This window comes from Euleptes europaea, chromosome 4 (assembly GCF_029931775.1).
Source record: "Euleptes europaea isolate rEulEur1 chromosome 4, rEulEur1.hap1, whole genome shotgun sequence".
Lineage (NCBI taxonomy): Eukaryota > Metazoa > Chordata > Lepidosauria > Squamata > Sphaerodactylidae > Euleptes > Euleptes europaea.
The window spans coordinates 53,474,352-53,546,440 of NC_079315.1; positions in this window are offsets into that span (position 1 = coordinate 53,474,352).

The following is a 72,089-nucleotide window of genomic DNA, read 5'->3' on the forward strand; positions in this document are numbered from 1 at the left end:
ATATTGATAGACCCATTATGAGATCACAGGTCAATCTGCTTATGAGTCTATTTCCATTCCACATTTAAAGCTTGTGCATGTGTTCTGCACCTGATTCTTCCCACTTGCTTTCACCTAAGAATTTCATATGTGATTAGATACATCGCGAATGAATCTGAGAGTTTAGAAAGCCAAGCAACAAACCTGGGTTGCTTGTCCCAAGGCAGACTGTCCTGCATGGTCCTGATGTTGCAGCCAATGTCTATCAATTCCTGTGGTACAAGTAACAATGACTCAGCAATACTGCAGTCAGTAACTTCTGAAATGTTAAAATCCCCCCTCCAGAAATTAACAAGTTTATTTTATTTACAGACTTTATACCCTGCAACCAAGGCAGCTAACAGGTTAAAAACATATATAATAAAAACACATCTGAAAAACCATTAAAACCAAACAAAAACACATAATAAAAACAAAGAAAACCAAGTTAAAATACTCATACAGTATAGTTAAATACAATGCATACAACAACAACTAAAAACTGGGAAGAATGAGGGATCACTGAGGGAATGCCAGATGAAACAAGAAAGTCTTCACCCACTGCCAGCAGAAGGGGACAGTTGAATCTCTATGTAGAGAGAGTTCCAGAGTTTTGGTACCATGACTAAAAAGGCCCTCTGCCAAGTTGTCATCCATCTAATGTAAGAAGGTGGGGGCATTCATAGCAGGGTAGGTTCATAAGCATGTAGGCAGGCATTCTTTCAGCTAGCAGTGCTATTCTGCCATATGGCCTGGAAAGAAGTTGGTCTCTTATAGCTCTCTCAGTTCCACCCACCTCACAGGGTGTTTGTTGTGGGGAGGGGAAGGGAAGGTGATTGTAAGCCAGTTTGATTCTTCCTTAAGTGGTAGAGAAAGTCGGCATATAAAAACCAACTTTTCTTCTTCTACCTGCCAAAAAGGCTCTCATGGATGGGCATCATAACATTTGATTAGGGAGACAAGGGCTACGTTACCAGGGGATCACTGTTATGGGGCAGTCAGGACTGGGTGGCAGTGAGGACTCATCAGAGCAAGAAGGGCCCTGTGTAGCCAGCCCAGAGCCAACAGAAGGTGGCCAGCAAGGGATGGAGGCTCAGACAGAGCTGGGCGAGGAAGCACGCCCTCCCTCCCAATGTTGAGTCAGCAGACAAGTCACGCTCGGCCTCCAGCCCTGAGCCAGCAGACGAAAAGCAAGCAGTGGTGCCCAGCCTTCCAGCTCACCTATACCTTTGGAGTGACATAGAAGGAGACTACAAACGAAGTTGCGAGAGAGAAGGCAGTGCTCACCTCCAGAGCCGAAGACAGCTGTTCGCCAATAGTGGAGACAAGTTGTTGCAGGATGCTGACTGGATCAGTGGGAGCAAAGCACAAAAGGCTCTCAAGGGTATATGTTGGACATGGCTGCAATGAGTACAGCAAACACTTGTCTGATGCCACTCCGCTGCCTGAAACTCTGACCTTGGACTAAAATACTCTGACTCCTGCTCTCTGCTTCCAAGATGCTTGCAACCTGACGCTGATAGCCTGCTAATACTACAATCACATTGGCATAAAGCAGAATAGCTCTCACGAGGGGCAGGATTCCTAACTCTGGATGTAGGAGGGAGGTTTTCACTTAAGCAGGTAGAAGTGTTAAAAGGTGAACTCTTCCTTTGTTCTGGGTTCAAAGATTTGACCCAAATGTGGTCACTGGGGATGTGTTTGCTCCATCTGAAGGTAACTAGCACTATGTTACTCAGATATACGTTTCCCTGCTTATTTCCTTAGATTTAGATTCTCTTACTATGATGGCTATTTTCCATGTGTGTGCTCTAGCTTAATCTTTAGTAATAAGGCTTCTTTCCTCTTTAAGAAAGCAGACTAAGTCTGAAATCCCACCCACATGCTAAGACTGCTCATTCACACTAAAGACATGCACCCATAGGGGGAGCTAAGGTAATTGGAAGCTCTGCCCCCTTGTACTTGCACAGAAGCAGCCTTACCAGCATATCCAAAATGCTGGTTACTGAGAGGCTGGGCTTTATATCTTGGGGGTGGTGGCAAGAACAGGAAACATGATTTTACGCACAGGCAAACACTCAACACTCACTCATATGAGGACACACAGACCCAGTGCAGGAATGTGACACTATTTACTATTTTATAACTTCATATCTACATAACCTTTAAAGAATGGCTACAGAGGTGTGGACAATATTACTAAGTGTATGTGTTCAAAAAGACCTTACATCTTGTGCAAAGTGTATCATAAATGACAATCAGTTAAATTGGGGTACAGAATTAGTGCATTCATTCAGATGTGATAGGAGTAAAGTGGGGGTTCACATAGCCTTTTAAAATTAACTCTTGTGCAGCTTTTTTATGTAGCTATTTCAGAACCATCAAGAAAATAATAGCTACACAAAAAATCTACACATGATTTACTTGAAAATACTCCTGTAAAGGCATACTTATTGGGGAAAGAAATTATACTGGAATTCTGCCAGGTACTGGTCATGAATTTTTCCTAGTACAATCTGAAGAAAATTAAACATATGGGTATAGAACCAGCTGTAATCAAATAGTCGCATGTACAGATTGTTGGCCTCTGATTTGTTTAAAAATACACATCTAGTTGATTCAACAAGGCCTGACTGAGCACTGCAATCTGGATGAAGAAGTATGTCCACATGAGCAATGCACATGGAAAAATACCTTAATTTACTTTGCAGAATTAGGTGTTTTTCCCCCTAATCTGTGCATCAATGAGAATAATTCCTGGCAAGTGGAACCTGAACTGAGGTGATTGAGCATCCCTACTGAAAATCAGTGAGGTCACACATGGGCTGACAGTGCATGATCTGAGTTTGTTGGGGAGGGGGGAGTGAGGAAAAAATTCTTGAATATGAGTGCTGAATTTTGGCTGAAACATCAGTGTCAAATTTTTACATTTCATTAATTCAGAATAACGTTTTTAATTGTGAAACAGAATCGGTGGTGATTCATTTTAGTACCACTAAACAACCATGAGGTTTTCCTGCTAATGTCCACAAAAATTGATGGATTTCCTTTAAAAAAAAAAGGGTTAACTATTAAGAGATTGACAAAGAAAGAAAAGTGAAAGAGGTTCTGTCTACAGATTACATCTTGTGCAAAAAAGGGGGGGGCTCACCAATACAAAGTCAACGCACAGCAGAAAACCAGCCATTAAGAGTGAGCCAGTCATTAAGAGTTTGACACTATAGTAAACCTCTTTTTGAACATTGAACATTTCCTTTGCCTCCCCCCTCCCCCATTTTCAGACCGGTAAAACACTTGTGTCCCCCTTTCCCTTTTACTGCACAGTGTACTAAGCTGTTGCCCTCTGCCACAGTGATGGATGCATTTCAATTTCCATCAGTCAATTCATTCTCTAGATTTTGTGGGTAATCAGTAGGCAAAATCTGTACCGACCTCTTACTATCAAGAAGAAGGCTGTTATATGACCATCATGCTATACAAAAGGCACCTCCCAAACTGGAGCAGTGAAACATCCCAGAGAAGGTGCAGAAGAGGTCAGCTTCCCCCCCCCCACTAATTAGCAAGATTTCTGGCTAGAACCTTGAGATTTGATTATTAGCACATGGCCTCCTCCAAGGAGGTGCAAGTCACTTGCAAGTGACAGCCTTGTTTCTTGCTGCTAAAGGATGTTTTTAAGGGTAACATATGATAAAAAGCAGAAATTGGATTTCACAAGAGTGAGGCACGCCATGAGTAATCATATTGCTTCAGACGTGATGGATGCTACTTTGTGCAACATTATTTCCCTCAGCTCCACAGTTCATATACAGGCACACAACATAATCTATAATTGCACTAAATGGTGTGAAAGGGAAACACATTCTGAGGGTGATATGCTAATGACACATAGCTGGCAGCTGAAGAAGAAAAAAACTTGAATCAGAGGCACCTTTTCAGGGGGGTTTTAATTGCTTGGAGGATGGATGAGTGGTATCATCCTTAAACATGGGATACGGTGAGTTCATATGGATGTGTGGGTTCCTTCTAAAACTTTGTTTCTTTGGCAGTTCTCTAGGCGACCATCAGTCACATTCCAGTATGAGATTCGGCTGCTTTGATATTGAGCTGGACTGATACTGACTTCGCAGTGCCCATAACAGCAGAGGGCAGCGCAGAGCTAAAACAGATGGCAGAACCAAGCAGTCAGCATGAAAAGCCTGCTCAAACCCACAGGGCCAGTTTAGTCACAGAGGAAATTAAACTGCTAATTACATGTGTGTAAACAACTGAAAATGCCCTAATTTGTAGCACAAGCTTCAAATGTACCAGGCTCAGTTTCTTAAATGCAAAGAGGAGATGTTAAATGGATCCACCCATAGGGTTCACTCCCTCTGTGTATGCTTATATGGGACAGATAAGGAGATTGAGACTGGCTAGTTGGCGATCACCCTTACCAGGATGGGCCAGGCTAGCCCAATTTTGTTAGATCTCAGAAACTAAGCAAGGTTGGCCATGGTTAGCAGGATCAGCCATGGTGGTCCCGAGGGAGACCACCAAGGAAATCCAGGGTTGCTATGCAGAGACAGGCAATGGCAAACCACCTCTATTCATCTCTTGCCTTGAAAACCCTAAGGGGTTGCCATATGTTGGTTGTGCCACCACCATTTGGCCACCAAATCAACCCAAGCCTCTGTTCAAGACAGAACATTCTCCTCACTGACTCTCCACAAAGCGTCCCAATCCTAGGGAAAAACATATAAATACCTAATGGAGATAAAAGCAGCTTGGGGCTGCTGATTTGGGGGAGGAAAGAGTAAAATAGCCCCTTTCCTCCCCTACCACTTCACCATAAGTAGCACACCCTACAGCTGCACTGTGTTAAAAAATTGTCAGGCAATATTATCACTGCAGTGGCCTGTTTGTTATCAGGATCTGCCTATCAGAACCATATTCCACAGAGTTGCCAACCTCCAGGTGGGTCCTGGAGTACTCTCAGAATTATAATTGATCTCCAGGCCACAGAGGTCAGTTCCCCTGGAGGAAATGGCAGCACATCTCTGCCAAGCTTCCTCCCTCCCTAAACTCTGGCATCCCCAGGCTCTACTCTCAAATCTCCAGGAATTTCCCAACCTGGAATTGGCAACCCTAACCATTACACCAGTCCTGAAGTCTCTTCACTGACTGCCTGTCCAATGTAACGTACTGGTGCTTTTAAAGCCCATGGGTGAAGGACCACCACTCTCATTACGAACCTGCTCACAACCGCACCTCGTTTTCAAGGATATGAGCTTCTGGCCTGGGCTGTCCCACTGCTATGGAATAGACTTCTGGAAGGGGTGAGGCAGGTACCTACCCATGGGGCCTTGTGGCAAAGCTGTAAATCAGAACAATTGAAAATAACCTGTGGGGTAGCTCCAACAGGATCTGGCTTATCTGTTTTTATTATCAATTTAATCTCCTTCAGATTAAATTAAATAACTTTAATAGATTATTATTTTTTCTTTTGTTGTCAATTTCCTTGGGTTTGATGGTGTTGGGAGAAAGGCTGGATATATGTCTGTTAGAAGTGCATAAGGTGGGGTTTGATAAACACAACAGCCTGACTTGTGTATGTCATCATTGCAAGGCAGCTTGAGTCACTGCACTTGTATAACAGAGTGAGGATATTCCCATGTGAAGTCCCCCCCCGCCACACTTCTTCTTTGTCAAATTTGGGCACATTTATCCATGTTGCAATATTATCAATTTGCATCTTTCCCTGGCCTGGCCGGAAGAGTTGCCAACTCTGGCTTGGGAGATTCCTGGAGATTTGGGGGCAGTGCCTTGGAAAGGCATAGTTTTGGGGAAGGAAGAGAGCTCATTGGGGACATGATGCTATACAGTCTGCCTTCTGAAGCTGTCAGTGCCTACAGGGGAACTGATTTCTGGAGCTCAACTGTAATTTTGGGAGAACATTATGTCCACCTGGAGGCTTGCAATCCTATTGCCCATGGCAGCCAGTGCTGTTCATTCAAATACAAGAAGGGCACAACATGTTGGCATCACATCATCAGTAAATGGGCCTAAACTCTGTTTTGAGGAAGGGGAGAACTTGGTACAGAGCTCCAGTGTCATTATAGATAACAGCTAATACTGCCTAGGAGCCCCGTGGCGCAGAGTGTTAAGCTGCAGTACTGCAGTCAAAAGCTCTGCTCACGACCTGAGTTTGATCCAGATGGAAGTCGGATTCAGGTAACCGGCTCAAGGTTGACTCAGCCTTCCGTCCTTCCGAGGTCGGTGAAATGAGTACCCAGCTTGCTGGGGGTAAAGGGAAGACGACTGGGGAAGGCACTGGCAAACCCTCAGCAAACAAAGTCTGCCTTGGAAACGTCAGGATGTGACGTCACCCCATGGGTCAGGAATGACCTGGTGCTTGCACAGGGGACCTTTACCTTTACCTTAATACTGCCTTTAGCCTTTAGCATGCAGTACTATAGAGCACAGTTACCATTGCCAACATTTCCTGCTATTGTATCATTACTATAAGTGAAACTCTGTGCAGTGACCCTTTCAGCCAACATGGTGGCTATGCATATAAGGAAAATTTACCCACGGTTACCAGCATCCTAGTATGCATGGACTACAACATCTGAAAATGGCTTGTCTTGCTGTGTCATTATAAGTTCCTGCCTGGGACGGTGATTGAGAGAGGTCCAGGCCTAGTATGCCCCAGTGCCGCAGACTGCCACTCAGATGCCTTTGTGGAACTATTTCAGTCAGAATTTGTCTTTTCCCTGTTTTGTGGACAGAACTGCAACAATAAATATGTTTTTGGAATCTGTATTGGCTGGTCACCCTGGCCCGTTTGCTCAGTGCACACAGTCACACAGAGCAAGTACTTCACATGACAATGACTGTTGAATGAACGGCTTTTTGCATTATATAAGGCCAATTAAAAACTGTCCAGCTGGACAAACTCCATGTTGAGAAAGGAGCTTTGACTTGATTCTGAATGTTCTGTACATCCATCCCAAATATATTCCAGTTTATTCTTCTAAGCTTTTAAAGGGTATTCTTGCAAAGATAATGATGATCCATTTTACTTATCCAGTGAGAGCTTTGAACTGAAGGATTTTTTTCCTTGAGTGTATAGTTAGAGCATTAAGGGCAGTATGGTTAGAACAGCCAATCAGAGTAATGAGTCTCCACTGCTTGGGAAAGCGAGATTAATCTAAATCAAATACTTTCCACTATGGCAATTTTAAGTAATTCCCTCATGAAAGTACAAGAGATATGTGAAACCCCTACAGTCAGCATAAACCTCCTGGTAGGGCTAGACAGGTAATACCTTTTAAGCTTGTTAATGTCTTATCCTGCTGGTTTCTACAAATGATTCAAAGAATAGCTGAGTACTTCTCAACCTGTCATTACAGAGAAATGCAACTTTCAGCCTGGAGATGGAAGGTGCAGTGTTGTGTGATGTGCTATATATATATATATTCGGGCTTGATAACATGGTGATTGTTTCTGATGTCTGTACTGATTTAATTACTGTCTACATTAGCACTCCCCTATTTGCCTCGGGATATTTATACACCACAGGAGCCTATAATACAAAAAGTGATTGCAAAGGAGCTGTGCATTTTTGTCAAAGCCTTTGTAAGAGGAATCAATTCTGCTTAAGATAAGGGAAACCTCTTGATAAAGCAGTACGTTGACACATGAGGTAAACATATATTCAAGCAACTATCAGCAGGCCAGAGTGAGTATTCCTCCTTGCAAGATTGGATTCCACCAACCAGGGAATCATAAGTGAGGAGAGAAGGATGCATGGTGAACAGGCAAGATCTGAGGAAGATCTGCTGAGGAAATAGTTGCTCAAGCCAGCATGCTATGGGGGAAATATTACTGAAATTTTTCCATTCTTGTTACCTTTAGATTACCTTAATTGCATAGCAGATGTAGCAATGTGCTTCATCCTGTGCTGCTCCTAATGTCTAAAGCTCCAGATCATATGAGGGGAAATGAACAGCTTTTCTCCAGGCCATTTTGCTGGAAAATGTATGCTCATGTGAAGCTGTCTTATGTCAAGCCATCCTGACATAAGATTTAAGTCTTATGTGGAGGAGCTGTAGCTCAGTGGGAAAGCTTCTGTTTTGTATGCAGAAGGTCCCAGGTTAAGAACTTAAGAAAAGCCTTGCTGGATCAGACCAAGGCCCATCATGTCCAGCAGTCTGTTCACACAGTGGCCAACCAGGTGCCTCTAGGAAGCCCACAAACAAGACAACTGAAGCAGCATTATCCTGCCTGTGTTCCACAACACTTAATATAATAGGTATGCTCCTCTGATCCTGGAGATAATAGGTATGCATCATGAATAGTATCCATTTTTACTAGTAGCCATGAATAGCCCTATCCTCCATGAACATGTCCACTCCCCTCTTGATGCCTTCCAAGTTGGCAGCCATCACCACATCCTGGGGTAGGGAGTTCCACAATTTAACCATGTGTTGTGTGAAAAAATACTTCCCTTTATCTGTTTTGAATATCTCACCCTCCATATTCAGCAGATGACTCTGCATTCTAGTATTATGAGAGAGGGAGAAAAGCTGCTCCCTGTCCTCTCTCTCCATACCATGCATAATTTTATAGACCTCTATAATATCTGCTCTTAACAGCCTTCTTTCCAAGCTAACAGCCTTAAACGTTTTAACCACTCCTCACAGGGCAGTTGCTCTAGCCCCCTGATCATTTTGGCTACTCTTTTCTGTACTTTCTCAAGTTCTGCAATATCCTTTTTAAGGTGTGGTGACCAGAAGTGTACACATTATTCCAAGTGTGGTCTCACCATAGATTTGTACAAGGGCAGTATGATAGCAGCAGTTTTATTCTCTATTCCTTGTCTAATTATGGCCAGCATGGAATTTGCCTTTTTCACAGAAGCTGCACACTGGGTTGACATCTTCAAAGATCCCTTTCTTGGTCTGTTGCTGCCAGCACAGATCCCATCAGTGTATATGTGAAGTCTGGATTTTTAGGGGGATTTTTTGCCGCAATATGCATCACTTTACACTTGCTCACATTGAATATCATTTGCCATTTTAATGCTCATTCCTCCAGTTTGAAGACAATCTTTTGGAGCTCTTCACAGTCCAATTATGTTTTAACCACCCTAAATAATTTGGTGTGATCTGCAAACATGGCCACCTTGCTCTTCACCCCCAACTCCAGGTCATTGATGAACAGGTTGAAAAGCAGGGGTCCCAACACAGATCCCTGAGGGACCCTACTGCTCACATCCCTCCATTGTGAGAACTGACCATTGATTCCTATTCTCTGCTTCCTATTTTTCAGCTAGTTCTCAATCCATAAGAAGACGTATCGCTGTCAGCACAGATCCTATTAGTGTATATGTGAAATTGGGATTTTTTTGCCCCAATTGTTGTACCACTTTACACTTGCTCACCCCAAACTCCAGGTCTTTGATGAACAGGTTGAAAAGCACCAGTCCCAACATAGATCCCTGATGGACCCCACTTCTCATTGGTTCTTGTAGGTTATCCGGGCTGTGTGACCGTGGTCTTGGTATTTTCTTTCCTGGTGTTTCGCCAGTAGCTGTAGCAGGCATCTTCAGAGGAGTAACACTGAAGGACAGTGTCTCTCAGTGTCAAAGGTGTAGGAAGAGTAATATATAGTCAGAAAGGGCTGAATCATTGTCCTGCAAAAAGTATCAAAGGTAATGTGCTAATCATTGTCCTGTAAGTATCAAGGTAATGTGCTTATGAGGGTGTGGTATGTTAATATGGAACTATTGTATCCTGAAGTGATCTGTTAATGTGTGAAATCCAAAGTTAATCCGCATGGCTATTGTGGACTGTAGTCTTTGTTAGTCTGGAGGTTTTCAGGACAGGAAGCCAAGCCTTATTCATTCTTAAACTCTCTTCTTTTCTGTTAAAGTTGTGCTGATGTTTATGAATTTCAATGGCTTCTCTGTGCAATCTGACAAAATTCCCACTTCTCATATCCCTCCATTGTGATAACTGACTGTTGATTTCTACTCTCTGCTTCCTATTTTTCAATCCCTGGCAACTCTAGTTAAAAGTAGGTGATGTGAAAGACCTCTGCCTGAGACCCTGGAGAGCTGCCGCTGTTCTGGTGGACAATACCAACCTTGATTGACCAACAGACTGATTCAGTATAAGGCAGATTGTGTGTGTGTGTCTGTGTGTACATGACTGTGTCTATCTAGGCTAGTGTTGTATACTTTGAATGGCAGAAGCTCTCCAGAGCTCAGGAAAAGAAATTCATTCATGGTTCTGATGGTGCTAGAAATGCTGTTGTGCCAGCTCCTCTATTTCAAATATGGCACAATTCTCTATAGAGGCATTTAGAAGAAGAAGAAGAAGAAGAGTTGGTTTTTATATGCCGACTTTCTCTACCACTTAAGGGAGAATCAAACCGGCTCACCTTCCTTTCCCCTCCCCACAACAGACACCTTGTGAAGTAGGTGGGGCTGAGAAATTGTGACTAGCCCAAGGTCACCCAGCTGGCTTCATGTTTTAGGAGTAGGAAAACAAATCCAGTCCACCAGATTAGCCTCCACCACTCATGTAGAGGAGTGGGGAATCAAACCCAGTTTTCCAGATCAGACTCCACTGCTCCAAACCACTGCTCTTAACCACTACACCACACTGGCTCTCATGTTACTGATCTGCCTACCACCCATCTTTGGTTCTTCAGGAAATTAGCTGGTAACCTTCAGGAATTTTTCAGATCTCTTCAAATTGGCTCATATATTGATCACTTGTTGCCTACTTCATACTATTTACTTCTGCTATCTTTAACTGGAAGTGTCAGGGACTGAATCTGGGACTAAGTCATGGGGCGAAAACGCATGGTCGCTTTATCCTCCTTTAATCCCTGTTTCAGCCAGGATTCATCCAGGATCGAACCCATGCGTTTCGCCTAATGTGAGTTCGATCCTGGCTAAAACAGGGATTAAAGGAGGATAAAGCGACCATGCGTTTTCGCCCATGGTTGCTCTTCAAGAAGATTACGTCTCTTTCCTCAATCCCCAGGCACACAGGTTGATGTACAGAACATACTCCCTAAATTTTCCATGATAGCCAAGAAGGAATTCCTAATTTCCTCAATTCTGGAACAGTTTCCCAAAACAGCTGTTTTAATTGTCCTTGTTTGCAATGGCCATTTGGTGTTTGAGTTGAATACCTCACAAGTTAATTGCCAAGGTAATCAGCTATTGGGAATAATTGTATTTCATGAATTCATCCTTCATTTTTCTTGAAATAATAATTGTCAATCTAAGCTCCTGTTCACTTGGAGTGCCATTGCCAACAAACAATTGAACTTGGCTTCTGTCAGATGCAGTGAAGCTTGTTACATCTGTCTAGGCTCCCAGTACTGCTAGGTCATGCAGATGTGTCAACCATAATTCTGTATGTGTAACAGCACTTTGAAAAGGATATAATATAGTATATAAAGTATAGTGTTAGTGGAGAAATGAAATATTTGCCATTTTTGCAAGGAACTGTCAGAATAACATTTTCTAGTTCTACATCTGTGGTTGAAAGATAATTGGATTAGAGCTATTTGAAAAAGTTGTTTTTCTTAGGGCTGCTTTTGTGAAAGATACTTGTGTTCCAAACCAAACTGAGCTGCAGATACTCAGATGATGATAATAATAACAATGATACAGTATTTCTCTGTGTTAAAAGAAAAGGTATTATTAAGAACCTAGCAATTTATCATACTAAACTCTCAACTTCTGGATATAGTCGCCATATTTTACAGTAAAAAGGAGTACAGCAGCAAAATAAATTAGAGGTCCCTGCTTCCAGAGGGTATGATCAGACTGCATATAATTAGCAATGCGAAAAGGTTTCTTTTGTGTCCATTCCAAGTTATACTGCATCTACTTAGGGCTGATTCTCATTACCAGTTATAGATGTTGAATTGTGGGTAAACTTGAGTGATTGTGATTTCACCTTTCTTTTTCATGACATATAGAAAATCATGGTTATATGACTCATGGGCCCTTCCGCAGAATTAAGAAAATACCAATGGAAGCTTTTAAACATTTCTTTAATCTGATACAAGTAACTGCATATAAAGTACTACACAATCTGTGCTGATTTGGAGGAAACACATTTGCATTCATTTAAAATAAATCGAGGGAGTGAGCGTCTATTTACATGCAAGCGGGCCCCAGTATTTTCCTGGTTACCCCTTCTGTATATCTCTCTCTCTTTTTTAAATTTTTAAATTTTATTAAACAAAAGAAAAGAAGCAATACACAACAATACATATATGACATACCGGTAAGTGTGTGTGTAAAGTGCCATCAAGTTGCAGCCGACTTATGGCGATCCCTTTTGGGGTTTTCATGGCAAAAGACTAACAGAGGTGGTAAAATATATAAAATAATAACTAAATTTCAAAATTGGAAAATGCTCTAAGAAAAATCTGCACCATAATTACAGAACTAGGTGATACAATTATCAATGCCAATGTAGTTGACGCTCCAGTATAATTCCTTAGAATTGGTGAGCAAACTCTGGGTGTGTGTGTGTTGATTTTAAGATTAAACTTGCATTCCTAAAGCCACACATATACTGTAACTTGGACAAATAGTCTTAATTTGTAATTAATGCAGGATAATAAAAGTTTATATTTCTTACCCACAGCATATGCATTGCTTTTGGCTATATGGAATTCCCTGGTCTTTTTAGGATTTTGAACACCGCATGGTGAACATAAGCATTTTAATACAGGTACCTATTAAGCAAGTTGCTAATTGTCCCATTGACCTAGCTATTGAGGCAAACTGAGCAGCTGCCCAGGGTACTACAGTTTGAAGGGTGCCTGCCTCAGCTATTCAAATGTCTTACATATCTGACTAGTACCAGTATTTCTGTGAGGCGTCATAATATCTGGGGTAGCTGATTCTAGGTATAACTGATTAAGAGGAGGAATCCACCTGGGGGATGCCTATTGTTTCTCAGGATCTGGTCTCTATTAGCTCCAAGGACATAAATAACAAAAAGTAAGAATGAGAGCATCATTAAAAATAAGAGTAGAAAAATCATATTCTGGTCAATGACTGATAATTTCTTCTTTGAGCAGTCTTGAACATCATATTTAAAACATTAAGAGCTTACAGGCATTTGGACTAATGTAGAATACAAACATACAATAAATACATTAAAACAAGAGCAGCCAGAATTCAGATCAGGATCAAACTGAAATTATGTAACAGTCTCAGAGGCCTGACAGAATACCAATCTCTAAGTACTTCCATGAAGTAAGTCTCTGGAAGTAGTTGTAAGTCTTGCAGCTGAGGGCTAGCTGTATAGTGAGGTGAAGTAAGGGCTTCAAATATTGGCTCTATTGGCAGGTGACAGACTCCACTTCTATTACTGTCCTTGCTTTAGTTCCCTCTCTTTCCCTTTATAACTCCCTCCCACCCATAAACCAGAACCGGGATGGCAGTTGTAACTAGGGCTGTTAAAAACAAAAAAAAATCGGTTTAATTTGGTTTTGGGTTTAAATGGCCTTTTTTTATTCAGGAAAACCCAAATGCCGAATTCCTCTATAGGTGGGAATTTGGCTGTAAATTCAGGATTTCCAAATAATTTGGCCATTTAAACACATTAAATGCATTTTGTGGCTTTTCGCAGCTCCTGCAGGGGCATTTTTGCAGCTAGAGGTCCCACATTTTCAGGGTAGCTAGAAGGGACTCTCCTTGCAAGAACCCCCAAGTTTGGTAAAGATTGGGTCAGGGGGTCCAGTGTAATAAGGTCTGGAAGGGGTCGCCCCGTCCTCCTCCATTCAAATGCATTGGCAAAGTGGCTGTGTTCAGACTCTTTAAGATGATCTTACCAATGTATCTGAATGGAGAAGCTGGACTTTAAACGGTGGGTAAGTTCGCCCCACACCTCCATAGAGACAAAGTGTATCACATTGTATCTCTGTGAAGGCACCAGGCGAACTTTCCCACCCACCGTTTAAAGCCCAGCTTCTCCATTCAGATACATTGGTAAGATCATATTAAAGAGTCTGCCAATGCATTTAAATGGAGGAGGATGGGGTGACCCCTTCCAGACCCCATAACACCAGACACCCTGACCCAATCTTTACCAAATTTGGGGGGTCTTGCAAGGAGAGTCTCTTCTAGCTACCCTGAAAATTTGGGACCTCTACCTATAAAAATGTCCCCGCAGGAGCTGTGGAAAGCCAGATATTCGGGAATGGCAAATTCGGCTTTGCCAACCTCCCGGATTTTGTGGACTTGGTAAACCCAAACCAGAAATTTACCAAATTTGGATTTATTCGGTATTTTTATGGTTTGGTTTTTACTGAATCAACAGCCCTAGTTGTAACTAGTGAGAGCAGATGGCACAGATTTTTGTCTCAGGTAGAATTCCAGTTAAACCACCTCTAGAGAATCCACTAAGGATGGAATTATGCTCTGTCACTCCAGCACATGCCTTTCTCATCATGCATGGCTGCTGTCTTCACATATATTCCTGCAGTAGATTATCAGTGGGAAAGCGAGCAGAAACTTTAAAGTGGGCTCTGGAACAGATTTGGGAAGTTAACGATATGGTCTTACAGATCTTGTAACAATTTTGAGGCCAATTCTACCTCCTCGGTCTCCTCATCTGTATCCCCCGGCTGCGATAACTTTCCCCCATCTATAGTATTACATTCTGTGCCCGGTATCTTGCTAGGATTGTCTTCCTTTGATGCTGTAATAGAGGGGAGAGTAGAAACTGGAGTAACTGAACAGGGGGATGATGTTTCATCTGAAAAGGCTGTCCTTTTAGACTGCAGGGTGGAAAGGTGGCAAAGCTGGTTAGAGCCAATTGGGCGTATTTCAATTTTTTAAATTTTTTTATACTTTTAATGATTCTGGTTTTGCATATTTTAAGCTGTTACTATACTGTTTTAGATTGTAATGGACTATGGCCTTATACAGTAAACCTGACTTGACTGCAGGGTGTTCATGTTGGAGCTATCTGGTAACTCCACCCAGTTCATCGAATCCTGCTGTGGGGCATCCTTCTGCTTGTCTTCAGATGTACTCTCCTTACCTGACAGGAATTTGGGCTAAAGGATTTCGTGTTCTGTTCCCCTATTTAAAGGGATTTTTACCCTCTTAGATGGCATATATTTGTTTGTTTCTTCCTTGTTAGGTACAAAGCCTTTCAGTGGTTCCACCACACTAGACAAATCCAATATCAAATTCCTCATCCCTTGGAGTATGTTTGTACATTCCTTTAGTCCAGCCTGTTGCTTTATGCGATCCTTTTACAAAATTGTCTTAGCACCTTGTGGCTTGGCCCCTTCTGTATATCTCAAAGGGACAAGACAGTATCACATGTGTTTTTCACAATGGATATGACCAGTACGCAGGACTTTTTTTTTTTTTTTTTAAATGACTAAATATATAACGTTATGTGAAAAGCCACCATAAATCTTTCAGTATTAAATGTTGGGGGATGCCCTATGCTGCCAGAGCTGGGAGGCCAGAGGAGTAGGAAAATGGGACTCTGCTTGCTGCCACTATGAGGATACTGTTACAACCAAAGCAACTGACAGAAACTTTCATCAGGGGAAAAGCAGGTCTGGGTGAGCCATTGGCAACCCTGTTATGGGAATGTGTCTACCATGGACTGCAATGGGAGACCTGGAAGTTGGTGAACGTTGCTGGGGCATGCTAGATCTGTAATCATATAGATCAGAGAGAGTCCGAGCCCTGGGAGACTATTGAGGGTTTGCTGGGTGACATACAGGCAAAGCATGCACATACATTTCCTTTCAGAATGGAATTCTGAAATTCCATCCTGCAAAAGAAAGGTAACATCCTGTAACCAGTTTGTTCAGGATGCATCTTTGCTACCACCAGCAAACTAAGCACTTGCATCACTACTAGTACTACTGTGTTTTCAGTGTTTACAGATTTCAGTCAATTTCATTTTCACACTTTCTGTGAGGTAACTGGGCAGTTCACATTCACATTTATTCATCCAGCTAAAGACTCTGTACAGATAAAGGACAAGTGTGCATAAGTCTCCTCCTGTGTGACTTGATTCTTTGCTGGTGGCTCTGTAAAAGTATCTTTTTGGAGTTTTTAAAAGAATTGTTTGGTATAAAATGTAATATAAAGTCCTACTTATGAAACAGAAATTCTGTAATGAAAGTAGAACTTGTAGGATCCCGCTATGTCTTTTCAGAGTGGCAACCCTCAAGGCAAGACATATGTGTGTTTAATTGTTCATTGTATTTCCAGATATTTTCAGAGTCATTTGGAAACATCTTTGCTGGTATTCAGTAAGTGCTAATATTTCATTGTTAGATTGAAATACCTTGAAAAATAGCGATCTCTGCTGAATTATTTTCTGCTGGTTTTAATTTAGTTGTTTTTAGAATTATGTTATCTTGTACTGATTTTATTGGTGCATTTTTTTCCTTGGTATTATATGTTTTTGAACATTTGGCTAGGTGTTTGAATGGCTTGTCAATTTGAATAGCCCAGAATAAAGAAGGAAATGGTTAAATATAAGTAAAATTAATTAACAAAGATCTGGGCATATACAAACTGCAATCTTGGCAATGCCTTAGATATTAAATGTTTCAGAGCAAGACAATAGATTTTGTTATCCATTGTTAGAGAGCAAAGAATCTGCCTCTCAGCTGGCAAAGATAAAGTGGATATACATGAAACTATTTAACCAATCAAGCAAACCTCCATTAGTAAACTTCCATTAGAAAAAAATCTTATTAAGGAAGAAATTTATCCAGCAAGAAATTGCTGAATTTGAATTTGTCGACATGTTTGAGTGTATCAACAAGTGATTTAACTAAGTTGATACCTTTTTTGACCACTATGAGTATTCAGTTGCTTATTGTCATTAGGTTAATTTATCATTAATTACTGCTTTTGTGAAAGGTCATTTGGTTTTTGTATAGAAATGTCACAAACCATACCTTTTCTGTTCTTGCATTTCTTTTCTTTTCTCTCTCTGCTGCGATTATGTTTTGCTGATTCCGTTGTATGCCTCTGTCAAAGTGGGTTCTAGCCCACAAAAAATAATTCTGTTAGTCTTTAAGGCATACAAGATTCTTTTTTTCAGGTGTTGCTATTGAATTTTCACAAGGTTATTCCACTGGAATTCCTGATTAAGGAGGAAATTTTTTTTTTTTTTGGAAAGTCCTTTGATGTAGAATGATGCCACAGAAGGATTGAGCTATGTCCAATGTCTGTTTGAAGTTTAGAAGGTACAGGCTGAGTATCTCTTATCCAAAATGCTTGGGACCAGAAGTGTTTCAGATTTTGAATATTTAAATGTACATAATGAGCTACCTTGGGAATGGGACCCAAGTCTAACATGAAATTTGTTTATGTTTTATATACATCTTATACACCTAGCCTGAATGTAATTTTATGCAATATTTTAAATAATTTTGTGCATGAAACAAAGTTTGTGTTCATTGAACCACATGAGGTCAGGTGTAGAATTTTCCATTTGTGGTGCCATGTTGGCGTTCCAAAAGTGTTGGATTTTGGAGCATTTTGGATGCTCAGCCTTTAATCTGTAGAGTACAAAGTTGCTATGGCTAAGACAGAGGAGGAAATGGCATTTTTGGAGGTCCATTAGCAAACAGAGACAATTTCTCAACACATAACAGAGTTTTAAATAAACTGTAGACAATACATGGAAATTGTTGCATATAGGCATGAGAATAGTAGACCGCATGAAGTAGAAGCTCAACCTTTGACCTTAGGCTAGTTTTTACAATAATAAAGTCTACAAAATTAATACAAATAATAAACTGCACCTGAACAGTTATAGAAAAGGTAATTTATTAAAACATATATTTAAAATAGAAATAAGAAGGGAGCAAGTGTGGTGGTTAGCATTTCAGACTAGCATCAGGAGGACATGAGTTCAAACTTTCACTCAGCCATAAGGCTGATTATGTGACTTGAGTGAGTTTGTATCTCTCAGCCTTATCTACCTCACATGGTTGATGTGACTAGGGATGTTGTGAACATCTGAGCAAACAGATTCAACAAGCAAACAAACTGGGTTTGATAGCTATGATCCCTTATGCACCAGATATGTTTGTCTTGCTGTAGTGTGCCTTGAGTTTCGTTTCTCTCTGCTGTCCAAGCTGCTTTTGAATATGCATAGGGGATGAGATCCATTATATTCCACGGTCATGGATGGTTAGATCATGTAATTATGTAACACAGAGCGTTACTACAGCTCCCATAAGGATGTGGTAAAATGTGCATGTGCAAAATAGTCTTGATAATAACATGGATGTAAATGAACATCAACAGTAAAACTTTTTTTAAAGTGTTTATTTATCAACACTGGCTGACCCAATAATTTGTTCACTGTTTACTTATATGATTGGCTGCCAAGTGGTGAGCAATGATAACAGGTGAATGGGAAAAGTGGAAAATTAGGACTCCTTTTGGGATGTGTGCCAACATGCATGTGTGAAATACAGCTGATTGTATTGTATTGTACTTTACTGTTGTGAAAAATAACCTGCCAAGCAGGTTTGCAAAGCTTGTGAACAGCTGAAATGCTGGCTGTCTGCTCACAGCTGGCAAATGCAATGTGAACAGAGCCTGCAGGTGTACAAGCATTCTTAACTCTGACTACCCATGGGAGGGAGAGAGGATGAACAAGTCCATCTGCCCCCTATCTTCTTGGAACATCTGCCTCCAAAGGTCTGGCTGTTCTGGCTAGTGACCAGAGGTTTTCAGGAACAGGGAGCTAGAGCTGCTTCTTCTCAGTATTGAGTGAAATTAGTGCCTGGCAGCTCCATGGTTCCTTTTGATGTATGCTGGTGTCATTCTAATTTTAGTATATGTGCTGCCAAAGCAAGCAAGAAGACAATATCAGGGGCCTCAAGGCCTTTTTTGGTGGCCCTCCCAAGACAACTGGTGGGCCACAGTTTGAAACAAGATGCTAGACTACATGCACCACTTATCTGATCCCTCAGGTCTCTTCTTAATTGTTGGTTTTGGTGTTTGATAACCAATTGTTTATGGTTCATATCTGTGATTATCTATGGTATTGAGCCCCATCATATTCAGGGAGTGTAGGGGCCAGGGAGGTATGGTGGTGAAGTGAATGTTCATTGGTGAAGACATTTGGGGAGTCATGAAAAAACTCATAAGTTATCTAATCTCCTACACAGCCTAAAAAGTGGGTGAAGATATTCTTATTCTCCTCACTTCGATTTTTATATTGCTAGGTTTGTTAAAAATAAGCTCTCATTGCTACATGATTTTCAGTGCAATCCTTAACAGCTACACTCTTATAAGTACATTAAAGTAAATGGGCCTGGAATGGTGTAACTCTGCTTAGGACAGCAGTGCGGGAAGAAGCAGCTGACCTGATATGTGAGATTGAAATCTAGCTTAATTATGTAAATCTGACATGGGAAACAGCCCCAGCCAGATTTACTGGTTTACAGTCAATCTTGAGCTAGGCATCTGTGGGTAGGTAATAATCCTCAGGAAGTCTTTCTGGGGACCAAAAGTTGTGAGCCAGTTTTTATATCGCTGCCTTGAGCCACAAAGTCAGCAGAAAATGTAGCATATAAATAATTCAAATAAATAAATAAAATAAATATAATGAAGGTGGAGAAAAAAAGGTGAGATAAAAATGCGATAAATATTTAATTGACGTAAAAATATTCGATTGATGTGTGGATTTTTTTTTAAGGATTAATTACATTTGAATGATATTTTCAACAACATATGGGGATGGTTTTGAAGTATGTGATGTTGGAGTAAGTGAAAATTAAATCCAACCAGGCCAGTTACTGTTTAGTTATTTCCTCACACAGAACTGTACAACAATTGGCAAATAACCTATCAAACAAATTATGGTTTGGTCTTGATTTCAAGAGAAAGAAGGACGAGGTAACTCAATATTGCTACTTTTCATCTCCACTCATCCATGAGACAAGAGGGTTGCAAATTCTGACGGATAACTTACATGCCCATCATATTTTGCCATCCAATATCTGTTCTCGTCTCCTTGACTTGAGGTGCAAATTATCCTGGACTCCTGTGTATAAAATCCTCTTCTTCTTGGGGGATAACTAACATTGAGAGTTTTAATTCACATTTTATAATAGTTTAATATCTTTGTAAATCTTGTAATATGTAAAGTTCTTTATAATGTGTCAGTAACCCTGTGAGGTAGGTCACTATGTATAATTGTAGTTTTAGAGAGGAGATAGGAAATGAAGAAGAGGAGGGCACTCCTTAGACTGCTCAGTAAATCTGTGACTAATATTGGAGTTCAGCTCTAGACATTTAGGTCAAGCTCCATTTTCAGACCATATTGTTGTCATCTCATAGATACAGGTCAGTTATGCATGGTCGGTTTAGCCTCCTTCATTCCCTGTTTCAGCCAGGATCAAGTTTTTGAAAATGCACGTTACCTCATTCCTTTTCAGCTCAACCCTGTTTCAACCTTAAACGAACTCGGCTTTTCCCATTCCTCTTCTTACCCGAGTCAAACCGTCTTCCCTGGGTCAAACCAGATTGAAAGAGCATGCATATGCCTGCCTCGCGTTGAGCTTCCCTCCCCCCTTTCCAAACCCCTATTCTGTTCTGTTTGCTGATAGCCATATAAGGCAAGCATAGAAGACTGACTTCTCTCACAGCCAATCACAAAGAAGTGCATAAAGAGGCAGGGAGGGATTCAAGTGCTTCCTGGGAGCTCTTTCTGACAGAAAGAAAGGCTTTTTTCAAACGAGGCTTGGATTTTGCCTGCCCCCCCTTTCAAATGGCTTCGTTTTTTTGTTTATTGTTCTTTAAATGCTTTTTTTATGCGACAGTTGGGTCTGGGAGGAAGGAAATGTTCTCTCTCTAGGTGAGCCAATTACAGAGCAGCAATTAAAGGGGCGGGGCTTGATTTGAACTTGGGAGACTGCTTTTCTATTCATGCCTCCATTAGCACAGGGTTTTATCCCTGATCATTACAGCCAATGCATACAGTTTGACCCAACCCGGGTTACTTTGATCCTGGCTGAAACAGGGAATGAAGGAGGCTAAACCGACCATGCATAAATGATCACAAACTGTCAGATTCTTCATCTCGACTGCTTGATTCCCAGTTGCGACAACTGGCTCTTTCCTTGACACTACATGGCCACCTTCCTGCGGTCTGTCATTACAAATTCAGGGTAGTGTGATTTAGGGCTGCCTTTGTGCTTGCCTCTTCTCTTTTTTTCATGGCACATTCCATGCAGCGATCTCATCCTGGCTTCCATCCCCAACTGTTTCTGAAGGGGCTCTTAAGGATGGGGTAGTTTCTTCCGAGTGGTACAATTTTCCTCCCCAGTTTGCCCCCCCCCACCCAGTGCACATGGATAAGGTCCATTTTCATGACAGTATTAGACACAGCACAACCGCTGGCAGGTTGCTGCCAGGAGTATCTGGGCTCACTCATTTGGTTCTGGGTAGCCACACCAGAGGCTGGGAGTGATTGTCACCCAATGACATCAGCGATATTGGGGCTGTAAGTCCTCTGCATGTGAGGCTTCCATCCGCCAGTAGAGCAACATAACAGATGACTTATAATGCCTCATTCTATTTGGCCCCGTTTTTCGTCTGTTCTGTCCAGGTTCCATGAGATTGGCATGGATTGTTGAGCACAGGATGCATGGGTTATTGGGCTGACCATGAGGGCTTCAGATTGGGCAATTCTTTGTGCCTAAACTTCTGGCTGAGTATCGGATGTGGCAGGCTTTAGATTCCATCTTTCCTACAGTGTTGGACAATGGCTCTGTGCCTCCCCCCAGATAGACTGGTGTTCCATATAGATGGGGGCATCCTACCTGGCAGGATGAGAAATGACCTCTCACTTGTCATTGTGGCCAACCTTCAGGGCTACTTTCGAGGCTGTCACCACCCAGTGAATTTGGTCCTGCCTGTTGGTCAAGATTGTGGGACACTGATATTCCCACAGAGGTCCTCCTTGCCAGGAGGAGAGTTTGCAAGGCAGCAGGAATTCTATGGATTGGTTTGTGGTTTGGTGATCTGCACTGGACATTTCTGGTGTGACACTGATGTCCCAGACAAAGTTGACTTCACCAAGAAAAGTGACAGAACTGTCAGTCATTTTGTTGAATTGGTGGGGGATGTGATTAACCACCACCTTGACATTTTCTTTCGGCAGTCGGAACTATACCATCCCGACGGTGTGCACCTGTCTGACTGGGGTCAGGACATCTAGCTCATGGTATTAGGGATTCTATCTTTTGTTGGTTACAGCAGTAGGAGATTTGGAGGTTTTTGGCATTGGGACGGATCCAGTTTTGGGAAAGATGAGCATGGGTGCCTGCCTTCCCCCATTAGGGGACCCCAATAAGGGGTCTTGGGATGGAGGACATCATTGATGCCCAGCTCGGGTGCTGTCGCTAGCTCCACTCCCAGGTGGCATAGGATCCAGTCAGAGATTTATGTCCAGTGGAACCACCTATACGCCACTCCAGTTGCTACCCCAACGATCAGGTTGGGGTCGGTCTATCAATCTATCGATCTTTGGATGACAGGGTGGTCATTCGATGCTTGGATCCATTTCTCCCTATCCCTTGCCAATGCTCCATCTGTTGTAATCAATAAAACTGTGGCTTTGTTATCCCAATAAATTGTTATCTGGGTATTCATTATCCTTCCTTTTCATACTGGGGCCACTTTGCCCATGGGGCCGCAAAGCAAGTGGCATTGACTTACTGAGGCTCCCCCATTGTGGCCAGCTGGGCAGCGGCTCCACTCCAAAAAGGAGCTTCCAAGGGTGAGTGTTCTGCTCTCACCCTTGCTGCATGGCCGGGCATGCCTGCCCACCCCCTCGTGCCTAGCAGCTTATTGCTGCTCCAGGGGGCAGGCGGAAGAACAGGCAGATGTCAAGGGTTGATGACGCAGGCACTCCCTGCATCAGTCCACCTCCTTTGCCCATTTAAGAAGGCATCTCCCAGCCACCTGGCCTGTTCTTTTCCTGGCAACAGTGATCCCGCCCACCCACCCTCTGTTTTATTGTTTGTTCTTGTTCTTTTGTCACAACTTAGGTGGTTTTGGCATTGGTACGGATCCAGTTTTGGGGAAGATGTGCACGTGTGCCTACCTTCCCCTGTTTAGGGTAAAGACGCTCAATTACTGTTATCAGTGACTAAATCTATAGGATTTATACCTCACTGAAAGCTATGTTTCCTTGTTAAAAATTGCCACCCCAATCAATGAGGCAATCTATTTGAATTAGTTAAATTCTTTTTATTGATATGCTTCAGAATTATTAGTATTAAATCAGTATATATGCAATAAATGTAACAGAATGTCAGATAAGCAGAACAAGCTAGTTTACAAAGTTTCACAGATCTAAGTTTCACAGAACAAAATATGACATTCATACATACCAAACATAGAACATGCCACCCGGGAAGTCAGTTTGAGACTTCCAATGTCTTACCATTTTTACCCCCTTATATACTCTTTCTCCATGAGAAATCAAATCTGTTCTCATCTGTTACAGCTTTCACATCAAATCTTTCCCAAGGATCAAAGACATCATTCTCATATATTAAAAATACAAATCAAATTTCCCCTCAATAAGCATTCATTCTATCTTCCCATCCATTGTACCAAAAGTTACAGCTGCAAAGTTACATAGTCAATTGATAATATGCATTTGCAAGTAAGTTCAGAAAATCTAAAATCTCATCTTCAAACAATTTCTCACTAACTTCAAACATCAACTCAGATAATGACATGAATAGCTAATTATACAATACGTTGAGAAATACTTTGATTCACACTTAAAAGGATTTGAGAAAGATGCTTGTATACATCTGCTATTACAGCAGTTTAAAAGGACCAAAGCTTTTTGCTATTATCTTTATTTACGTTAAAAAAGTTCCCTCTGGCTGAATGCCCGGATTCAGATGGAGATCACTGTATCTGCTTCACTTTCAGTTCTCCCCAAAACCAAAACCATTTATAATTGTTCTTGCCAGGCTCCAGTCAGGATCTCAACCCCAATACTGTTAATTGCCGTAATTTGCAATGCATTTACTATATGTTTAACTCAATATTTGCCTAATACTATTACAGGGGACCCCAATAAGGGGCTGACGTTAGCTCCACTCCCAGGTGGCATAGGATCCACTCAGAGATTTACATCCAGTGGAATCACCTATATGCCACTTTGGTTGCTACCCCAATGGTCAGGTTAGGGTTGGTCTATTGATCTATTTCTCTATCAGATGACAGGGTGGTCATTCGATGCTTGGATCCATTTCTCCCTATGCCTCGCCAATGCTCCATCTATTGTAATCAATAAAGTTGTGGCCTTTGTTATCCCAATAAATCCTTCCTTTCCATGTTGGGGGCGCTTTGCCCATGGGGCCACAGCTGAGCTGCAGCATTCTCCAGCAACTGAAGTCTCCAAATTGATTTTGACCAGAAACCTATGTACAGTGTAATGCAGTAGTCTAGTCTTGATGCTACCATGGCATGGATCCAAGTGGCCAGGTCAGCTGAGTGGCCAACTTCTGGGCTTAACTAAGTTGGAAGAAATCATTTTTTCAGCTGCATTAAGTTGCATTTCACTGAGCAACTAAAACAGCTGCCTAAAACTAAAATTGCAGCTACCTATTGGTCAGAAGTCTGTGATTCTGTGGTGCAAAACTACTTAGTCTAGAAATTTTGTTGTGTTGGAATGTAATTGGATCCTGCAGTTTAATCTGACCTGGATGGCCCAGGCTAGCCTGATCTCATCAGATCTCAGAAGCTAAGCAGGGTCAGCCCTGGTTAGTATTTGGATGGGAGACCACCAAGGAATACCAGGGTTGCTGGCAAAGGCACTGGCAAACCACCTCTGTTAGTCTCTTGCCATGAAAACCCCAAAAGGGGTCGCCATAAGTGCCTTCCTCTGCACAGCAACCCTGGTATTCCTTGGTGGTCTCCCATCCAAATACTAACCAGGGTTGACCCTGCTTAGCTTCTGAGATCTGACAAGATCAGGGCCATCCAAATGACAAGGCCAGGGCCAAAATATTGTGTGTGTGTAAAGTGCCTTCAAGTCGCAATTCCAGAAGATCAGCAGGCCCTTGATTATCCCTCCCTCCAAAAAAATGCCTCGCTGGGTATAGAACAAAACTTCCCCAATAGGGGATCAGCAGGAATCTGGAAGTTGACTTCTGAAGGCTGCAAGTAGCTTCTCCTGCGAATGCACTCAAACAGGTTGTGAACAACCTGTGATTAACTAGCTGCCTGATCACTACTAGCAAACAGGAAATGAGCTAAATTGCCAGCTGTTCAAACAACCCTCATTCCAACTGTCATGGAGCAGCCTGCTGTCACCTCCTCAGATGAGAAGTAAGTCGCAGCCTAGGACTGATAACAGAGCAGATCTTACAGGCAGAAGTTACAACAGAGGAGCAGTCACAAGCAGAAGCTGTGGCATTATGCCCTCAGCTTTCCAGCTCAGAAACTCAAGCCATGCCTGAAACCCAGCAACCAACAGCTTCACCTTTAGGGCTGCCAGAGCTTTTATAGAAAAGAATGAGGCATTTAAGGGCCCATTCCTGAAAAATGGGCCCAAAGCCCTTAGGAGGCCGACTATGGCCTCCGACGGCACAGGGGCCCACACCACCAGCGCCTGAAAGGCGCATGCCAGAGTTAGTGGCCCCAGCACCGGCGTGCAGGGCTGGGCACCGCTCCCAAACCGCCGCAGTCAACCGCCGGCCTCTGGCTGCCGGCACAGGCCGCGGCGGCGAGCCGGGAGGTGTTCCGGTGCCCCGGGAGGTGTTCCCAGGGCGTAATGGCGCTGGCTGTGGGGTGGGGCTGACATTAGTTGGCTTCCGGAGAACGTTTCACTCAGGAACGCCCCTTTTGTATCTCCCATGCAACCCTATGAGGGTTGCACAGGTTTTTGGTGCCGGGCAACACCGCCAGTTTGCCTCCTAAGTCTGGCGTGGGCATTCCTTTCAGGAAAGTGCTGTAAGACATGAAATCCAGTGCAAGATTGCTGGCTCATCATAGATCAATCCCTGACAACAGTGTTGAGGCAAATGAATTACACCTGGCTGGGAATGCCAAAACAACCTAATTAACTGCCCCTGGCTTATCTATCCCAGCAAAATAATTCCCTAATATAAACAGCCAGCAAATAGAACCTTGTGTGGGAGCAATGCATCACTACCACCTGGGTAGCCATGGGTACCACCTGGGTACCACCTTCCTAGCCATGCTATATGTAGGAGTCTCTGAAAACCTGATTCTTCTAGACTGGACCAGACCATGCCTTTTGAATTTGCCCTCATCTGCTTTGACACTTTCGAATTGGAATTATCTTTGCTTGACCTTGGACTGCATCCACTGACCATGACGCCTGTCTCCTGCCATATCCAGCTACCTGACTGTGGACAGCAGCACAGAAATTGAAACAGTTCATAGGAGTACAGGATCCATAGTCATAAAGAAGAAAGCCCTCAAATGGTGATAAGATTGTGCAATGGTTAGCGGGAAGTGAAGACTATGCATGAAAATGCCATTCCTATTTGAGAAGGTCAACAGTTGTGGCTCAATTCTTGTCAGGTGCATATCTGCTGAGACACTCTCTTCCCTCACTGCTCCTCTTGTCACCCATTGTATTGGGAAATGAAACCAGTTAGCAAGGGATCCAAATAGCTATCAGACTGGATTTCTAACCAGTTTGGAATGTCAGAAATAATTCTACTGAGATTCATTTTATATAATGTATAGGTATTATTTTGAATATTTATAATAAATTTCTGATTGGACATTCCAGGGCCCCAAACTTAAATAATGGCTAAAGCTGCATTTAAAAACAATGTATTTTCTTTTGAATAAGCTACATGATGCACCTGGGGTTTTAATGATCAATCTGAAAGGAGAGATTTTTAAAAGTATTGAACTAGCCACAGAGGAAGTAGAGGAGAGACATTTTAGATCTTGTTTGTGGCCAATGTTTCATCTATCAATTGCTGTTCTGGCATTTTTGTTCATTTTGTTACTGCTTCTTCCTTCTTGAATTAGTCACATGAACAATCCCAACCAACTGGGAATCAAATTGTGAATAGGATGACATTTTGATGCTGTGCAGACACTCAGATTTTGCTATGTGAGAACAAAGAAGCCACTTAAGAAACAGCAAGAGGAAAATATAAACGAAGTGAACATTTTCACATACATTGATGGAGATACCCAAGATGGGGACACTGACAGTGCTGAAAAATACTTCTAAATGTGTGACCGGGCCCCAGTTTCCATACCCTCCCCCCCAGAGTCCACAAAAGCTCACCCAAAACCCGATTGGCTCCCGCATGCATGCTCTGCCACCGGGAGCTGCCGACCTCTTCCCCCCCTTGCTGCTCAACAGCTGACAGGCAGCGAGAGGGGCTTACAATGTGCCGCGGCATTCCTGCACGCTGCGGCTGTAGGGAGCAGCCTTGGGGGAAGCGTCCCTCCCCTCTCGTCGACCAACAGCCAACAGTGGCGAGAGGAGGTCCAAAGGGCGCCACAGCGCCCCTGTAAGCTGCGGCCCCAGGAACACCCTTGGGGAGGGGCACCCTGCGCCCCACCTATGCAGCAGGGCCACGGAGCTCCTGAGGGCCACAAAAAATGTCCTCGGGGGCCACATATGGCCCCCGGGCCTGAGGTTCCCCATCCCTGGCTTAGACAAAATAAAACAAATTTGCACACCAAGTGCATGACCCGCTCAGAGTGTGAGGATTGCCTGTTGATGATCTGGACAACTGCTTGGTTGTCACACCAGAAAAGGACTCGTGAGTCCACAAAGGCACCACCTCAAGTGCAAGCTGCAACCAGGATTGGAATCAGTTCCAGAAAAGTTAGGTCCCTCCAAAATCCCTGATTGTGCCCAAGCTACCAGCCACTTCTGGGCACACCACCTCCCAACAAAATACACCCTGAAACCAATGCTGCTTGCCACGTCAGAATGCACTCATAACAAGAAACTGACATCCCATGGTGAAACCCCATTATATGCCCCCCAAAAAGCCTGCCGGGCTTGCAGGTCTGCCCTAATGCCCTTCGTGATTTGTATCTGGTGGTGCGGGGCCTTAGCACAGTACATTGATCTGGCCTGATGGGCTCAGAAAGCCCAACCAGGTCAGACCACACAACATGCAAAGCTGAGACGGCCCAAAAGAACCTGTATCTCCTTAAGTGTGCACTTCTTTTGGCCAAGACCATTGTGATCAAGGCATGGAGAGCAGCTAACTTATCCTCGGGTAGGCTGGAGGTGCCTGACACAGTCGAGTAAAATTCCCAAATAAATTAAACGTGTGGCTGGGCCTTCAGTTTTTTCAGTGGGCAGAGGCACTCTCAGCTTGTCTGCCAATGCTTGGATGGCCAACAGGTAGGTGCACAGGTAGGACGCACATGCAGAGGTGTTGGCAGGGCCTGCAAAAAGAAAATCATTCAAGTAATGGGTGACATGTTGGGATCCAGAGCAGGTCGTGAAGGCCCACTCAAGAAAAGTGCTAAAAGCCTCAAAGGCAGCGCACAAAACAGAGCATTCCATTGGCTTGGCCTTGTCATCACACCAAAACCCCTCATGTTTAAAACCTCACAGACAGTAAACTTTCAGGTTCACTGGCAGTAGCTGGAAGGCAGAGTTGTTGTCACATTTTGCAATAAGCGCGCCCACCCCACGTGCTCGAATTATGTCTACAGCACAATCAAAGGATGCACAGCACACAGTGCAGAACTCTGCCAGAATGGCATTGTTAACAGGGGGCCCCTGCAGGTAAGACAGATGATGTATCAATGTGTATTCACCTGGTGCCTTTTTGGAACCACACCTATGGGGGATACCCTAAGGTTAGGGAGCAGGGGAGAAGGGAATGGACTGGTTACCCTCCCAGCTTCACTCTCCTTCTCTACTTTTGCTGCTACTACTCCAAGCAAGTCATGAGCGGATTGCAAATTGGCAGGCTCAAAGGGGAGGCATGGGCCAATGAAAGGAATCCTAAAACTTGATGAAAACCCATCCCAAAGGAATTTAGCAGCTGCACGGTCAGGGTACATCTTTAGCAAGCATGCCAACTGATTAAGCCAAATAGGGGTAGGGCACAGTGTGACACCACTGGAGACAGGTGGGTTGTTACATTCCCACTCCTGGGGCAGCACCTGGGGCAGTGCTTGGTCTGCCTTCCCTCCTGTTTCCATTGGGAAGGGGGCAGCTGCCTCAAAAGAGCTGCTGGCCACCCCGAGTACAAGGGCAGGATGACCTGGGATGGGGGCCAAAACAATTGCTGCAGTTGTGCTCGTACTTGCAGCAAGCACGCTGGCATCTGTCCTGGTTATATTTCCAGCACACTCCATGGTTAGACTCATTTCTTAAGGCTCCCCTACTAGGCTTGTTAGCATCAAACCTGCCCCGTAACCTTGTACCCACATATAAAAGCCAGAGTTTATCATTGAGTAGGTCCCAACGTGTGGGCTCTCTATGACAGGCCCATTTACAGAATGCCTCATAGTAATCAATAGCAGCGGCATCCCCAGCTATCTCTCTGACCCACAACACATTACCCCTATGGTTGCTTAAATGCCAAACCCTTTCCAGGTAAGCAACCTGAATAACCCTCATGAACATGCCATAACCTGCCTTCCAGTTGTAAAAACTGTGCTCAGCTGCAGCGCCCTTGGGCCTTTCTTTACTCAGGGTTGGCCCGCTCTTACAATAATTGGAGTCAGATTTTAAAAGAGGAAAAATGTCGACATAATAACCATCCAGGATGTGCTCCTGAAACCTTCTGGCCAAATGTATGCAAGGAGGGTCCTCGGCATCAGTGTAAGCCAGAGGCTTAGCCCCCCAAGGCAGCCACTTGACCCAACAGCCAAACTGCCACAGGGCCATTTGCCACTTTGTCCTTCCTCCTAGCCGCCCACACCAGGAGTCCCAGAACCTGGCCTGCTGCCACCCAGTACTGCCCCAAAGTATGTGTAGATTCCTTGTCAGAGGAAGACTCACCCATTGACGACTTGCTGCTGGAATGATGCCATCTACAATGAGATCGCTTCCTTTTCTTGGAAACAGGTTAGGAAAGCCCTGGTGTCATGGCTCAGTTGCTTGTGACCCCTACCCTTTGTGGGAGGGGCTGCCTGCAATGAGGCAGCCGGAGGATCGGGGGCTTTTGGACCAGACTCAAGGTTTTCAATTCTCTCTGTTAGGCAATCCAAAATCCTCGATATGCCATCTATGGCATCACCTGTGCAGGATCTGCTCCTGGGAACCCTTAAGGTTTCATGGCAAGCCAGAGCAGAGGGAGCAGCCTGACACCAAGGAGCAGGCACATCCTTAATGGACTGACTGGGCCTGGGGTGCCTTCTCTCTATTTCTCATTGTAGCGGGTGGGGCAGTCCTTTCGTTGGTAGCACTAACCTGCTTAGGAGATATTGTGCCAATAACAATGTCCCAAAAACAATCAGGTCAAGCAGAGCTAATGTTGCCTATCTAACTATGTTATTTCACTGATATATGTATTCAACATGACTATTTTATTTTTTATTCAATTGAGGTATGTATTTACCAACGGATTTACAAATTAAGCTATTGCCCAATCAAAAACCGCAAAGCTACCCCCTAACTGGGTCGAAGAGGGCAAAACAAGGGGGGGGGGGTCCAGTAATCACTAAACTCCCTTAAGAAAAATTAAAATTCTAAAATGCCAGGCACAGCACAGCCAAGAACCACACAGTTGCTTGAATAAAAAAACCCTTTTAAAGTAAAGGGGGGCTAGGCAGAATGAAAAAACAAGGGGCGGTGTTAACCATGTATTCCCCCAATGATCAACCCAATTGCAAACCAGCCTTCTAATACTGCACCCCCCAGGGACAATCCCTACACTGAAGCAAACCCCCAAGGACTCACCCAATCCTGGTAGTTGAATGCAGAAGAAGAGGAGAAAGGCTTAAAGGATAGCCACGGGTCTACTGGCGAGTAGCACCACCTGAAAGTCCCTCACCAAATGTGCCCTGTCACAAGCTGAACAACTCTGCTGCTGTGGGAGCTCTGCAGGTTATCATTATTGCCACCTGTGCCACCCGAATGGAGATGTGGAACTGCCAGCTGCCAAAGCTCCAAGCCCAAAAATAGCTGTTGCTGCTCCGCTGTTGTTCCCTCTTCCTCCGATGTACTGGCAAACACATAGGCCGAAAAATAGGCCAAAAAGGGGGTGAGGCATTGTAGTGTGCCTGCGTCATCAAAAATCACCACCGAGTTGCAGTGACCACCTGGCCCCTGAGCCTACTATATGTTTAAAGGGAAGGGATGGGCAGTGCACAGTTGCCTGGCCATGCAGCCAGCAATACGGAGCAGCCCAGGAGACTTGTGGCCGGGCAATCTCAATTTTGGCGCCCAATAGCCGCACAGGGGCACAATGACGGTGCTGGGTGAGTGCCCTTGCCGTTTCTTTCTTTGTAACATCTCCCCACTCCTGCATTTCTGTGCTTGTATAAATATTCCTGCTATGGATTAAATGAGCTTTGAAACACAAATGCTTACGCTGGAACACATTTTGCTTATTTTTAAGGTGCCATCTGATTCCTTTTATAATTTGCTTCCATTATTTAATTGCATAAGTTTTGCTGTTGTTCAAAGTACTGTTGAAGAGTAGGCAGCTGTTAGATATAAAGGTAGTCTGGAGGCAGCTCCATTTGGCTTCTTACTACACCAGGACGATACTGTGATCACTGTGACACATAAACCCTTCTGCATTGTGACATTTCAGAACAGCAGGACTTCTTCTCCAGAAAGATGTTTCAATGCTGTAGAAAATTACCATGAGAGGTAGGGTTGCCAAGTACTCCCTGCCAGATCCAGGTTGGGAAACCCTTGGAGATTTGGAGATGGATCCTGGGGTGGACAGGAACCTCAGTGTGGTACAATGCCATAGAGTTCACACTCCAAAGAACCCATTTTCTCCAGGGGAATTGATCACTGTAGTCTGGAGATGAGGTGTAATTCTGGGGGATCCCCAGGTCACAACTGGAAGCTGGCATCCCTAATGAGAGGTACCGTCACAGTGCTCACAATACAGTCATAGCCTGGTGAGGTCATGTGGAACTGTTTCCATGCTATCTCCTCCATTCTGCCCTCAAGAGCTAGGTCTGGATCATATCATTGTAATTAATTTGTTCACAAAATATAAAATGGATACTGTTCTCGATTGATTATGTCTTGATGGTCAATTCTCTCTTCCGCAATGTTATACTTATCTTCATATAGATTCAAGGTGATGGCTTGTTGCACTAATTCTTCTTCGATCTTGTTTTGTCGATGTTGCAGTGACTTTATCTCCTTGGTATTGTCATCAATCTTCTTCTCAATTCTCGATAATGATTCCTGTAAAGTATCTTGGAGTTTTTGGTGACTTCCTTAGGGCTTTGCTGAAACGATTCTTGAAGCTTTTTCTGCCTCTCTTCTTCTTTTTTTTTTTTTTGCACTTTCTTCACTTAACTTTATTATCAAGTTTTTTAGATCGTCCATTTGAGTATCTTCTTCCTCTCCCTTTGACTTTTTGTTTTTTGGCATTCCTGCTCGATGTAGAAAATTTTGAAGGCCAGAAGAAAAGTTTTGAATTGTTGTCTTAGGTTTTACTTCTTCTTCTTTGGCTAGTTTGCCCGCAACGGTTGTCTTATGTTCTTCTTTCAGTGACATTAAACTTTTTTTCATATTAAATTAAAAAAACATTATCCTTTTAAAACTAATAATCAACTTGTTATCAAATATTTTAAATTCAAATTAATAGTTTATAGTACGTGAGATCTTATTCAATTTATCCAAAGTACTGTTGATCAATTAATACATGGTTCAATCAGCTTAAAATATACAATTTAAAACATTGATTTCAACTTGGTATTACAATTCAATGGGTTTAATGGCTTCAGAATAAATTCAATTATGGATTAATATTGTTAAGTTCATTAATTTAATTAATATTTGTTAATATATTGTTTCTGAAATTAAATGGTTAAAATTGGTTATTGTTAGGTTAAGACTAATTGCTTTGTTAAAGGGATAATGTTAACTTCTGTAAGCAGGCTCAATGAAAGTTAATAGCTTAGGGAAACCTTTATTTGCAGGGTGCAATTTTATTGGAGTCCACTAGGTGTTGCTGCAGTCTTCAAATCTGGTATCTTCTCTTCTATCCCCAACATCTGTCTTCTTCCGTGAAGAAGCTGGAACTGAGAGTAGACATGATGGCGTTTGTCTGGCAACCGGCCAATATTTACTCTACTGTGGGCAGGGGTTTTGCCTTTGGTCCCGGATAAGTGAATCAGAGTCAATTAGATAGTTTTGTCAGATGGAGAGTGTACGCATGCACTAAATCAAGATGGACACTGTACTCCGAACTCTCCTTTGAACTTAAGAATGTATAGCTCAAAAAGAATGTAAAAAAGGGAGTCCTAGCATATACAACGAGATAAGAGGAGAGAAAAACTAAGAGAAGCAGATAAAGTTTGAAATTTCAACACCTGTAAGACTGCTTTATTTATAGCTCTCCTGGGGGAACGCCTTGTGGTCAAAACAAGCCTACTCATTAACTCCCCTAATCAGCTTCTAAAGATGGCTAAGAATATTAAGGAATTATAAGAACAAAACACAGTGATAGCATCTTCAAAACACAGTGATAGCATTTCAAAATAAAATGAGCAAAGAAATTAAGTCTATAAAAGATGAGGTCACTAAAGTGGGAAAAGAGTTGGTAGGGATTAAGCAAATAGCTACTTCCACAAAAGAACTGGCAACAGAAAACGTGCAGAAGATTGATCATTTAAACCGGCAAATTACTGAACTCTCTGACTGCAACAGAAGGGCTAATTTAATTTTGGCAGGGATTTCTGAAGAGGTTTCTGCCAAGAATTTAGAAGGGACTCTTAAGGAATGGCTTGCAGATAATGGAGTCAAGCTTCAACCAGACGATATAGAACGAGCACACCGCTTGCAAGGAAGAGGGAGGGTGGAGCCCCCCATGATGTTATAATCAAATTCACAAGAGAAAAGCTTCAACAACAAGGAAATAAAGAACTGAAAAAGAGGAAGGACCTGAGCTTCAGAGGAAGAAGAGTTTGGGGGAGACAAAACTTTTGCCAATAAACTCTCAAGAAAAAGAATGTAATGCGTCCATATGCCCAAAAATTTTATGCAAATAATGTAAAATTTACATGGGGTTACCCATCATCAATAATTATTTTCCAAGATGGAAAGAGGCTGATGGCACGAAATACCTCAGAAGCGATAGAACTACTGAAACAGTTGGGAATAGATACAAAAGATATGGGAGAGCAAGAAATGGAAGAAGAAGCAGAATCTGAAGAGGACCCTGAGGAAGGAGGGTCAGGAAGAGCCGAAAAACGGCCTAGGACAGACCCACAAAGTGAAACTACCTAAAAGGGAAGTATACAAATGTTAATTGAGCTAATATATAATATGTAAGTGTCACGCCGCCCCTGGGCTCCTGCGACCCCCGGAGTCTCTGCCTGGGTGAAAGGTGGGGGTGGAGGAGCCTCCTCGGCCTCAGACTAGTCCAAGGGAGAGTCAGAGCTTTCTCCTCCCTCGGACACTGCCAGGTTGCTAGCCGACCCAAGTTCAGCCTCCTCACAACCCTTTCCGGCTTCCTCCCCGGCCTCGGCTCCCCTCTTGCCTCATATCCTTCCCCGGCCAGAGAAGCCCCGCCCCTTTCATCCTCCCGTCCCTTCCCCCGTGCTCCCTTCATATCCTGGCCCAGCCCTCTCCCTCCCGAGACCCGGTGCAGCTGCGCCACCCGCTCTTCCTCGCCCCCCCGCGCTCTCCCGATTAGTCGCTGGGTGGGGCGGAGCCCGAAGGGCTGCGTCATTCTGGCCGCGCCTGGCCCTGGGACTCCCTGCTCAGCTGCGCTGTCTCGGGGTCACTGGGTGCCGTCTCGTCGGCTGCCTAGGGGGAGAAAAGAACTGGGGTTGATTTCTCCAGGCTCCCCGGGGGGGGGGTCTGCCTGCTCGACCGAGCCCCCTTCGCTTTCCTCGGGGGTAAGCCTGGGCCCGGAGAACCAGGTACGGGGGAGGCGTTGGCTCGGGAGCCGACCGGTGGGCCCGTCCTGGAGTCCGGGGGACCGAATACGGGGGAGGCGTCGGCCCGGGAGCTGGCCGGTGGGCCCATCCCGGGACAGTAAGAGAGTTCAGGAGAGGGAGGGGATGCGTTTTTATCCCCAGTTGACTTCTCTTCCACAGGGTGGGAAGGGTAAGGGAAGGGGTGGGTTAGCAAACTATATAAAATACCCTCAGCCACGATGCCTTAAGACTCACAGTAATAAGGAGTATGGATAGGTTAATAAGATTACTTACACTGAATGTCAATGGTTTAACTTCGGATCTTAAGAGATATAGGATATCTAAACTCGCAAGAGACCAAAAGACCGATGTAATATGCCTCCAAGAAACACATAAGAAAAAAAAATGATAAGAAGCCACTTTTAAAGGATACTGCCTGGGTGACATTAGCAGAAGCTAGAAGTGATTCTAAGGTAAAAGGAATAGCAGTCTTGATTCACAAGAAATATAAAGTGGAGGAAGTAGAAAAAATAGTAGATAGAGACGGTAGATACTTATTAGTTAAATTTAAACTGGAAGGTAAGCAGTATACAATAGTAAATATTTACGCCCCGAACAAAGGACAAAAGAAGTTTTTATGTAGAATCTTAAAAAAAAAAAAAAATTTCAGAAGGGGAAATCATTTTAGCAGGAGATCTTAATATCAATATTACAAAAGATAAAACAATAAATTTGGGAAAATGGGGTCTGAAAGAGGCGCATGAATTTATGGGCTTACATCCCAAACCCACTCACATATCTAGTAGACATAAAACAGCATCAAGCATAGATTACATAATCCTAGGAAAGAGCAGCAATATGAACATAAAAGGAATTATAACTCACCCAATTTTGATATCTGACCATGCCCCAATAAGTACTGAAATAGCGAGTACTGGAGGTACAATAATCTAATAATGGCTAAGGAAGAAGATAGACAATATATGAAAGAGCAGATAAAGCTGTATTTTGAGGAAAACAGAGGGTCGGTCACTACTGATATCTTATGGGATGCTGCAAAGGCGGTGATAAGGGGATATTGCATAAAAAAGAAAGAATTATAAAAAGAGAGTGGTACTCAAAAAGACAACTCAAAATCCAGGAATTGGAAAGTTTACAGAGTAAACAAACAAACAAACAGATATAACCCTAATGTACTGAGACAAATTACGGAACTTAAAAAACAGATAGAGGCTTTAGATTTGGCAACAATATGGAAAAGGGATATTATGGTGAGGAATGAATTCCAAAGAAATAGCATAAATTCAGCAAAAAGACTGGCTAATTACCTGAAAAATAGAAAGGAAAAACAAAGGGTCAAAAGTATAAAAGTTAATAACCAAACATCACAAAACCCTAAAGTAATTACGGAGGCATTTGAGTCCTTTTACAAAAAATTATATAAGAGGGACACAGTAGGTTTTGAAGAAGACATTAACTTAATATTGAAGGAGACCGAGAAAGTTAAATTGGAAGAGGATATCACATTGCAAGAGATAAGAGACATAATTAAAGAACTAAAAAAAGGTAAATCACCAGGTCTAGATGGCTTTACAGGTGAATTCTACAAGGAAATGGCAGAAATCCTAGCTCCAGAACTTCAGGTGGTGTTTAATGAAGTCTTGAAGGGCAAGAAAGCTCCAGACTCGTGGAGACAAACAGAAATAATAGTGATTTTAAAACCACAGAAAGACCCTGAAGAGGTAGGATCATATAGACCTATAAGCCTTCTCAACCAAGACTATAAGATATTCGCAGAATTATTAGCAAATAGACTAAAGAGAGTTATCCCAAATATAATAAAAGAGGACCAGTATGGATTTGTAAAAGACAGGAATATAGCACACCCTATTAGAAATATAATTAACGTCCTGCAACATGGCCAATAAAATAAAATAAAATTGGGCCTCCTGAAACTGGATGTATTCAAAGCCTTTGACATTCTTTCCCAAGAATACCTGTGGCACGTTATGCGCAAATACGGAATAGGAAGTAATTATTTAAATGTAATTCAGGAGATATATAGGGATGGAACAGCAGTAGTGAAGGTTAACAATGATCACTCGCAAGTTTTTCAGATTCAGAGAGGAATTCGTCAAGGCTGTCCGCTTTCGCCGCTTTTATTTATCATAGCGATAGAACAACTGGCAGAAAGGATAAGAAATAGCGCAAGGATAGAAGGCTATAAGATCAAGGAAGAAGAAATGAAAATTAACTTATTTGCTGATGACATTATGGTTATTAGGACAAACCCTAAAGAAGGAATAAAAGAAATAAAGATTATATTAGATGACTTTGAAAGGTGTTCAGGGTTAAGAGTCAATATGGCTAAATCAGAAATTATATATGTCAATGTGAACAGGGACGAAAAAAAGTGATAAATAAAATTACAAATATAGGATTGGGAGCTAAAAAGTTTAAATACTTAGGTATAGTATTACAAAAGAATATTAATAGAATATCAGAGGTAAATTATAATAACGTATGGAGAAAGATAGAGGAGGATATGAAAAGATGGAGAAATAAAACTTTAGGAATCTCCTCTAGAAGCAGAAGTACTAAAATGTTCTGGGTACCTAAGTTAACGTATTTATTTCAAACAATACCACTAGGAATTAGTAAAAAAAAATAGCACACTGGAATAGAATGATAAGAGGGTGGATATTCGATAGGAAAAAATTTAGAATTCAAAAAAGGTTGGTATACATCCTTAGATCAGAATTGGGTTGGGGTGTCCCGGATTTGAATAGCTATTACGCCGCCTTTCAATTAAAGTCATTATTAGAGATAGGAGAAGAAAGTGACCAGAAATGGGTTAGATTTGAAAATAAGATTAACAGTGACATAGGAAGATTTGGCATTTTTTCAAAGGTCATAAGTAAAGATTTAAAATTAACCATAGGGCCCAGACGCACAGTACTAGAGGTATGGAATAAATGGCAACCTTTATGGCTAGGAAGGACTTCAAGATGGGCACCGCTAGAGACTATCCACACTGAAATGAGGGAATGTAAATGGTGGGAAACCCTAAGGTCAAAAGGATACTATAGACTGGGTGATATGTACAGAGGAGGAACCCTAAAACCTCTACAGGAGATAGTAGAAGAGATAGGCAAGCAACATTGGTTAAAAACAACAGGCCTTTACAGAAATATGGTCAGAGGAACCAATGGAAGAAATTTATAAAGAAATGCAAAAATCAAAACAAGGATTGGCAGGAAAAATTTACAGGAAAATAATATCAAATAAAGATAAGACAATATCATATTTACAAAAAACTTGGTGTAAGGAAGGTCAGATATCAGAAAACACAGCAGATAAAATTATGAAAGGATTAGAGGAAATTAAAGTGATTAAATTTAATGAATTGGAACACAAATTTTTCACAAAATGGTACAAAACACCAGCGCAATTAGCGAATATGTTTCCAGGACTAAGCCCCATGTGCTGGCACTGTAGACAATCTAAGGGATGGTTCTCCCACATGTGGTAGGAATGCCCAGAGGTTAGGAACTTTTGGACACAAATACTAAAAATTATAAGGAGAATATGTAAAGTATCCTTAAACGTAGATTTTAAGTTAATGTTAATGAGTACAACAGAGAACTCAGGGGTAAACAAGAGGGACCAGGCCACATTCAAGGCTATGTTATTAGCAAGCAAAGCAGTAATAGCTCTGGGTTGGAAGGATAAAAGTAAATGGACTATAGAAATCTGGCACAACTATCTGTTTGAATTTATACAGTCGGATATCGTCAAGATGATGCATCAGAAGACTTCATGGGAAGATAAGAACAGGGAAATCATGAGTAGATGGAAGACCTATTTAGAGTGGATATCAATGGAAGGAAGAAAAGACATTCGGTGGAAGATTCAGACTTTGTGCCCGTGGCTGGGGTTAAGAGACTAAAAATTATAAGGAGAAGGAGTGGGGTTAGGGAGGGGGATGGCTGGGATGGAAGGGAATGAGAAAAGAATACGTTATACAAACTATGTATGTAGAAAAAGAAATATATATTTGAAACTTGTATAAAAAGAAATAATAATAATAAAAAAGATAGTTTTGTCAGATTTATTATATGGGTCTGGGCTGATGCTTTGTTCGCGCGCCAGCTTCTCGGCTCGTCATCTAGCCGCAGCTGCGAAAGTGAAAGTAGCTTTGCTTGCCCAAACTCTACCCACAATCTCAGTTTTCACCTCTCTCTGTCGGTTTTCTGCCACTTCCCTTTATGCCCACTTATATCTTTTTGTTATTTACTTGCCACTTCGTTCCGCTCTGCTTTTCCTTTGTGTTCCCAGGACACGCCATTCCATGCTGGGTTCGCCCGATTGCTTTGATCTCCTCTCAGTAGAAGTTTATACGAAAAAAGCAGAGCAGGTTTTGACCTGTCTGAGATGCTTCCCCATTATTTTGAAGTCTTTTAAGGGGAGATTTAGAAGTTCGGGAAAGTGGGGGGGGGAACAGTGGGCATGAGTCGGCTCAGGCAAAGCCCGACACCAAACCGACTTCACTTGGAGCCACTTCTTAGTGGCGCCCAAGACTTCTGGACCTAGTTCGAAGGGGGGTTCAGGGTGCGATCCCTTTACCCCCGGGGAGTCTCTGAGGCCAGATCCCCCTCCTAGCCAATGTGTGCTGAGAGCGGTTCAGATCAACATTTCCGCTCCAGGTATTTGTTATGTGGGGCCTATGAAGGGTAAAGCTGCATCCTCGCAGACGATTGCTAGGTGGGTGGTGGCTGCATTTATTTCTGCCTACAAATCTGCAGGGAAACAGTTCCCTCTTGAAGTGAGGACCCACTCAGTTCGTGCCAGAGGTGCGTCAGCTGCGTTCCACAGGAAGGTCCCGTTAACAGAGATCTGTCAGGCAGTGACTTGGGCCAGTGAGGAGACCTTCATCTGTCATTATGCGCTGGACCTGCAATCCAAGAAAGAGTTGGAGGTTGGTCATGCAGTGCTGCAGTCTTTGTTCCAGTAGAGTCACCACCCACCTCCTATAAGGTAATTGCTTGCTATAATCCCAAATGTGGGGCTGCACGAAACCGAAGATGAAGAATCAGTTGCACTTACCTGTAACTGTTGTTCATTGCGAACACACATTCCCTCCCTCCTGTCCCACTTGGCTCCTTACCTGTAGTAGGGTCTGGTCTGGCAGAAGTGGTGAGGAACTGAGGGAAAGGGGGGGTGCCTCCCCAGAGCATGGGATGTTTGGGCAGGAAAAGACATCTTCCGGCTCTGGGGGAGAGCGCCTCCTGGCGGCTAAAAGCTAGAAGGTCTATCTGGTGGCACAGGCACAGGCCCAAATGTGGGGCTGCACAAAACCGAAGATGAATATAAGTATCAGGGCCAAGACCAAAGACCTTGAAACCCTTCCTGCAAAGATGAAGCCACTGCTACAAACAACTTCTGCATTCATTTGTTAAGGCTAGCTTTATCCAGAACAGCAACTGAGAAGTTTGCGCTCAGGAAATGAAGCAAATTCTTCTCAAGTCTGAAGAAATAGCATTTACATATGATTTTGATTTCTCATCCTCCATAATTTTGGAACTGAGAAATAGTTTCCTTCAACTGGCCTAGGAAAGGCAACAGCTAAACATTTGGTGGAGAGGGGGTGATGAAAATCCTACTTTGTAGCCCAACTATAGAAATATGTGCACTACCTTTCCCTGTGAATAGTTTTATCAAGCACAACTGATTGCATTATAGAGGGTTTTATTTTTAATATCATTAACAATAAAGAGAAGGGAGATAAGAATACAGTAGCTCTTGAAGTTAACAAAGACTGTTTGAAATCAATAATTCTTTCCCTGGTGGTGAAATTTTTATGCAACTTAAGCAGACAAATTGGCCATAATGTCATTTAATAGCATTAATGTATTCAAGGACTTACTCTTCCACTTGATGAGAACCTCTGTAAGAACTATCCTTCAAGGACCACAAATTTAAATCATCTGTATCGTCTTAATATAAGGATATAAGGAACTGTCTGAGTATGAATAATGTCTCTCTTATTCAATATCGTCTAGTCTGTATGGTGTGCAGAGGTTGAGCTCCTCCATTCAGCTTTTGCCTCTTCTCTATTTAAGAACCTTTCAGATACAGAATAGGATGTTGGTTCTTTTAAACAAAGACTATAAAAAATAGTGTGCCATCTCTATTATCTTCCAGGCCTCTGAATCAACACGTGAAGATCTAACAGCCTCATTGCGTTCCAAGTTGCACTTATTTGAGAAAAAATGATTCTGAGTGAGTGAGTGAGTGAGTGAGTGAGTGAGTGAGTGAGTGAGTGAGTAGGAGTTTGTACAAATAGGTTGTTTCTGCCATACTGGTTGTGATAACATCACTTGTGCTGGTATCATTCATGACAAATTATCTGCAACAAATCTGCCATTTCGAAGAGGCCATCTTAACGATTTGGCAATCTTTTATTTTTTTCTTCCTTTATCTTTAAGTGAAATGAATGCAATTTTTCACCCATTTCTAACTTATGAAACAGACTGAGCAAATGTGTTTTATGACCATATTGGATGTTTGCTTGAATCACAAATAGTTCAATCAATAGGCACCATAATAAAAATCCTAGAAGTAATAAAACACAGTTTTATTGCCTCCAGTAATTTCTATTTCAAATAAGTTGCCTCGTCCCTATTGTAAGAGTATACTGATTTCAGAACATATAAGCAATACTTCATTGAACAGCATACAATGTTGCCTTATATTGAACCAAATAGTTCATATGAGGCAGTATTGCCCACTCTGACTGGTGGAGTCAGACTGGTCATCCAAAGTATGTGCTCCATCACTGAACTCTACTGCCTTCTTTTTCACCAATGGTACTCTATGAATTTAGAGGGAAGCTTCAACAGAGTTCTATTGTTTATTGGACATTTTGAGGTGGCAGCTCTACCAACCAACCATCCATCCAAACAAGTATTTTCTCTTCCTATAAGACCACCACAATTTAATTCTGATGACACAGAAACAGGTGGAGATATGCCATGATCTGAAAGAGAGTAGAACACAGTGATTAAAAAATTCCGCTAGCCATTTGCAAGGTCTTGAGTAATTGTGCCCCAAGATTGCAGCTTATTTGATTGGTTTCAGAGAATTCTATAATTCCAGGCTTCCTGTATAGTATGCACTCCTTTCTTATAAGAAACGTGCATAGACCAGAAGAGAAGGAGTGCTAAGAATCACAACAAGGTGCAGAGAAACCCAATTTTCTCTTTCAGTCACTTAGTTTGCTCACCCTTCTCCATCAATAGCAAAGCTTATCTAAAAACTGTGTGCTCACAGTAAAGTCTGAGGGGGGATAGAAAAGGGCTGTTACGTCTGCTTCAGCTAGTGGGAAAAGAGAAGTTGTACCAGAAGTCACTACATTTCATAGCAGCCACAAAGATCAGCTATACTGGTTCACCCAACAGCAGATGTGTCTTGACATGCAGGCAGCAGAGGAGAAGCTTAAGAACATAAGAAAAGCCATGCTGGATCAGACCAAGGTCCATCAAGTCCATCAAGTCTGTTCACATAGTGGCCAACCAGGTGCTTCTAGGAAGCCCACAAGCAAGACAACTGCAGCAGCATTATCCTGCCTGTGTTCCAAAGCACCTAATATAATAGGCATACTCCTCTGATCCTGGAGAGAATAAGTATGCATCATGACTAGTAGCCATCTTTACTAGTAGCCATGAATAGCCCTCTCCTCCAAGAACATGTCCATTCCCCTCTTAAAGCGTTCCAAGTTGGCAACCATCACCACATCCTGGGGCAGGGAGTTCCACTATTTAACTATGTGTTGTGTGAAGAAATACTTCCTTTTATCTGTTTTGAATCTCTCACCCTCCAGCTTCAGCAGATGATCCCATGTTCTGGTATTATGAGAGAGGGAGAAAAGCTTCTCCCTGTCCTCTCTCTCCATACCATGCATATTTTTATAGACATCTATCGTGTCTCCCCTTAACTGCTTTCTTTACGAGCTATACAGCCTTAAGATTTTAACCGCTCCTCATAGGGCAGTTGTTCTAGTCCCCTGATCATTTTGGTTGCTCTTTTCTGTACCTTCTCAAATTCTGGGTACCCAAGGTTGGGTAGAAAGAATATATATATATATATATATATATATATATATATATATATATATATATATATATATAATATAATTTATTAGAAGCGCTATGTAAAGGTTAAAATATTTTAAAACATTAAAATAGCACAATGGCATTTCCTAGGGTTGATAACTGTAACCACATACCAAACACATTTCAGCCTATTGGGCCTTCATCAGTGGTTAATTAAAACACATGTTAAACCTGCACACATTTACAGAAATAGATAAATACATATACAAACAGTTCAAACCCAACCAGGCATGTGTATAGGTTGTAAAATCTATTAACAATTACTCAAACATCTGGTCAGATTGGTTCTAGTTGTAATACTGGTTAGTATATGTCTCTCATATACTATGTGTGCAGGTATCAACCTAGTAGAGCACTTGTCAGCCTTGAATCTTACTAAAGGATATTGGAAGGTCCCTATGCACCCACCCGATAAAGAAAAAAACCGCCATCACTACGCCTTTGGGACTATATCAGTTCACAGTGATGCCTTTCAGATGGCATAGAGCAGATGCTACCTTTCAGTGATTGGTTGACCAGGTCTTCTTCTGGTGCTAGGGCTTTGCCCTGGCATACATAGACAACATCATCATATTCAGCGAATACTTGGAGACCCACCAATGTCATCTCTCCCAGGTTCTCCAAGCACTTCACAGAGCTGGGTTTAAGGTTAACCCTACTAAGAGGCAGGTGTCCACACCTTAAAATACTTTGGCTATATAGTAGGACAGGGATAGGGTTAGGGTTAGGGGATGGAAACACAAGGGAGGAGGTGTGTCCCAAGATGCGGGCAGCATGGCCTGCCTTGGAACTAACCGTGGCACCCACTGACCCCATGCCATGTGCAACTCATTCTCCAAGCCACTCGAAGGTGGGGGAGGGAAGCAGGCCGGCAAAGCCGCCTCTATGAGAAGGCCCACAGCAGCCGATAAACCACTTGCCCAGCAATGAGAGGAAAAGAGGCAGCCCAACGAGGGAAGTGTTTCAGGGGCACTGGGCTCGACACCAGCCTGTAGCATGGGGAAGAAATGCCTGGGAAGCAGACGAACGCAGAGGCATCTTGCAGCCAGACTATAGGCAAGCTGAGAGAGGGGACTAGTAAGAGTGCCACACCATGGATCTTACTTGAGCCTAGAGAACATGAACTTTTATGGGACATACAGAACTTTTATACTGCTGAGTACTTCACTAATGCCTGAACTGAATGGCCCAGGCTAGCCTAATCTCATCAGATCTCAGAAACTAAGCAGAGTCAGCCCTTATACTGCACTTTGCAGGGCCGTCTTAACAGCATTATAGGCCCTCGAGCAAAGCAGTGCACTGGGGCCCCTACCTACACAACCATTCATGGGAATAAAAATGTAAATGGTAAGACTTCTGGTAGAGAGCTGATCCCAATGCCATGTCCCCCGAGATCTCTCGAGGGAACCAAGAGGCGTTCTGAACCAGGGGCCCCCTTTAAAGCCCCGACTCTGATCCTAAATGGTGGATCGGAATGCAGGCAACCCCCTGCTGCTGAAGAAGAGTGGTTTGACTCCCACCCCCCTCCCACAAGAGCTGCTTGATATGGAGGAGGGTCGGTTGAAGTCCCGCCGACTGAGGAGGAATTCCACCACCACGAACGTCTCATGGAAATAGGCTGCGATCTCCTCTATCTTTTACCGAACATTGAACAAACTAATAACAGAGAACCCCGATTTCCAACATCCGAGTAAGTTACATGAACTCCTTTTGTCAACTAATTTGATTCTGAATGACTGGAATCTTTCAAAACCGGTTAAAGACTCTGCACTTCTCCACCCAGGATTCTAAGTGACCCTCTGACTAAAAAGACTATTTAAATAAACTAAAAAGTGAATTAGCAGGCAAACAAAACAATCGGAAAGAATTGAGTGGCATAAATAGCTACCAATCGGCGGCTGCGGCATAGAAGGGGGGGAGGAGAAATCCCTCACTTTCGATTCTCCATTCCTTTACCTTAGGAGAGTCCTCCAGCCACATGTTCATTCAGGAAGTGGCTTCTCTAGAAAGATAGGAAACTATAGTGGGCTGTTGGGTCGGATGTGCCCCACTCAGTGTAGCAGCAAAATAAATCCTACCTTCTTTAATCATAGAGTGGGAGCGATGGAAAGCTCACTACCTCACAATTCCCTGTATACTTCCTGGAACAAGTTTCAAAGCCAAGCCAGAGCCTTCTAACAACTTAGTAGCTTTTTTGCACTAAGCTGCCTGCTTATATTTAACTTACTTGTCTGGAAAATACAAAAGCCACAGACAATCATGGAAAGTAATCATCAAAAGATACAGGAAATGTTGGCCACGCAAACTGAATTATTAAAGAAGAAGTTTGAACAGGTTTCCATGCAACAAGAACAATCAACAATACAAATGACTTTAATTATTACTCAAAAATTTAAAGGCATAATAAATGAGATCAAGGAAATAAAAGATCAAATTACAGTAATGAAAAATGGCATGAATAAAATGGAACTTTCAGTTCAAAACAACACTGAAAAATTGAAAGGAGTTAAAATGGACATGAAATCTCAAGCACAACAAATTGAAGCAATACGACTCCAAAAAGAGCGAGTTAAGGACCAACTAGCTGTTTTGGACCTGCAACAGAGAGAATCTAACCTGCGTATAAGTAATTTGCCTGAAAGACTAGGGGGCACCAGAGAGACCATCATAAGATCGCTTGCTGACATATTTCATTTAAATGAACAAGAATTAAATTATGCAATAAACAAGATATACAGAATCCCCTTGTCAACTCGAGTACAGAAAACAAAAGCTAGAGAGATCTTGGTCTCCTTCTTTGACATCAAGATGAAAAATATCATTTTGAAACTTCATTTGGAGAATCATCTAAGTGTAGATGATACACGGTTAATAATTCTCAAAGACATTCCTCGTCACCTGATTGAAAAGAGAACCATCTATAAAAATTTTGCTGAGACACTGAGAAACAAGGGAATGAAATACAGCTGGTTGCTACCATAAGGACTTACCTTCACCTATAAGCAAGCTAAACATGCTGTCAATTCATTGGAAGATATCAAAAACTTTTTGACAAGAAACAATGAGCTGTCAGACCATACTACAGGAATTCAAGAAGAAGAATCAACAGCCCAAGGAACAATGGGTAAAGATTGTCACAGACAGGAGACCACTTCAAGAAAGCATACATAATATACACTAAATTACAATTAAAACCTCTAATACAATATTAAGTATAAGAATTAACAGTTTAACCAATTATCTATATGGCGCGATTTAAGAAAGTACTGGTATCCACACAGTCAGAAGGGAAGGCAGGGTGGTCAAGGAAGGAACAGAGGATGGAGCAGGGAGGCCAGTTTTGATGAGACCGTTGCTGCCCTCAATAGTGGAAATGCCTGATGGCGTTTCTGATCATATGTGTGTTTGTGTATGAGAGAGAGAGAGAGTTATGTTTTTTGTTAGTGACTTATCAAAAATCATCATAAATGATAGATTGTTTCCCTCTTAGTCAATGAGAAATTATTTCATTGAGGATTTCGAACTCCTTGAACAGGCAAAAGTAACTTTCTTTTCTTTTTAAACAATATCTTTTTACATGGCCTCAAATGCTATTTTCCCCACTGGTCAATGCCAACCTCACACTGTCGCTGTTTAACAAGACTCACAGACAATTGGTTTTACGTTCCACTAAAAATCTCATCTTATATTGGCTGGAATCAAAAGAAAGGTATGAGAATCTAAGGACCTATTGTTTGGGATACTTTCTACATACCATTGCATTGCTGATAAAAACAGTGCAAAATGTGTACATGGGGATTTGTAATATGTATGTGGTGAAAGGCAGATATATATGAACTGAAAGTTGCAGGAAAGTGCTCGTGTGCATTTTGGAGTAAGCAACTCAGCATGTCTGGACATTGGGAGGCGATACATCACTGGAAGTGTGTATAAGTGTTATCTCCTTGAATGGGATGCCTCTGTTCTTAACCTGGGAGCTGCTTTCTGACCCCTCCTTTCTCACTGGCCCTTTTTTTTCGACCTTCACATGGCTCTTCATGGAGTCACAGGTCTCTACAGGTCTCTCCTGTAGAAACAATACCCTCATACTCCCACATGTGTGACGCCGGATTATCTGGCCACTTGTGATATGGATAGTATTCTTTACATTAGGCTTTCCCATCTAATCCGATTGCAATCTGAATGTGAACTGAATCTACTTAAATAAAAATAAGTTTTACTTTTGCAGTACACGACTTGGGAGTTTGTTTACTGCATGCAAATACCATGCTTCTATAATTGAGCAAACTCTGCTATATTAACCAAAATATCCCAATAGTACAACGTTCTGTCCAAAATTTAGAAAGGAAAAACTCAAAAACATTGCTAATGCATAGGCTTAACTTTTGAAAAAGACCAGGTAATGTGGAATGTCAAAATCCTGAGAGGCTGTATGTATGTATCACATTTTGATCCTGCCCTTCCCCTCCAAGAAGCTCAGAGCAGCAGACGGAGTTCACTATTCCCCATTTTAGCCTCACACCTAGAAAGAGCGGCTGCCCAGTATGCTTCATGGCAGAGTGGGGGTTTGAACTGCATTTCCCCAAACACACTCTGATCATGACACCTCACTGACCTGGGGCAGTTTTGCTGTATGACATCATTAAAAGAATTGTCATTGATGGTGTTGGATGACTGCTATTTCAGCTTTTCCTAATAACTCATACTAGTTGAACATTTGCCAGAAATGTTTTCCTTCATCTTTCCATTTTTGAATATATATATATATAGCATACATGTTAAGCTAAATTCACTATTGTAAAGCCTGACATTTCTGCAATTCAATATTTTTTTTCATAAGCTCACATGGAGAGCCATAAAAAACTACACAGGGAATGTAAGGTAAATTACAACTGTGTTTCCTCAAGGAGTATGGGGAAGACCATTCCTAGCAGCCTTTACGAAGCTTCTATCATTTATTGGCATCATTCTGAGGATAATCCTTTGAGGCTGTGATAGGTTAAGTTATCTCCTTTCACATTTTCTTTTTAGTTTCAGATAAGGGCATTCAAAATATTTCTTACTTTAAGGGGAGGCTCACTAATTCATAATACATCCTTAGGTATTAATTTCCACCATCCTAAAACTGAAAAGCAAAGCTCCTTACCGGTGGGAGCAAAATAATAGCTATAACATTTCAAAGTATACGTTTTACATCCTTTGTTGGTAAATTTATGAAGAGTGGAATAAAAGAAGGAACAAAACCTTCACAAGTCACTAATGAATGGATTGCAATGGAGTATTTACTGAAATACGTGTATGCATTGAAGTTCTCACCTATAATGGAGAATGCAGAGCAATTAGCGATCTGTGGATTTTCACTCTGGGTTCACCCCTTTCAGCCATCACTGCCGTGTTCTTCATGGTTAATTTAAAATGCTGTTCAAAAAGAATCTGAACGATATTTTCATTAGCGTCAAGACACAGGATATAAAAAGTCTATCTCTGACACTCTGCATGGGTGCTTGCTAACTATCATTAAACACATTGCAATGCAAAGTTCTCAACAAACAGCTTAAATGAACAAAGCCAGCAACATGGTGAAACCTCAAAAACAGCTTCAGAAAGTTTGCAAGTAAGAGTTGGCCTTTCTATATATAAAAGGTCTAGCTTCCACCTTAATTGGGGGTGGGGAATATTTGGTGGAAGCCAGGAATTATTTCTACCTGCAGGATGTAAACTATCTTCCTATTACTATATTGTCTTGAAGATGCATTTATATGCCTCTTGTTAGAAATGGGCACTGTGTGTCCTAAAAAGTTACTTTTATTTCTTTAAGCCAGAGGTGTCAAACATGTGGCCCCCGGGCCGGATCTGGCCACTAGAGGGCTCTTCTCCATCCCACAAGCCAAGGCAGCCAGCCCCCCTCCCCCCTCCTTTATGGATTTCCTAGCCTCCTTTGTCCTTTCCGGCTCTAACAGCTCCGCACGCCCACCCACGCTCTCCATTGTCTTTCCCGGGCACAGCGAGGGCCGAGCTGCCCGGTGTGGCCACCCTCCCCACCACTCCTTGCCTATCCCAGGTGCAGCGAGGGCTGAGCGGCCCTGCATGCCCACCCGTGCCACCCCGCCTCACCTTTCCCAGGTGCTGTGAGCTCTGAGTGGCCCCATGCTACCACCCACCCTGCCCTGTCTTTCCTGAGTGCAGCAAGGCCAGAGAGGGCCGGCATACCCACCCACCCAGCCACCCCTGTCCCCTGCAAGCCCAGCCACCTACCTTCCCCATCCCTCTTTTTTCTCTCCCTCTCTCTCCCTCTCTTTTATTCTCTTTCTTTCTCTTTATCCCTGATTCTTTCTCTCTTCCAGATCTGGGCTGGTGAGCCCGCTGCAGGCTTGCCAGCCAAGGCAGCCACCCCACCCCAGTTTAAGACACAGGCATTTTATGATATTTATTTATTTGGTACACCAAGTGACAGTTATGTTAAATGTGGCCCTCCTCACAAATGAGTTTGACACCCCTGTTTTAAGCCATTTCAGACATGACTTAGCATGTGCCTGACAGGCTTTATATCTTTGGAACTAAAACAACTTTTGTGAGCCAGTCTTCTTATCAAGAAATATGTTAGATGATGCCCAAAGATGATACACAGGAGTAGGGTCTTCCAGTTTGTTTTGGCATGCTGTGCTTTCTGTGTAAATATGTTCACCTAGAGAATATCCTCTCCTCTGACAGAGTATGATGTGAAGAAGAAACCTAGAGCTTGGGTTGCATTTTCCCATTGCTTTAGAACCATCTGCAGATGCTACATTGAGCCTTAATTTGCAAGCCAAGAAGCTAAATTTACAAACTTCTTTCCTCCATAGCATGAAACAATTCGGTCCAGTGTTATAAAGTTTTATGGAGGGGAAAAAACACTTTACATTCATTTCAAGGTTGCCAGATTTAAATACAATGTTTCTTCTTGCAATTACCACAGGGAATGGCAGCAGTAGGAACAGACTGAGGAGCTCCCAGTTCTCAATTACTCCATGCTAACTATGATGCCTCAATATTTTTTATGCTCCAGTTGAAACACAAATCTAAACTATAGTGTGAATTTGACTGGGAAGTGAGTCCACAGAGGAGAATTTACTCTGTATGTTCAACAACAGCTAACATGGCCTGTAGCAATACTATTCTAGCATCCCAGCCAAGATTTAAGTTCCCCCCCCCAAACCCTAAAGAAGGCCAGGCAATAAGGATATGTCTTAAAATCTTTCTAGATTGAATCAATTTTGAATTTTTCTTCTTTCTTTAAAAAAATAATTATTCCTGATTCTGCTTTCTTTATTGTCTTTCAGAATACATATACATTTATGTGGCTCTCAGCCAAAGATGTTTAAAAATTATTTATTGTTAGATTGGTGTGTTGCTTTTCAGCCATGCTCCCATAAAGTGGCTTGATGGCATCTGGGGAACTCGCACATTTACCCCACCCCTTCCATGGAGTTAGTACAATGTTCACACCTTCAAACGGGGTTTATTTTTACATACTAGGTCGGGTTATGTATATTGATATACCCAAACAGAAAATAAACTCAAAATTAGCCATTTTGGCAATATTCAGGTTTCAGGTAGACCGAATACCAAAACCTGGGGAATTGCCCGAAGCCGAATAGGCGATTCCTGAAAAAGCTGAATAAATATTTGGCTTTTCAGGTTTGGCTATTTGCCTTCTGTGGAACCTCCATTTTGTGGCCCTTGTTGTGTTTAAAGGAGCGCTATCTCCTTTCTTCATAATCCTGCCCCCTGGCTGGTTTCCAGGGCAGCAGGAGGAAGGAAGCAGGCACCTTGAAGTGACCAATAGAAAGGCTCACTGGAGCTTCCCATGTGGCCAATGGCAGCAATGCATTTTGCATTTCTGCAAAGCCAGCTGGTGTAATCTACCTGGATTGCAACAGAGAACAACCTAGAGAGGGGGAGGGAGGAGGGCCAGGATTTCTCAGTGGCTGCTGTTGTAGCATACATAAGAAAGACCATATTGTCAGCATATGTTGCTTTATCAATGCAAAACGAACCCGGCTTTTCCCATTCCTCTTCTTGCCTGAATTAAACTGTGGATCCTGGCTCATTCCAGAATCACTGAGGGAGTGTACAACTTTTTTGGGTTGAGCTTTGCCCCACCCTTTTCCAAACCCCTCTTCAAGGCAGCATTCAGATAGCCAAACAGGGAAAGCACAAAAGATTGGCTTCTCTCAGGTATAATCTGTTGCGGCAAAGACAAATTCAGGAATTATTCAAATCAGATTCAAAAAGGGGCATTAATCCTCAAAAATCATGGTTAGAAAAAGAAATAATTGAAGAATAAAAATTTCTATTGAAATTCTATAAATTTCTTATGTTAGTGACAGAGCAGGAAGTAGTAAAAGATACCATGGTGAAATGGGCCCAAGCTATAGGGCAGCAGATAAATATGTCTCAATGGGAAAAAAGCTGGAATCAAACACAAAAATTCACTCCCTGTATTAGTCTAAAAGAAAATTACTACAAAATGTTTTATAGGTGGCATTATTCGCCAAGAACACAGGTTTAATAATAGAATGCCATCACACTGCTGGAAATGCAGAAAGAAAGAAGCAAACTATATACACATGTGGTGGGAGTGTAAAAAAGCTAAAACGTTTTGGTCAATGATCAGTCAAGAATTAAGTAAGATGCTAAAAATTAATGTTAAAAAGAGTATTCCTTTATGTCTTTTGAATATTTTTGATAAAGCAACATATGCTGACAATATGGTCTTTCTTATGTATGCTACAACAGCAGCAAGAATAACTTTTGCTCAGAAATGGAAGAACAGCAAGGTTCCCAAGAAGGAAGATTGGATCTTTAAACTTTTGGATTACAAAGAGTCCGCTAGATTGACTGCTCTTTATGAGGATAAAAACCTGGATAAATATGACTCAACATGGATGCCATTTCAAAATTATATCAACTTAAAATATGGTTTGAAAATATGATTGGACTACACAAATTTATGAGTCTTAAGACAAATTTTATTTAGGTATTGGTTTATTATGACAGTTTTTTCTATTCACAATTGTTTTAGTATAGAGTAATTCATAAAATGTGTGATATAATCGAGACAGAGGAATATAAAACAGAATAAGCTTGGGAAGTCAAAGTAAATTGAGAAGATACGACTATTCTTTGTATAGTTTGAAAGCCTCAGTGAATAAATTTTGACATTGATTTTGGATCTCAATTGTAACTTAATTTTTTTCTTTTGTGTTTCTCTATTGTTGTTTCTTAATAAACTTAAATAAAAAGAAGAAGATTGGCTTCTCTCACAGCCAATCACGAAGCAGTGTGTAAAGAGGCAGGGATTCAAGTGCTTCCTGCTACCTCGGAGCTCTTTCTGAGCACAAGAAAGGCTTTTTAAAACGAGACTTGGATTTCTCCCTCCCTTTTTTCAGATTGCTCAGTTTTTTGTTTTTTGTCCTAAAAATGATTTTTTATGTGGCAGCTGGGTTTGGCAGGAAGGAAATCTTCTCTCACAAGGTAAGCCAATTACAGAGTAGCATTTAAAGGGGTGGGACTTGATTTGAACTTGGAAGACTGCTGTTCTGTATTCATGTCTCCATTAGCACACAGTTTCATCCCTGAGCATTCCAGCCAATGCAAATAGTTTTCCCCAATCCGGGTTACTTTGATCCAGGCTGAAACAGAGAATAAAGGAGGTTAAAGCAACCATGCATAGATGTCCATAAAACGTTTTTAGGGCAGGGACTGATGGGTGAGCGGTTCCGACACATCTCATCAAATTGAGGTATGTCTAATTGGCATTATTACTAGGGCTGTCAATTCGGTTCGTCCTGAACCAAAAAACAGTCGAATTTTCCCCGATTCAGCGATTTTTAGTTCGGATGGAACCGAACTAAAAAAGGCTAAAAAATGGGGGTGTTCAGTGAATAAATTTGGCAAATTCGGGGTTCGGCACAGCAGCATAACCATCAGTTAGTAAGCAGCATTCTCCCGCGGCCAATCAGTGGCCAAGCAGGGTCTTCTTCTGGCCAATCAGTCGCAATTGAGTGCATGAGCCCAGCTGCTGTGCGGCCCAGGGAGAGAAAGAGAGAGTATCTGTTTGTGAGAGAGAAATCCCCGTGGGGGGGGGGCGTGTGCACATTCACTCCTTTCCATGGCTGCAGGGGGTGCATTTTTGGGGGTAGAGCCCCCAAATTTTCAGCGTAGCTTCAAAGGACCCTTCTTGCAAGAAACCCCAAGTTTTGTAAAGATGGGATCGGGGGGGCTGAAATATGGGGCCTGAAATGGGTCCCCCCTTAATGTGCATTTTTATTCCATTTACACACAATGGCTCGAATGTGTGCTGTAAATGGAATAAAAATGAACATTAAGGGGGGGACCCTTTCGGGGCCCATATTTCGCCCCCCTGATCCCATCTTTACAAAACTTGGGGGTTCTTGCAAGTAGGGTCCCTCCCAGCTATCCTGAAAGTTTGAGACCTCTACCCCCAAAAATGCCCCCCCCCGGAGCCGCGGAAAAGAGCCAATGTGCTTTAAGTGGCTTTATACCAGTGCGTGATTTTTTTGGGGGTGACCCCTTCTGGGCCCCATATCTCAGGACCCCCTGACCCAATCTTTACAAAACTTAGGAGTTCTTGCAAGAAGCGTCTCCTCAAGCTACCTTGAAAGTTTGGGACCTCTACCCCCAAAAATGCCCCCCCGGAGCTGCAGAAAGGCGCGAATGTGTTTTTAATGGCTTTATTCGGCCGAATTTTTCCCCAAACTCAGAACTTGGTGCCGAATTCCACAAATCTGAATCAGGGGAGTTCGGACTTCGGCATTTCCTGAATAAAAACAGGCCGAATTTTGCCAAATCCAAATTTTACCAAAAAAATTTTCAACAGCCCTAATTATTACAGTGATTTTTTTGCATGATTACACTGCTTTCTAACAGTTGCCCAATCCCTGCCTCCTGTTGCCTCTTTTATTAAAAAAAATAGTAAAAAGAAATGTCCCATTTGTGAATTTGAGACTTAAAAAACACAACTTATTTATGTCTATATGCCTTTGGTGTCTGTCCATCAACTCAACTAATCTTGCAATCAGATCTCGAGATCATTTGTTGAATAGGTACCGCTGACTGTGCAGGTGCAAAATGCAGGCAATGAAATTTAGACAATGTTGATCATTTAAAAGGAGACTCTGACTGCACATGTACAAAGAAGAGACAAATGGCAAACAATTCCATTCTTTATACAATTTAATAACCTGGCCCTAACTCCAAGGGATATGTGCATTTTCTCCAGAAATTAAGTTTTGGGACTGGGCAAAAGAAGCTGCAAGCTGCAATGATTGCAGTACATACATCTACTGTATAGGTGCAAAACTGCTGATTTTAGTACTATGCTTGAGAAGAATTTTACAAGGGAACACCAAAGTGATCCAATCATGAGGTCACTTTGCATGCCACTGATGGAGTTTGAGCAATCATAGCAATCATGTTAGTATCAAAGTTCACAGCATGCCTAGTTAGAGATAGATAGAGGCAGAGACTTTTCCCCTTCTCACACACATACCAAACCAGATGAGAGAGAGATGAGGCTCAGATCCCTTCCCCGTGAGAGAGAAAGCTGTAGTTGTGATCCCACTATGCGTAATTTCATGGAAAAGCATTAAGCACCTGCTTTTTCCCCTGATCCCCACCCCCAGCTATTAACCCTGGCAGGGGGGAAAGACATGTAAATGTTTAAATAAAGCAGAAGGTGAGGATCGGTATATTTTTTAAGAAAATGTGAACCCTCAGGTAAGTTACCAGGCAACAATATTTTTGTTCAATTGTGCTTTCAGATGAGTATTCTCCCCCCCCCCCTTCGTTAAATTGGTCCTGGGCTTTCCTATGCTGTGATATATCTGCTGCCATTATCACTATGCTACTGTGATCCATCTGTTGCTGTTTTTATTCTTACCTGTTGTTTACATTCATCTACTTAGTGCTTAGCTGTCATATTGCATGTCTTTATTTGGTTGGGAGCCACTTTACACAATGAAATTGGAAAAGCAGCTTATAAATATATTTTAAATACTGATAACACCACAGTCCACATCCCCAATCTCATCTGATTGTTTTATGTAGATATTGAAAAGCATGGAGAACAAGATGGAATTCTGTTGAATAATTTCTGTAGGATCATTTCTGTGGGAAAGAACCATATTATTTTGCAGTTGTCTGCAGGCTAGAAGCAGGACCATCACAGGCAGTGCCCTGAAGTACCAACTTATTCAGTATGTCTAGAAAGATTCTGAAGTTGCTGGTATTGAAAGCCACTGAGAGATCCTAAAGATTTAACAGGGTCATAATCCCCATGGTCTTCTGGTACAAATTCTCAATTGAGGTAACAAAAGCTATAGCAGTTAGGGTAGCTAGATCCAGTTTGGGAAACTTCTGGGGATTTGGAGATGGAGCCTGAGGAGGACAGGGACCTCAGTGCGGTACCATGCCATAGTGCCCACCCTCCAAAGCATCTGTTTTGTCCAGGGGAACTGATCTCTGTAGTCTGAATATGAGATGTAATTCTGGGGAATCTCCAGGTCCCAACTGGAGGCTGGCATCCCTAGTTTCAGTTCTAAAGCAGGGCTGGAAGCCAGATTGAAAAATGAGTTCCTACAAGTTTCCATATTCTGGTATTGTCCAGTTGTACGGAGTCTGTTCCTAACAGTGCCAGGATTTCTAAACCAGCCTTGAGGTTGCTTCAGGTATGTGAAAGAGAAACTCTGACTATCCAGTTCTTAGTCCCATCTGTTTCTTGGCTTCCTCTCTGCTGCATTGCTGGCTGCTGTAACTAAGTGACTTTTACCCAACATGTAATACCATAGAAGCAACAGTTAAGAGATAAGGAAAAGGATTCCAACTCCCCTTTGCCTCTCTCTTTGGTAGAGTGAGCTGAAGTGACTAGAACATGAGGGAATAACTCAGAGAAAGCAAAAAAAAATGTAGGAAGGGATTTATTTTAAGCACACACAGATAAGTTAATGGGGAAATCTAAGAGGTGAAATTTCAGAATTCAGGAAACAGCATAAAATACAGTTTACCCAAAGCACAAGATTTCAGACATCTCCCTCCTTGGATACAGATCACCTTTCTTGCAGCAGGCATTTGGGTTTGACAAAGGAGTCACCAAAGTTTGCTTCTTGCCCCACATTGTACAGGGTCCTTCAAAAGCAGGGAGTTCCTTTTTGACCAAATCAGAAAAGTGGGGTGTTCATTCAAACTGTCCCACCAAAAGGGGATCTGACCAATAAACTTCAAGATCATAGTGTTCTTGGCTCACAGCAAGATGCAAGGAAACAAGTGGGATGCCGAGGGGAATTAATGGGTGTCAGGCCTAAGGAAATTCTCCATTGCTGCTTCTTAGGATTGATACTTGAAATTTGTAGTTTAACTGAAAACTCAAAACAAGACTTGACCTGTTCTCCAACTAAAACCTAGGAATAGTCTATAACAGAAACTACATGAGATGAATGTCCAAGTAGACAGCTAGTGTTGTTTTCTACAACCAGTGCTGTGTAATAGTTAAGAGTATCCAACTAGGACCAGGGAGACTCAGATTCAAATCACTATCAGTCATGAAGCTCACTGGATGACTAAAGGCAGTCATTTTCTTCAGCCGAACCTACTTCACAAGATTGTTGTGAAGATAAAATGAGCAGGGTCCAGTCATGTCTAGTGGTCTGAGCTCCAAGGCGGAAGTGTAGGATAAAAATGTATTGAGTAGTCTATCCTTTTGCCTGTACAAACTCCTTGTTGCTGTATCAGGCTTTGTAGTGCTACCTTCCGTTGTACCTTCAATTATCACTGGGAAAAGATGAAGAGGCTTTTGTTACTTCCACCCTGTAGTGTATATTCTTGATGTTTCATCTCTGTCACAAATACACCATCTTTTTTGGATTAGACCGGAACCTTTAAAAAGATTACTAGACTTCACAGATCTGCAAAATCTTAGGTTTCCCTGTTGCTATCATCCTTATAATCAGCAAATGACCTCCACTACTACCTATACTGCTGCAGCCATGTAAGGACTTGGTGAACCCTAAGAAGGTGATAAAGTGCTAAGCTTTAATAATGTTCGGGATATCTCTCCAATCTCAGGAAAACTAGTATGAAGATCATATATTGACAGCTTTATCCTCTCTTGATATTAATACTGAGTTAACTTGGGAACATGGTACTCCATAATCATATTACTTTCAAAATTTCAAGGCAGAACACTTAACATTATTCTCAAGGGACTCGCTTCTCTAAGGAAGAATACATTGTTGGGATCTATTTGGAAAGGCACTTTGTAAACAGGTAAAATGCTATACTAGTATTTTTTTTTAAAAAAAAACAACAACATAAAATCCCCACAGGTACTGAAGGTATTATGCAGAAGAAAATTGCAGCACATGTAATGGGAAAATTTAGCTATCACATATTTCTGAAATAACTTGGAGTTGGAACAGGGAAAAGAAAAAAATCTGAATGACAGGTTGAATAAATGAGATGCAGGAAGAAATACTGATAATATAGAAAAGGGCGGCAGATTCACATTAACATGCTCCAAGAGAGAAATAACAATCTGTCCTCTTTTAAATCAGACAAAAGCGCAAGAAACGGCTTTAAAACACACACCTCCATGTACTGCATATTAAAAGAATATGCAGCTAGTCCTCTGAGGCAGCAATGTCTGATTTTAAAGTGGATTCATAGGTACTCTGACAAAGCTGGCCAAATTACTTTAAATACACATCATAGTTATCTCTGGGGGGGAGTAAATTAATTTTGTTCTATGTTTTATCTGCAATTTATAGTCACTAGTTAATCTGTAATAAATAGGAAAAAAATAAGGAAGTGGCCTTATAATGCTATAGAACAGTAATGGGGCAGCATTCAGGATTTAACATTATTTTGGTTCCATGTTATGAACATCATGACTGACGGCAATTTTCAAATCCAGTACCAGAGTCTGATCATTGCTTCAAGGGCACAGCAGGATTGGCAGATGCCCATGCAGGTGCAGCAGCAGGAGCTTTGGGAGGATGCAGCCAGGAGGGTGTCCGCCCTTGGTCACGCCACCAGGACAGACCTCATCTGTCTGAAGCACTGGAATGACTTGTTTGGGAGGGCAAAGAAGTGTGTGCAGCGTCTGATGGCACAGAGTGCATGCTGTGTCCCCCCCCATCCCTGTCACCTTGGTGGTGGGGTGAGGGGGGGAGGTTCTACACGGTGAGTCAGTCTCGACCGCCCAGAGCCCCAGATCTGGGTCAAGGCCAGGTCCCTGGGGAATCTGATCCACTCCCTTTCTTCCACAGCATGCAATTTCCAGTTAGACCCCCTGGTGACACCTCCCCCCATCGCCGGGAAGCCTGCCCAGCTCTGATTCCCTGGGAAGCCATGACAGCAATGGGGCCAACGACTGTGCAGATTAGTCCCTGCAATCCAGATCCTAGTGAGGGAGGCTTGGCTAGGCCCACCTGCAGCCCAATGGCTGCTCTGGCCACTGGCAAGGGAGAGGGGTTTCAGGGGTCTGTGGAAGAGCCAATGGAGCTGACTCTACATTGTTTGGGACCCTAACCCCCCAAACTTCAGGCCCTCCAAGGAAGGTAGGGGTGAGGCTGGTGCAACCTTTAGGGGGTCATCAGGAAGGGTGTGTGGCTCTGATGACAGACTTCTCCTTGCAGGTGTGGCTCCTGTTGCCATGACGTTTAAGCCACCGGCCATCCAGCATTTGTGCTCCCTGGGACTGGCAGAGTTGACAGCAGAGGCCCACAAAGCAGTCCTGAGTTCCCTGGGCATTTCCTCATCTCCTGAGCCTGGCGAGGATGGTGAGGTGTTGCCCCACATGCCCTTGAGCTCCCCCAGGGAGGTCATCAAGGAGGAGGAGACCCCCTGCTAGCTGGACCCAGTACCCCACCCTGCAAAGACAGCCACAAGCTGGCCCCTCTTGCCCTGGGCCTGACCCTCCTCTGTCAGTCCTTGATAAAGCCTCTGGTGAGTCAGCAGCAGTTTGAGGGCTACCAGCAGGGCTGCTGGGTCCAGGCTCCCTGCAGGGTGGGAGTGGTCCTGACAAGACTTCAGGCTGGAAATCCTGTGGAGGCTCTGGGAGGTCAGCAGCCTGAGAACTGACAGCTGGGCTACTACGCTCTTTGCAAGGCTGGGATAGCTCTGCTACCCCTTCAGGCTACAAACCCTGATGCAGGTCCAGTGGGACTGGATCCACCTCTTCCTCTGAGGACGATTCATTCCCTGAAGACTGACCCATGACAACAGCGGTCACCCTTGGCATGGCTCCCTCCCCCTCAGGAATGAGCTGTTTGTTCTGGTCTTCATGAAGTGTTTGGGTGCATGTTGCAAGGGCCTCCAGAGTGAGTCACAGTGAACAGTGACACAGTTCACCCCATCAGGTGACTATCAGTGGAGACAAGTGATCTTAAACAAATGTGTTTCAATATCAGTCACTAGACGTAAATTCCCATTTTCTCTCAAGTTGATTATTCCATACGTTTGCACTGATTATCTGCAGAGCTGGTGGCATTTATCATGAGCACTGGCTAAATGATCACTTATCGTGTCCTGAATTGCTGGGATTTCATATGTCCCATGGTCATTATGGGAGGGAAGGTCATGAAAAGCAGCTACATATTAAGTGAATATGCTGCTTTCACACAGCAGAATTTCTCATGTTGGTCCATGAACCACAATTTCCAGTCAGCTGTGTGAGAAAGCACAAAAGACATAGAACACCTGTCAAACACACACAGTTTCAGGTGTCAGGCAAGCATTGGAAAGGCTGGAATACTAGAGAGAATATGCAGCTATTTCCTTCTATTTTAGTAAGGGTCAAAAAGTACCTCTTACATATTTTTTTTCTGTTGTGTGGATTGGATGGAAGGGGGAAGAGACAACTGCAGGAAATGTGTAAAAGAATGCAAATGCATTTGCAATACAATTTAGTACAGTTTGAGTGTTGCTATGACAATTTTGAGTGTTGCAAATATGTTTCAGGGTGATGTTCACAATTTGTGATCCAATTGCAATGAAAGCAGAGTATAGATGTCACATCACTGTTGGAGATTGGCATCACTTGGGAACCACTCAGGCCAAGCAGCTCCTGGCTCAGTTTTTACACTTGGCTATGTGCCCAGTCTGCGCAATGACCAGCACAAACAGCAACCAAGGGATCACTGATATACAATGTGATCCTAAGCAGAGTTACACCCACTCCTCTACATGAGCTGTGGAGGCTAATCTGGTGAACTGGATTTGTTCCCCCACTCCTACATACGAAGCCAGCAGGGTGACCTTGGGCATGTCATGCGCTCTCACCACCACCTATTTCACAGGGTGTCTGTTGTGGGGAGGGGAAGGGAAGGTGATTGTAAGCTGGTTTGTTTGAGTCTCCCTTAAGTGGTAGAGAAAGTCGGCATATAAAAATCAACTCCTCCTCCTCCTCCTCCCTTAATTGAGCCTAAAAGGGCTTAACTTTTCTTAGGAATGTGCTCTATGTGATAAAGCCACAAGCATATGTTCAAGTATGTAATGAGATCCTGGATACTGTGAGTCGGAGTCCTTATTAAGTAGAACAAGTAGTGCCTGTGAGACTTGTGGGGGGGAATCCAATCACCCTTACCCACTGAGCACTGTCTCAGCACCTTTCCAATCCCACCTCGCATTGTGGAGCATGCTGTGTCTCCTGGCCTCCACAGCTGTCTCTGGGCCTAGAGCAGCTCCTGGATGCTGATGGCAGGCCCAGAGTGGCTCTCAGAGGCCACCACCATGGATGGGCCCAGAGCAGTTCCAGGATACTACTGTCAACACATCCCAAGACAGAGGAGATAAGTCCGTTGACTGTGCATGAGCAGACAGTAGGGCTGTTGAAAATTTTTTTTGGGTAAAATTCGGATTCAGCAAAATTTGGCCCGTTTTGATTCGGGAAATGCTGAAGTCCGAACTCCCCTGATTCGGATCTGTGGAATTCGGCATGAGATTCAGAGTTCGGGAAAAAATTGGCCGTTTAAAGCCATTAAAAACACATTCGCGCCTTTCCATGGCTCCGGGGGGGGGCATGTTTGAAGGTAGAGGTCCCAAACGTTCAGCGTAGCTTGAGGAGACCCTTCTTGCAAGAACCCCCAAGTTTGGTGACGATTGGGGCAGGGGGTCCCGAGTTATGGGGCCCGGAAGTGGGGCCCCCACCTGCCCTTTGCAATAAAGCCATTACAAACACATTCGCGGCTTTCCGCGGCTCCGGGGGGGCTTTTTTGTTGGTAGATGTCCCAAACTTTCACTGTAGCTTGAGGGGACCCTTCTTGCAAGAACCCCCAAGTTTGGTTACGATTGGGTCAGGAGGTCCGGAGTTATGGGGTCCAGAAGGGGTCCCCCAATCCTTAATGTGCATCTTTATTCCATTCCCTCATTGGAATAAAGCCATAAATGTCCCCCCTTCTCAAACCAGTACGGCTTGGCCCCAAACGGGAAAAAACCCAAGGAGGAGGAGGTGCGGGTGCCGAGTGGCACCAGGGAGAGACTCATGCAAGCCGCACAGTCGCACTCAACCCCAGGCTAGGGGCAAAAAACAAAAGCAGAGCACAGCACACACTCCCGCAGAGGCGAGCGGGCACCCCCCCAGGCAGAACGGGCGAAAGCCCCCCCTCAATCCAGTACGGCTCGGCTCAACCCCAAACAGGAAAAAAACCATGGAGGAGGAGGCATGGGTGCCAAGCGGAGAGAGACTCGCTAACCTTTTAAATGGCTCCCTGGGGAAGGACACTCCCGGGTTCCACCCTATTCCCCAGGGTCCCGGGTCTGATTCCAAGGCTTGGTTTGCCAGGCCTCCTGCACCTCCCTTCTGAGGCTCCTCAAAGGGTCATAGGTCTGTCCTGGACATGCTTAAAAAAGCCAAAGTCACCTGCTGCTTTCTCCCTACAGTTACTAGCTTCCAGGTGGTAGCGAGAAATCTCCCACTAGTACAACTGATCTCCAGGCTACAGAGATCAGTTCACCTGGAGAAAATGACTGCTTTGGAAGGTTTGTCTTTATAGCTATAGCTGACTAGTGTCAAATTCGGCTGAATAAAGAAAAGAAACTGGCTGCATGGAATTAGGGCCTTGATGGCAATATGCATAAGTAAAAAGGCATTTCTAGTTTGCATGTTAAATTATGTAGTAAGTTACTGAAATACTTTCAGCACTGCAAACTGAAAGTATGTCAGAGAGGTTATGATTTTTGAAGTTAAATGAGGAAGCTTTGGAAGGTAGACTCTATGGCATTATATCCCACTGAAGTCCTTCCCCGCTCTCCTCAGTCTCCACCCTCCCCAAATCTCCAGGTGTTTCTCAACCTGGAGATGGCAACCCTATCCCTCCTCCACCCTTTGGTTGGGGCTGCTTTGGCTCAGAGACCTGTGCCAGCTCGGGTGGTCACTTCCTTGGGCATGGCTGCCCGTCCCTCACCTCAGCCACTCCTTGCAGCCACCAATGGGCTAACTGGGCCTGCCAGAGGCTGTACATTCATCTCCCAGGCTGAGCAGGTGGCAGGGATCCTGTCCACCACTGCAGTAGCTCTGGCCCTACTTTTCCCACCAGCTACCTTGTCTTTGCCATCTTGCTGGACCACTCCTTCCTTGCTGCCATTCCTGTGGGCTTCCCCAGCTGTGCCACACCTCACAATGGTCAGACCCATTGCTCTGAGAGCCAGTGTGGTATAGTGATTAAGAGAGGTGGACTCTAATCTGGTGAACTGGGTTTGATTCCCCACTCCTCCACATGAAGCCAGCTGAGAGACCTTGGACCAGTCGCAGCTCTGAGAGCTCTCTCAGCCTCACCTACCTCACAAGGCGTATGTTGTGGGGAGGGGAAGGGAAGGTGATTGTAAGCAGATTGGATTCTCCCTTAAGTGGCAGGGAAAGTCAGCATATAAAAACCAACTCTTCTTCTTCTCTCCCCCCCCCTCAGTTCTAGGCCTTGGTGCCAGGGCTGCTCCCTCCCAGGGCATCCAGGGGTCACTCTGTACCCTGCTGAAAGGGGAGGAGTTGTTGGTGCCATTGTCATCTTCCTCCTTCCATTGACCTCTGCCTTGCACCATTCTGAGTGGCTGGTTGAAAGCTTGAACACATGATGCTGCATAATACTGAGACAGACAATTGTCTGTTCTGATTGACAGCTGCTCTCTAGAGTTTCAGGATTTTTATATCACCTTGTTACCTCAGACGTTTAACTGGATATTCCAGGGCTGAGTGTGGCACTGATCCCTGTGGGCCATGGCCCCTCTACTAGAAAGCTTCCTCCTTTGAAACATCCTTTAAAGAAGGCATAGGGAGCTGTGCATACCTGTTCATACTTCCACATCTCTCATAAGAGTTGTTTTTTTTGGGGGGGAGAGGTCAGGACAGAGCCACTCTGGCAGCTGAGGGAGCGCCTGCCAGCTCTCATGCCCCACCCAGAGGCTTCCACTATAGTGGTGCATCAAAATACAGCCTCGTCTTTGTCTCATAGCCACCAGTCAGGGGCCAGGAAGCCCCAATCCCCGGACAGAAAGAGGAGTGATTAAGAATAGTTTTACAGGCATTATAAATCTATGCATTAGAGGTATTAAATTAATCGCTATTTTAACAGGGTAGACCATACTATCATTATCTCAGGCTTTTGTGGTATCATTCTCTCATTAAACATTCTTGAAGAGGATTTCACTTGAGTTAGATTCTTTAAATTACTCTGTAATAAATCCATTCTTTTAATGAGTCTATCCCCCCCCTTTAAAGGTATTAATTAAAATTGGCTGGGGAAGAGATAGATATAGTAAATGGATAAAGTAGTAGCCAGGCAAAAGGTTAAGGATTTGCCATCCTTATGGAAGCTCACCTTGGAAGCACCTCATTAATGGGAAAAACCTTCCCATTTTATATGCACCAACAAGAAGTTCATTACTGAGTGAACCTCTGCTTATTGGGGATTACTATTTCCTTTTTCTAAAAAGATGCCTTTATCCTCTGATAACCGAGGTGTACATGCTTCAGGGTATGAACCTGGCTTAATACCTGAAATAGTCACGGATTTTGTTATTGCAGTGGATTCCCCCCCCCCCCACTCCATTCTGTACTGGACAGAGTGAGCATGTAAAATGAAAAGGACATCGGTGATAGCTATAAAGCTGAACTTTAGAAGTGAGGAGGGGAAATCTCAACCCAATTTAATTCACAGGCTGGGAATGGAAATGTCATTGCCTCACTCAGAGGGTTAATCACTTTCTAATTTAAACTGGCAAATTTTATAATGACACTGTGAAATTAGCAGCATTTTATTGTGTTAATTATCTACAGGACACTACATCATTACTTCTAATAAATGTAAATGAGATTGTCTCACCTAGGACAATATACAGGCAAGGTGAATTTTTATTGACTAAAACCTATTTACTTGATTCTAGGCAAATCTTGTCGGTCTCTTCGCCAACCCAACCAATAAAATACATTAAGTGATCTATGGTGCTGTACCGTCTTATCTGAATTTTGTAGAAGGTCATTACACTTCTTTGTCTAATTTAACTACTTTTCACATGAGGCAAAGCTTAAAGTCCTGTTGCATATAATGGAGAGACAATGTTCAGATTTTACAGTCTAAGTATATAAATAATTAAATATTCATGGTGGGGTTTTATTTTATTTTTTGGACAGATTTAAAATATCTGCCATCTTATATATTAGTCATCACAGACAGGAGAGTGTTTTTCTGGGAAGCCCATCAATCAATATGTTGGATATTGCAGATTGTAAGCAATACACAGACTGGTATGAAATTAATGTTAACAGATCTTTCATTGGACAAACTGACAATTTATAACGACATGTGGAAGAGGGAAAAGTTTACTCAGAATTTTTTTCCCCTTTAGACAGTTTTTGAAGCAAAGTTATCTGATCGACAATATTGACAAAAGTCTTAGACTATATTTAGTCTTATTTTTTCTCTTATTGTGCATTCCTGGGGGCCTGCGGGGGGCTGTGCCACCTTTTTGGGTGGTGCAGCCTTGATTTTTGCAATGGGACATTCCCCCCCCCCTTTCCATTTCTTTGTGTTAAATATTCAGGAATGGGCTGCAAATTTGTGTTTGCTTTTGTTTGCCTCGTTTGGGCAACCCTTCCAGTTTCTGAAGGAAGCCTTTTTTCTCTCTAATAGCTTCCGTCACCTTACCTGTTAGTCATGGTGGTGACCTCTTGGACGATGACACCTTTCCTAGCCTATGGTATACAATCTATCTGAGCCTCTAGTAATGTGGTCTTGAGTAACGCCCAAGCCTTTTCCAGAGATTTAACCCTAATTGTTCTTTTCAACTTCCTTTTAACCAGGTTCCTCATTTTAGAGAAGTTCCCTCTTTTAAAGTCAAGGGTAATTGTGTGAGATTTCCAGGGCACTTTCCCCTCATACATATGAATTAAATTTGATGCCATTGTGGTCACTTTTGCCAACTGGCTCAACTACATCCCGCACTAAGTCACTGGCAACACCACAGAGTATTAAGTCCAGGATTGCCTCCCCTCTGGTTGGGTCCATGACCAACTGTTTGAGGGCACAGTCATTGAGGATGTCTAGAAATTTTATCTCTTTGGTTTGACTGGAGCATGCATTTATCCAGTCAATATGAGGGTAGTTAAAGTCTCCCATTATTACTACTTCATCGCCTTTGCATGCTTCCCTGATTTCATTCTCCATCGCTAGATCACCCTGAGCCTTTTGGTCAGGAGGCCGATAGAACGTCCCCAGTACTAAATCACCTTTGGGGCCCGGAATTGTTACCCACAAGGATTCGGTGGACGAGTCTGCCCTTTTTATGGTTTTTAGTTTATTAGACACTAGGCCTTCCTTGATATACATAGCAACACCCCCTCCAATTTGCCCTTCCCTGTAATTTCTATAGAGTTTGTAACCAGGGATGACTGTATCCCACTGGTTCTCTTCCCTCCACCAGGTTTCTGTAATGCTCACTATATCTATGTTTCCTCTTAAAACCATGCACTCTAACTCCCCCATTTTCACTTGGAGGCTTCTAGTATTAGCAAAGAAACACCTCCACACTGTCTCTCTCTTTCTTGCCTGGCATGTGTCCTTGGGCATCCTTAAGTGGCTATCTCCTTTTATGTCTACCCCATTCTCATGTGGGATATCAGAAGCAATTTTTCCTTTGTCCATTTGCATTGAGTCTTCCTGAACCAGATGCTTCTCAGCTCCTGTCGGCTGTCCCTCCAGGTTCAGTTTAAAAGCTTCTCTGCCACCTTTTTTATGTTATGCACCAGCAGTTTGGTTCCATCCTGGTTCGAGTGGAAGCCATCTCTTTTGTATAGGCCCAGCTTCTCCCAAAGTTATGCCCAGTTCCTAATGAATCTAAAGCCCTCCTCCTTACACCACCATCTCATCCATGCATTGAGACTCCCCAACTCTGCCTGCCTAGCTGGTCCTGTGCGTGGAACAGGTAGAATTTCAGAGAAAGCTACCTTGGAAGTCCTGGCTTTTAGTTTCCTGCCTAGTAACCTAAATTTGGATTCCAAGACCTCTAGACTACACTTCCCCACATTGTTTGTGCCAACGTGGACTACGACCACAGTTACCTAAATTATGGGTAATGTCTGCAACCTTCGCACAAGGTGGCAAATCACCATGTGGTCTATGCACCCACCAGAAACCCAGCTGTCTACATTTCTAAGGATTGCATCTCCCACTACAAGAAGCCCCCCTCCCCTCAGAGGCATGTCTTTGGTACAAGAGGATATCTGTTCATCCACCGGGGAAGGGGTCCCTTGTAAGGTACCACACCCCCTTACCTCAGAGTTGACCTCCTTCACCAAAGGCTCCATCATCCATGACTGGCAGAGAGCAGTCACCCTGGGACTGGAATGTGACTATTTCATCCCTGGAGTCCTTATTCCCACCTCTCTCTCTCTGCCCCCTCTCTCTCAGGTTACCAGCATCATCCCTGCAAGTCCCACACCTCTCTGCACCTCCCCAGGCCCCTACCACACATGGTTCTGCCCAAATTCAGGCCTGTGCATGCCTTAGATTAAGTTTCCAGCATGGCACTCTCAATACATATTTGATTGAAAAGGATGTAGCGAACCCAGGGAAAATATAGCATGTAATTAGGCCCTTTGTCAGTTTTACTTTCCATACAATAGAAGGTCCTTGGATGGCAACACTTCTCCCTGACTAGGAACATGAAATGACCAAGACTTTCTTAGTTACAGAGGTGTGGTCCTTTGGTGAATATAGAACAAAGGGGGGGTCTTGACTCTAGAGAGCAAATAATGTAGCTGCAAAGCCATTCACCGCGTTAAATACTGCCGCTGTGCAGATGCAAACCTATTCACGATCTTGCTTGTTTAGAATTGTCAAAAAATCTGTGAGGTGATCAAGAGAGGGTCAGCTCAACAAAAATGGGCATTTTGAACACTATAATTTCAAATGTCAATGTATTTTTGCAAAGTTTGCAGCATCCCTAAAATGTACTAAAGTTTACTTCCATCTACCTGGGGAAATAGGACTATAGGGTAGAGGTGAAGGGTTTCCAAAAGTCAGGGTCTGTTTCTTCTTCCAATGACATTAGGCAATAGAGCTGAAATTTAATTTTAGAAAACATGAAGCCAGTTAAAATTAGATTTGGACTTTGAATTTGTATCTCACAGAATATAATTGATTTGGTGTTAGCCTTATGAATGGTAGTATGCATTAGAAATGTCACAGACTATTTCCTAATAGAGAATAGGAAGGACTGCTAAATCAACATCTGGCCAGACTGGCTTCTGTGTGATTTGCAGTGCATTCCTAAACAGAGTTACACCCTTCTGAGACCATTGACTTCAATGGATTTAGAAGGGCAACTCTGTTCAGAATTGCACTGTTGGTCTTGAAATTCATTCATTATGAATGGTCCAGATTTTACAGCATAAACAAGTGAGACCTGGTTCCTCTTTGAATGTATTCTGTCAGCCTGTTGAAATCATACTGGTGCTCTGGTGATAATAAAATTATGTGCAAGATCTTTTCCCACTGTTCTTGTGACAATATCTTCTTGCAGCGGTGACACATGACCTAACTACTAAACCATAAATAATTGCAATCAGTCATGATATGGTTGCCTGAATCTACTCCAAAAAGCATTCCTTCATGCTTTGAAATTGTGCTAGTTTCCAGTCTTCTTTCATGGCATTATTGATATCAAATCTTAAATAACTGACTACAGGTTCTTGAAGTGATGAACTGGGGAGGTGAAGGGGATCTGCTTCAGCATTCTGCAACCATGATGGTGAAACAAGCAAAAATGACATGTTGATTGGAAGCTGGGGGCCTGAGAATATTTGGATTATAAATTCAAATAACAGCCTGAAATCAAATGGCTTTTCCCTAATTGTTACTACCATAAGAATTTCTACTTAGCTCTGTGTTATTGAAGAACAAGATTTAAAAGCCATCACTAATTCCTTTGTATGGTGAGCTGAGCCACAATGCAAAACAGAATTTTTGATCTAACAAGAGAACATTTAAGATCTCTGGATTCAGAGCAAAGTGATATTCCCTAAGGAAGAACTGAATGCTGATATTTATTTTATGATTTCTTTTCATTGCTATTTTAGATCTTCTTCTGCTTTAAATGTAAAAATAACAACTGAAATTCTTTAGAATATACATTTTATCTTGCCGGCTGTGACCCATAGTGCATTTTGGCTACACCACACAATCTGACTTCGATTTCCCAAGCAAAAGCCTTTGATGTCAGTGTAGTGACTATTTTTGCTTAACAGTTCACATCTGCTCCCAACAGTGTATTAGCCAGCAGTGTAATCCTGAACAGAGTTACACCCCTCTTATCCCATTAATTTTAGTGAATTTAGAAGGGTGTAACTCTGTTTAGCATTGCACTGCAAGAGCTTCAAGCTTCTGAAAAGGATCCAGGTTGGACTGATTCTGTGCACCAGAAGATGCTTGTCCCACATTCTGTCTTAGATATGCTGGTTTATTAATCCTCTGGGTCACTTCCCTAATTGCTCTGAGTAGTCAGCAACCTCTTTGATTGAGAAACAAATTAAGGACTTCCCACATTTTGTCTCTACAAAGACTAAACTGAATTATCATGATTTTTTTCTGATTGCATACATCTGGAGTGATCCTAAACCTACTCCAAGACTGTACAATGGCACACTGCTGAGACACTACACCAGATGTTAGCTCTTTCATTCACTAACACATTAATTCTGCAAAGCATTTAACCATGTTTGGAACTTTAATCACCTGAATTGTTCTAGAGAAACAGCTCAGGTGATTGTGCTCTGTCTTTCACTGTTCCTTTTAAAATGAAGGATAATATTAAAGATCCACATAGCTGCTAAGTCAACTCTGTTTTTCTTTCAAGGATCAATTATTATTAATGAAAAATGATTAATGATTCTCTGGCCTTTGGTGGACCCAGGACTCCACCACTGACTGCTTTCAAACTATATTTCCCATTCAAAATGTTAGCAGTTTATCCATTACTAAAGTATATGTATTAGTCCTTGCCTTCATTTCATTCATTCGTTGCTGTCCCAGTATTGACTGTTAAGTTTTTTCAAGTGTGTTTTCTCCACCCTTATTTATAGCATTAGGTGTTTATTGATTCTTTCTCAAAAACATTTCTGAATTTATGCAGCCGCACTGGAGCACCCCTAGCAGAACAGATTAGAAAAGTGTCTATTGTGAATATGTATATGAACTAGGAACCTGCAAAGACTTGTGGGAGGCATTTCATTTCCTCCTCCCCTACTATTTCCTCTTTTCCTTTCCTGAAAGCTCCTGTAGCCTCTCCCCTTATCCCGATTTCTTCTCTTCTTCTAGGTTTGTCAACCTCCAGGTGGGGCCTGGACATCTCCTGGAATACAATAGGTTTACCAACTACAGATATCAGATCCCCCTTAGGGTTGCTAGCTCCAGGTTAGGAGATTCTTGGAGATTTGGGGGTACAGTTCTGGGAGGGTGAGGTTAAAGGAGGGAAGCAACCTCAGCAGGGTATAGTGCCATAGAATCCACCCTCCAAAGCAGCCATTTTCTCCAGGGCAATTGATCTCTGCCATCTGGAGAGCAGTTGTAATTCCAGGTGATCTCCTGCTCCCACCTGGAGGTTGGCAACACTAGTTCCCCTGGATAAAATGGTTGATTTGGGGGATGGAGTCTGCGGCATTATGCCCTTCTAAGGTCCCTCCCTCAAACCCTCCCCTCCCCAGGATCCACCCCTCAAATATCTAGGGATAACAGCCAACCAACCTTTATCTGCCCCTCTGTCTTTAGCTTTCCCTCTCCTTTCCCCTGGCTGCCTCTATCTAGGAAAACTGTTGCTTAGTTGTGTGGTGCCATTCCACTTGCATAGTAGGACCTGGCCACAATGGGGTGGTGATAGTTTTACTTGGGATAATTCCATCATTAATATGGGCCAAGATAAACCAATGGTTTTATTTTTAAAACACAACATAGCTGGTCTGTGATGATTACATCAAAGTTGGGGAGATGTAGGGTTTCTGTGTACGAGGCTAGATCAGCGTATGTAGCTGAATGAAGTAATGGACTGGGGCATACCACTATTGAATGCTAGCCCATAAAGCAGAACTCCATGCAAGTTGGAAATGGCATACATAGAGCTTCTAACCACCCTTTCTCCTACAGAACTACATAAGACTTGAAAGGAAATTTTAATGTAGAGAAGCATTTCTTATTTTAATATCCAGCCCAACGAAGAGTTCTGGAAAACTAGAAATGTTTCATGCTGCTTTCTGTCATAAGTCTAACTTGTAAATCTTTCCCCTCACTCCAGATACACAAGGGCTGGAGTGAAGGTTCAGTAGTGATGGGGAGAGACAAACCTACATGTTCAGAGGTACTGGGGTAATTAAATGGTCGTTATAGTTATATATTATATTATGGGGTACTGTGCAGAACGTATAGTCATGATGTGGTTTTTTAGTTGATGGGAATTGAGGAGTCTCCACTCTGCCATAAAAGCTTGGACCAATTTCCCACTCTTAACCTAATCTACCTCAGGGTTCTTGTGAGGATAAAATGGAGAAGAGGAGTACAGTGTAAATCACTTTGTATCCCCTTAGAGGACAAAGGCAGGGTATAAATCAAGAAATAAATACATGAAATAAAATATTGAATAGCCACACATTAAATAGCCAGTTTATATTTTGAAGCTGAAACTATCCAACAAGAGGCAGCATCTAAGCTGCTGCTGTTGGAAACAGATACCTGGACTGGGTAGACTTTGGTCCTGTCCAGAAGGTAACTCTAATGTCCTTATCATGTTAAATGTACAAATAGCAACTCAGAAAAGATTACCTTGCCATCTGAATCCATAAAATCTGTAAGATAATATATCCAATTATTTCTATCCTGTAGTTATTTTCTCTCCCCTCCCTCTCTACCCTACATCTTGACCGCTTTCCTGTCACAAGAAAGTTATGGGTTATGTAAAGGTCCTTTCTATAAGGTCAGTGGACACTTTCAACGTATTATCTGGATTTTACCTTCAGCATTTGAGGTGAGAGTTTACAAATTTCCTATTTTATCTGTTCTGTAGAACAGAATTATCATTTTGCTGGCATTACATAGCACCTGTAACTGCACCTCATTCAAGGGATATCATTTTATAACGTAATCTCTGTTGTTAAGTGAGATTGAGGACACATTATCTGAATTCTCTCTAATAACACTGTCAGCAAGGAGAGAGACATGAATTGCTTTGTAGTCCTGGAAGATTAAAGAATCTTATTAGTGTAAGTT